This window comes from Cucurbita pepo, chromosome 1 (genome assembly GCF_057944985.1).
Source record: "Cucurbita pepo subsp. pepo isolate OVF chromosome 1, ASM5794498v1, whole genome shotgun sequence".
NCBI lineage: Eukaryota > Viridiplantae > Streptophyta > Magnoliopsida > Cucurbitales > Cucurbitaceae > Cucurbita > Cucurbita pepo.
Window position 1 is genome coordinate 15,621,297 of NC_141798.1, and position 71,750 is coordinate 15,693,046.

The window sequence follows — 71,750 nt, forward strand, 5'->3', positions numbered from 1 at the left end:
TGTAGTGGAATATGATTTCTATGTGCGTGCTCTAGTTGTGCAAAACTGGATTTTTGATAAGGGAGATCGTAGCTTTGTTGTCCACGTATAGTATTGGTGGATCGCTTTCTCTTCCGATGAGTTCTTCCATCAGTTGCACAAGCTACACCCCCTGCATTGCCGCCGTCGAAGTGGTGATGTATTCTGCTTCGCAGGAAGACAAAGCAACTACCTTTTATTTTGTTAATTGCCAGCAGACCACGCCGCCTGAGAGGAAGTAAATCATCCCACTGGTGCTCTTACGATCATCAACCTCACCCGCCATGTCACTATCACTGTAGCCGACCAACTCAAGCTTCTCCTTTCCTCTCCCTGCGCAGTATCTCACACCCCAACCTTTGGTTCTAACCACAAGATGCTTCTCCCTAGGTGCTTCCATGAATCTACTCACGTATCCAACTGAGTAAGCAAGGTCAGGGCGTGTGTTTACCAGATAGCGCAAGCTCCCCACAATGCTGCGGTAATTGGTGGTGTTGATTGTCGTCGTAGTGCTGGCCTTCCTTAGCTCGAGCTGGGCCTCCATTGGCGTCCTTGTAGGGTTACTGTCTGCAAGCCTAGTTGTGTCCAGCAACTTCTTCGCGTACGCACTTTAGCAGATGGTGATGCCGGTAGTACTCTGTTGCACTTCGATGCTGAGGTAGTAGCTGAGCACACCGAGATCGCTCATCTTGAAGTTCTTTGACATCTCCCACTTGAATCTTTCGAGGACTTCCATGTCGCCTCCAGTGATTATGAGGTCGTCTACGTACACTCCCACGATCAGTCGCTGTTTGTCGTGGCCGTGTGTGTACATGCCATGCTTAGAGGCACAGTAGGGTACTATCGAGCTTCGCGTTCTATGCTCGTGGTACTTGCCGAAGCCCCCATAGAGTGCCTTGTGCAGGCACAATACCTTGTCAGGGTTGTCGTTGTCCAGGAAGCCTGGTAGTTGTCAAACATAAACGGTCTCCTTTAACTCTCCATTCAGGAACACAGATTTCACATCCATGTGGTGGACTTCCCAGCAATGATGTGCAAGCAGATTTCACGTCCATGTGGTGGACTTCTCAAGAACGATATGCCGCAACTGCCAGCAATAGGCAGACATATTTCAGCCTTGCCACCGGCGCGAATACCTCCTCGAAATCCACTCCTTGCTTCTGAACGTAGCCCTTTGCCACCAGACGGGTTCGTAGGATCATAGAGTCTGTACGCCTTGGTCCCACAGGAGTGGTGGGTGGGTAATAAACAGAGTATCAACCCGGGAGAGGGGATCACAACATGGGAAACCTTTAAGGAAGTCTTCCTTAAGTATTACTATCCAAAGGAAACCCATATAAAGAAACAACAAGAATTTAACCACTTAACCGAAGGAGAACACATGGTGGATCAGTATGATCAGGAATTCATGAGATTAAGAAGGTTCGTACCGTCACTAGCAGACACTAAAGAGAAACAGACGGAGAAATTTGTGTTGGGGTTGAACCCGAAGGCCCGCCGCATGTTGGAGGCTTTTAACCCGAAAACTTACAAAGAGGCCCTGAGGACGGCCAAGACCCTAGAGGAACCTCCAAAGGAGAAAAACTCGGAGCCAACGGTTGTCATAGGAAAGAAACGCCCTATCGAGGTCAGACCCACGGAATTTCAACTGCCACTATAGAGACCTCGACATCAGAACAGGCCACCTGCTCCATCACCAGCAGCCCGATACCTAGTAACGAAAAAACCGCTGTGCCGCGACTATGGAAAACAACATGGTGACAGATGTTTGGTAAGCTCCGGTGTGAGTTATAATTGCGGTCGTGCAGGTCACGTGGCCAGAGCTTGCCCTGCAAGGGGCACGGGAAACCCAAGGGAACCCCTTAGAGGTCCGGTCATTCGAGAACCCACCATACAAATCCGCCCATAGACTAGGGCATATACAACGACCAGTAAAGAGGCGAGAACGTTTGGCACCGTGGTGAAAGGTACGCTTTCTATACTAGGACACTTTGCATTCACGTTGTTTGATTCGGGTTCTACCCATTCGTTTGTTTCTTTACCATTTGTTAGACAAGTAGGGTTCGTAGTAGAACCCTTAATGCATGTATTGTCGGTCGATACCCCAGCAGGAGTAGTCCTAGTCACGAAAAATAGAGTAAAAGACGGACAAGTGGTCATAGCTGGACGAACCATCCACGTAGACCTAAAAGTAGTAAATATGATGGATTTTGACGTCATACTAGGAATGGACTGACTAGCCGAAAACTTTGCTAGCATAGACTACCATAAGAAAGAAGTGGTATTCACACCTCCTAACGGACTTACCTTTAAGTTTAAAGGAACCTTCACAGGTACCACCCCAAAAATAATATCGATGATGAAAGCGAGACGCTGTTGGCTTTTGGCAATTGAGAGGAAAACGTCGACAGAGTAAAAATTGGCCGAAGGAAAACTTCTTCGAAGAAAAAAATAACCGAAAAGAAAAAGAGAGAAATATTTGCTGAAGACCCAATTGTCGTTATTTGATTCAGTTTCACTTATTCAAATAACAAGCCTATCCTAAATTTAGCCGTAGTGGCACAAAGCTTGCCCCCAAAGTTGGCCAGCAAAAAATACGTTCTTCCATTGAACGGGGAGCGTTAATTCAGATATTCAAAAGTCAAAAAACAACTAACGAAATTTAAGGAAACGTGTGAATAAAACCATAGGTTTTATCTAACAAACACCTGGTACAATAAGGGGGTGGGCGATTCTAACCAATGCAGTAAACACAAAAGGAAAGGAGAAAAGGGAGAAACCAATAGATACGGTACCCATAGTAAACAAATTCACAGATGTCTTCCTGGAGGACCTCCCGGGAATCCCTCCATCGCGAGCGGTACCCATCTCTAAAGCCCCATACCGCATGGCCCCAGCAGAACTAAAAGAACTTAAATCACAACTAGAAGACCTATTAGATAAAGGCTTCATTCGACCTAGCGTATCCCCTTGGGGTGCGCCAATGTTGTTTGTCAAAAAGAAAGATGGCTCTATGCGTCTATGCATTGACTATAGAGAATTAAACAAGAGGACGGTAAAGAACAAATACCCATTACCCTGCATCGAGGACCTATTTGACCAACTTCGAGAGGCAACAGGGTTTTCCAAAATAGACCTTCGATCAGGATACCATCAAATTGAGATTAAAAATGAAGATATACCGAAAACATCCTTTCGAACCAGATATGGCCACTATGAGTTTGTGGTAATGTCATTTGGCCTTACCAACGCCCCAGCGGTGTTCATGGAATTAATGAACCGAGTATTTAAGGAGTGCTTAGACTCGTTTGTGATCGTATTCATAGAAGACATCCTAATATACTCAAAAACGGACCTAGAACACCAAGAGCACCTCCATAAAGCCCTAACTATCTTAAGAGAGAATAAGTTGTATGCCAATTTCTCCAAATGCAAATTTTGGCTATGACAGGTTTCGTTCTTGGGACACGTAGTGTCTAAAGATGGAATTTGAGTAGATCCTACCAAGATAGAAGCCGTCACGAAATGGAAACGCTCAACTATGGTCACTGAGATACGAAGTTTCTTGGGATTTGTGGGTTACTATCGAAGGTTTGTCCAAGACTTTGCTAGAGTAGCCTCGCCTCTCACCCAATTGACAAAAAAAGGCGTACCTTGTTGACTCTGGCAATTCGGAGGACAATGTCGACGAAAAATTGGCTGAAGGTTTCTTCGAAGGAAAAATTAGCGGAAGTAAAAGGAGAGAGGGTGAGAGATTCGGTGAGATTTGCTGAAGACTCGATATTTATTTTCCTTCAGTTGAATGGTTTAAATAACAAATCTAATTACAAAAATAGAAAAACTAATTATACAAAAATAGAAAAGTGGACGAAGACTTCGCTCAAATTGGCCAAAAAATGGCACCTAGAATTACGCTCTTCCAATGGGAAATTCAGATGTCTTGAGAAACCTAACTAAATAAGGAATGACTTTTATTTAACAATCTCCTCCTAAAAGTTGTTCCTCTGTTCGGATGAAATCAATCTTGATGAGCCCTTGATCTGCACATTCTCGAATGTAGTGGAATCTGATTTCTATGTGCTTGCTCCGGTCGTGCAAAACTGGATTTTTTATCAGGGAGATCGTAGCTTTGTTGTCTACGTATAGCATTGGTGGATCGCTTTCTCTCCTGATGAGTTCTTCCATTAGTCACGCAAGCCAGATCCCTTGTATTGCTGCCATCGAAGTAGCGATGTATTCTGCTTCGTAGGAAGACAAAGCAACTACCTTCTGTTTTGTTGATTGCTAGCAGATCGCGTCGCCTGAGAGAAAGTAGATCATTCCGCTGGTGCTCTTACGATCATCAACGTCACCGGCCATGTCACTATCACTGTAGCCGACCAGCTTGAGTTTCTCCTTTCCGCTCCTTGCACAGTATCTTACACCCCAGCCTCTGGTTTCGGCTACATAGCGCAAGATGCGCTTGACAGCCACTAGATGCTCCTCCCTAGGTGCTTCCATAAACATGCTCACATATCCAACAGAATAAGCAAGATCAGGACGAGAGTTTACCAGATAGCGTAGACTCCCGACAATGCTGCAATAATTGGTGGAGTCGACTGTCGTCGTAGTGCCGGCCTACCTTAGTTGGAGTCAGGCCTCCATTGGCGTCCTTGTAGGATTACTGTCCACAAGCCCAGTTGTGTCCAGCAGCTTCTTCGCGTATGCACTTTGGCAGATGGAGATGCCGGTAGAATTCTGTTGCACTTCGATGCCAAGGTAGTAGCTGAGCACGCCGAGATCGCTCATCTCAAAGTTTTTCGACATCTCCTTCTTGAACCTTTCGAGGACTTCCACGTCGCCTCCAGTGATTATGAGGTCGTCGACGTACACTCCCACGATCAGTCGCTTCTTGCCATGGCCGTGCGTAAACATGCCATGATCAGAGGCACAACGTTTGAATTTCAGTGACAGTAGGGTACTGTCGAGCTTCGCGTTCCAAACTCGTGGGGCTTGTCGAAGCCCGTAGAGTGCCTTATGCAGGCGCAATACCTTATTAGGGTTGTCTTTGTCAAGAAAGCCAGGTGGTTGTCGGACATAGACGGTCTCCTTTAGCTCTCCGTTAAGGAAAGCAGACTTTACGTCTATATGGTGAACCTCCCAAGAGTAATGTGTCGCAACTGCCAGCAAGAAACGAACGGATTCTAACCTTGCCACTGGCGCAAATACCTCTTCGAAGTCCACTCCTTGCTTCTGGACGTAGCCCTTCGCCACCAGACGGGCCTTGTGCTTCACAACTTCTCCTTTTTCGTTGCGCTTCAGTTTGAAGACCCATTTGAGCCCTATGGCTCGGTGTCCCGACGGCATATCCTCCAGATTTCACATCTGGTTCTCGGTGATGGATGTCATCTCCTCCTGCATTGCCTTCAGCCAGCACGGGTTCTTTTCTGCTTCGGCGAAGGTGTTCGGTTCATCTGCATTGATGGCATGTAGTTCGGCCACTTCTTCAAGCTCGTGCGCTGCTAGTCCAGGTGGTTCACCTCCTCCCACTAGGTCGTCCATCCTCCGGTACCTAGCCTCCAGATCAGCATCGTGATCGGCATCCAGCGTCGAATCCGTAGTCCGTGGTGTTGCGAATTCCACTGGTTCAGGGGGTGCACCTGCTGGCGGCGGTGACGGCTCCTGATGTTGGGCTCCTCTTTCTTCCAGCTCGGTGACGAGGTACTCCACCGTGAATTGATTTGGATTATGGTTTGTCTCGATCACGTCATTCCACTGCCAGAAGGTGCTTTCATCGAAGACGACGTCGCGAGACACGTGAGCTCGCCCCCCTACAGGATCATAGAGTTTGTACGCCTTGCTCCCGGGTTCATAGCCGATGAAGACGACCTTCAGCCCCATGGGATCGAGCTTGGCGAGGTGGGGACGTGTTACCTTCATGTATGCGACGCAGCCGAACACGCGAAAATGATGTACCGCTGGTTTTTTGTTGTACCAGGCCTCATATGGCGTCTTCCCGTCGAGGCTTCGGGTTGGTGACCGATTGAGGAGATAGACGGCCGTCATTACTGCCTCTCCCCAGAATCTCCCAAGCATCCCAACCGTCACCAACAATGACCTCGCTGTCCCGACGATGGTCTGATTTTGGCGCTCCACCACTCCGTTCTGTTGGGGGGAGTAGGGCGCCGTTAGGTGCCGTTGTATGCCGATCTCGTCGCAGTACTTACCGAAACTTGCCGAGGTGAATTCTCTGCCTCGGTCTGTGTGCAGTACTCGCATCTTCTTCTCACATTCGCCCTCTGCTCGCGCTTTAATGCGCTTAACCGCCCCTTCCGCCTCACTTTTCGCTTGCAGCAGGGTCAGCCACATGAAGCGGCTTTTGTCATCGACTAACAAGAGGAAGAGACTCTTACCGCCTGGGGTCGCCGGCTTGATGGGCCCATAGATATCGCCGTGTACAAGCTCCAACGGCTCATCAGCTCGGTAGGATGTTCGAGACGGAAAGAGTGTGCGTCTCTGTTTGCCGATGAGGCACCCGTCGCACAGCTTGTTCACGCCTTTAATTGCTGGCAAACCGTGCACCAACTCCTCCTTCTGTAGCTTTTCTAGAGCAGGAAAGTTTAAGTGCCCGTACCTTGCGTGCCACCTCCAAGATACCTATTCGATCTTGGCCGAGAGGCTGACGGGTTGCTCTATCTCTAACTCCAGGATGTAAAGACGGTTTGTCGTGCGCCTTGCCTGCGTGAGCAGCCGTCGTTGATTATCGCAGATTTTGAGTAGTCCGCGCTTGATGGAAATGAAGCAACCTGTCTCATCGAGTTGACCCAAGCTCACAAGGTTAGCCTTGAGCCTCGGGATGAAGTAGACGTCAGTCAGCTTGCGATGCTTGCCTCCCTTGCTGACGAACAGGATGGTGTCGCGCCCTTCGATCTTGACGACGGAGCCGTCGCCGAATTTCACCGTCCTGCGGATCCCTGAGTCGAGCTCGGAAAATGCAGATCTAGCCCCGGTCATATGGTTTATTGCCCCTATGTCGAGGATCCATCGCCGGTGCTCGTGTTGCTCATCCCTCTTGCCGATCTGAGCAAACACTCGCTCCTCCTCAAGTTGAATTGGCTCCCCAGCTGGTGCCACCTTTGCTACGCCCAGCTGGAGCTCTTTCTCGGGTTCAACATCGTCATCGATTGCCTCCATCTCCGTGAATTTGGAATCAAAATTGGGGACGCATACACTTACCATGAAGAGAGCTGGCTCGTCCTCCTCGGATTGAGCCACATGGGCCTCGAAATTGGGGACGCATGCACTCACCATGAAGAGAGCTGGCTCGTCCTCCTCGAATTGAGCCACATGGGCCTTTTCGGCCTTCTCCTTGTTCCTGAGCTTGCTCCAGCAATTCCTGCTCAGGTGTCCTCTCTTCCCACAGTTCGAGCACTGGATCGGCCTACCATTGGTCGACTCCTTCTTTTGATCCCCATCTTTCCCGCGCGTGCGCCCGTGGGACTTCCATGGCTTCTTACCGCCTTTGCTCTCGTCGGTGTTGTTGCGGAGCTTTAGGCGTGCAAGCCATTCCTCCTCCTTGAGGAGTAGACGGCCCTCCTTGTTTCTTCCACTGCTCGATGCAAGCCATTCCTCCTCCTTGAGGAGTAGACGGCCCTCCTTGTTTCTTCCACTGCTCGACGTTACGTAGTCTTCCAGTCACCTCTTCCACTGTTATGTCGTTCACCTCGAGCAAGTCGCGATGAGTCCCGTGATCCGCATTGAAAAATCATCGACAGATTCGCCGTTCTTAAAGCAGATCTCCGATTCTCGCACTCGCTGTACACCGACCCAACGGGATTTGATTCCCTCCCAGGCCGATTGTGCGGTGCGCTTAGTGAAAAGAGATGCCAGCATCTCTGGGGGGAGAGATCGTAATATGGCGGCGAACGCCAGCCGATCCTCCTCGGTACTTGATTGTTTCTCCTTCCTCTGGCTCATCAGCGTGCCATAACCCTTGTGCCTGTAGGTTGATGCGCATCAACAAGGCCCACTCGTTGTGGTTGGACCTTGTCAACATTGGGTACTGAACGATGGCGGTCGATGTCTCCCTTATCACTTCTCGCTCAACAACAACTCGACGCCCATCATCACGATGTCGGCCTCTTCGTGGTGGTGATGGAGATGCCGGCACTTGGCGGCGGCGTGGAGGAGTGAGCGAGCCTGCTCGGGATGGACCCCACGATGTGCTTATTTTCGCACTTTGCATTTTTTTTCTACCCAAACCTGAGACTTGTGTGTTGTTAGGTCGACACTCTAACCACTTGAGCTATTCAACTTGATTGTTGATAGGTTGGCTCTTCTGTAATGGTATACTACCGATCGCTTGAACGAGGCTCTGATACCACTTGTTGACTCTGGCAATTCGGAGAACAATGTCGACGAAAAATTGGCTGAAGGTTTCTTCGAAGGAAAAATTAGCGGAAGTAAAAGGAGAAAGGGTGAGAGATTCGCTGAGATTTGCTGAAGACTCGATATTTATTTTCCTGAATGGTTTAAATAACAAACCTAATTACAAAAATAGAAAAACTAATTATACAAATATAGAAAAGTGGACGAACACTTCGCCCAAATTGGCCAAAAAATGGCACCTATAATTACGCTCTTCCATTGGCGTGAATTCAGATGTCTTGAGAAACCTAACTAAATAAGGAATGGCTTTTATTTAACATACCTTTCGTATGAAACGATACTTGTGAGGCCAGCTTTCGGGAACTAAAACAAAGACTAGTGTCTGCCCCAGTGCTCACGGTTCCAGAAAGCTCTGCGGGATACGTGATTTACAGTGATAGATCCAAAAAGGGGCTGGGTTGTGTATTGATGCAACATGGCAAGGTTGTTGCGTATGCGTCACGCCAATTAAAGGATTATGAGAAAAACTATCCTACACATGATTTGGAGTTGGTGGTGGTGGTGTTCGTGTTAAAAATTTTGCGACACTACCTGTATGGTGAAAAGACTCTAATTTACACAGACCATAAAAGTCTAAAATACTTGTTCACACAAAAAGAATTGAACATGAGACAACGTAGATGGCTAGAGCTAGTAAAAGATTACGACATAGATATCTAGTACCACCCTGGAAAAGCAAACGTAGTCACTGACGCACTAAGTCGAAAGGCAGTACACTCGTCGGCCCTCATCACAAGGGAGCCACGAGTGCGAGCTGATTGCGAACGAGCTGACATAGCGGTAGTAACCAAGGAGGTTACAGCCCAAATAGCCCGACTAACAGTGCGTCCCACGCTAAGACAATGGATCATAGATTCACAACTAGAGGACCCAAGCCTAAACAAAATCCTAGACCAGTTGAAAGTAGGCCTAGTGGACGGTTGTTCTAAGTCAACAGATGATGGACTATTATGTCAAGGACGTTTATGTGTCCCAGCGGTGAACGAAATCCTAACTGAAGCACACAACTCACCCTTCTCGATACATCCAGGTGGTACAAAGATGTATCAAGACCTGAAACATCACTTCTGGTGGCGAAGTATGAAAAAGGATATCGCGGAATACGTGAGTAAATGTCTAGTATGCCAACAGGTAAAAGCCCCTAGGCAGAAAACCGCCGGACTAGTACAACCTCTAAGTATACCGGAATGGAAATGGAAAAATATTGCTTTGGATTTCATAGTAGGCCTACCCAAGACACTAAAGGGTAACATGGTAATTTGGGTAATTGTCTATCGTCTGACAAAGTCGGCACACTTCCTACCAGGTAAGGCAACATATACAGTAGACAACTGGGCTCAACTGTATGTGAAAGAAATTGTGAGGTTCCATGGAGTCCCAGTATCTATAGTGCCAGATCGGGACCCACAATTTACGTCGGCCTTTTGGCGCGGACTCCAAAAAGCGTTGGGTACCCGCCTCAACCTTAGCATAGCCTTCCACCCACAAACTGATGGCCAAATGGAACGATTAAACCAAATCCTAGAAGACATGCTTCGGGCATGTGTTATGGATTTCATAGGGAGTTGGGACACTAAACTACACTTAATGGAATTCTCGTACTACAACAGTTTTCAAGCAACCATCGGGATGGCACCATTTGAAGCGTTATATGGAAAATGATGTAGATCCCCATTGTGCTGGGACGAAGTAGGAGAACGAGAATTGGTAGGACCTAAGCTGGTCCGCATCACCAACGAGGCGGTATAGAAAATTAGAGCAAGGATGCGCATGCCAGAGTTTTCGTTCACACACGACCCATAAAGATCGTTGGCAGGACCGAAAACTCCGGCTAACGCCAGAGTTTTCGTTCACACCCTAAACCCTAAACCCTAAACAAAGAGTGCCCGACGTCAGGGTCACCACGGAAACTAAACCCGACCTTCAGCCACCTCCAGGACACCTACAGGGAAGAAAAATAGTGAGAAAACGAGAAAGACAGTGAGAAAATTCGACGAAGCTCCGGTAAAGCCAAACTCTGCGAAATCAACGTCGAAACCTCCGATTTACGCAACGAAAATAATCCCAGAGACTTTTACACACACCAGGGGTAGATTTCGACGATTTCTACATGTTGTACACCGTCGGGTAAGGGAGACAGAACGTCGAATTTCCGAACCCTCTCAGATCCGGGAGTGTTAGGTCTTTACGAATCAAAAAAATACCTTAAACGGGATTAGGGAGAGGAGGAAACTCGGAAACGGAGGAAAAATGAGGAAAAAGGACGGTGGAACGACGTGAACGAATTGAGAGATTGTGTCGCCAAAAAAGTTCGCTAGTATTCGGGCAAGGAGGAAATTGAGCCCTACCAAGTAAGTGGCTCACCCGTAAGTGGCTCACCCATCGTAGGTTACACGTTGTTTGTTGTATGTTGGCACGTGCCCGTGGATTCGCACGTGTTATTAAATTGTATGCTAGACTGTTATGCTTAAGTACGTAATCTTGTGAACGTGAATGTATGTTGTTTAGTATGATGTGATATGTAATGCTTATGACGTTTATGATATTCCTAAATGATTATGGCATGATTGTACGAAATATTTGAATGTATACAACATGAAATGTATGACATGAAATACGGTAAATTGCTTGAAATATAACCCCATTAGGATTATGTATGATACGTAGACTGAAAATGAGAAATGACACGTTAAGCATGAAAGATGATAGCGGAGTTATATTCATTAATGATAAGGTAGAAATATTGGGGACCTCATGCATTATGTGTGTTCATGCATTGGGGGGATACCCCTATTCCATCACGAGGGTACAGACGCATACATCCAATGGTAGGACAACAATCGTTATGTTTTGCATAGCACTGTCATGACAGTTACTAGTTCTAACGGGTATCCGGCCTAGGGAGCATCCTAGTGTATGCTCGCCCAACTAGTAAGGTGACCTAACAGTGTGCGAACTGACTGGTGAGCTCATACTCACACGTATGGGGGAGTATGGTCTATGTGTAGAGTGTATGGTACACGTCCAAATTACCCGTTAGAATAGCACCATAGGAAGACAGATTGAAAGATAGGTCCCATCATCTCATTGCATGTGATTGTTGCATAACCCCGATAGGGGGTCACTTGTATTCTAGAAATACTCAAGCCTCGTGCTACTATATTTTTCAGATAAAGGCAAGGCACCCATGTGAGATCGACGGTGGCACCGCACATCCCGGGACCGTGGCACATGCATAGGATAGTTGTTTTCCATTTCGTAGTATAGGTTAGTATAGGTTGAATTTCGTTTGCATTCAAAGTATAGGTTAGTTTAGGTTGAATTCCCGTTTGCATCATTAGTATAGGTTAGTATAGGTTGAATTGTAATCGCATAATAAATTATAGGGTAGTATAAGACAGTTGTTTCAGTCTTGTTCTTTTTTCTTTCTTTCCCTTGTATTCGTTATTCACGAGGTAGTAAAAGACAAACGTAAATATAAGAGCCCATTTAATGTAAACTCCGCATTTCAAGGTATAATAATGACCTTAGATTAAGTCAAATTTAGGATCTTTACAATTTCATTATTTAATAAGAATGGTTTGGGATTTCAACCTGTTATGTCTAAAAAGATTGTTCTAACTCGATCCAACCAACATTTTTAAAATTTGGGTATAAAAAGAATCCCAAATCCATTGCATGACCTTTTATTGGGCTTTGCTCCATCCAAATCTGAACAAACAGCTTAATGGGCTTTTAACTTTGGGTCCATCAATCAATGTTATCGTTGCCTTGGCCTCACTAATTTTCACCCTTCAATTTCTACTTTAAAAAATGAAACAAATTATCGTTTTACTTTTTAGTCCCTACACTATTAAAACTTTGGTGGTTTGTTTTTTCTATAATAAATATTCGAATCTCTAATCTCTTGATCGAATATATAAATGTTACATTAATCGAATGTTAGCTGATATTCCATTATTTCAAATGGAGAAGAGAAATGACTGACTTATTTTAGATCTAAAAGTTACAGTAATCGAATGTATTTCTCAACCAACATTCTGTCTTACCAAGCTCTTCAAATAAAACAGGCCGTAGAAAATGATAAAAAGGCCTCGAAGAAGCTTTTCTCGATCGACATTTTTTATCTTACTTTTTTCTTTAATAATGTTATAATTGTCGGTAACGAAAAAATAGTATTATTGTGAAACGGGGTACACGTGGCAATAAAAACTTACAGAAATATATTACAGAATAATGTGCAAAATTTACAGCCGTAAATTAAATAATAAATATATATAAAAATCCGTGAGGATTCTTCTGGGGAAAGGGTTTAAAAAAAAAAAAAAAAAACTAGAAATATATTTAAATCTATATATATATAAAAATAAAAAAAAAATAAAAAAAAAATAAGAAAGAGCCCATGGTCAAAACTGCCATAAGGGACCACCTAAAAATTCGTAAAAAAAAAATGATGCGCAACTCAGAGGATGCGAGCACGTGGGAGGAGCAGAACCGTAGGATCATGGAGACGGAGAATTAGGCGAGAACGTGGTGGGGGAGAGGAGAGTGGAGCGTGAAAGGTACGCGCTGGTGTAAGTGGATGGGGGAGCGGCAGAGAGGGCAGTTGAAGTTGAGATGATGAAGCCAACCATCGAGACAGTCCTTGTGGAAGATGTGGTTGCAAGGGAGACGGCGGACGAGGTTACCAGCGGAGAGGGGACAGAGGCAGACGACACAGTCGGAGGCGGCGGAATCGGCGTAGTAGCGGTGGGAGAGAAGGCGATTGAGATGAAGATGGTGGTGGAGAGGGGATATATCGGAATCGGGAGACGGAGCGGCGGAGGAGAGGAAAGAACGGCGGAGGAGGGAGAGGAAATTGGCGAGGAGAGAGAGGAAGAAGAGAGGGAGTGAGTCGGAGGAGAAGTCGTTGAGTTGGCTCTGTAAACCCATAGTTTCAAATGCTAAACTGTTCCGTCTCAGAAATTGAGAGAAGGAGAGAAAGAGATGTGGGTTTGGTGCCCAATGTGAAATCGGCGATTTATACAACCAAAAACTTTATTTATTTATTTATTTATTATTTTATTATTTTATTATTTTATTATTTTATTATTTTATTATTTTATTCTTATTATTATTATTATTATTATTATTTTAATTCAACCACATATATAAAAATAATGTTTTTATTTTAGGATATAATGTTGTAAAATTGTGTCAGATCATATTTTAAATTTTCATGGAATCCATAATTCTTTAATGTCACGTCCAATAGGGTTTAAGTTATAAACAAATTTGAATTACTCAAATTAATTTAATTTAATTTTTTTTGTCAGTGTTAAAATAAGATATGACGTCATAATAACAATAATAAATAAATAAAAGGTTGTCGTTGTCTCTGTGTTTCCCTCTCCCCCAGCGGCCCCCATACTCTTTTTCATTCTTCCTCTACAGACACAAGTTCGGCGATTGTTCCTCCTCAAAAAAAGAAGCTTCCAACCGCATCCACTCCGATGTTAGGTAAGTTTTCCCTTTAAATTTTGTCGGTTTCAATTAAAGTTCTTAACGTTCGAACTTAATGGTTCGAGTTGACTAATTGATGTTGTTTATGATCAAAGATCTTATATATGTGTTGTTAAACTGATATCTTGTATGTGGGACGAGAATATGTATACTATGAAGTATTAAAACAAATTATTGTTTTTTTTTTTTTTTATAAGATTTGGTTGTATGAAACTAATGCATGTCTCGGATGAGAGTGATATACGTAAAATCAATGTATACAAAAGTGATGCACGTCTATACATGAATGATGCATGATAGCATTAGTTCTGATAACACGTCACCTATTGGGTATTTTTAATACTCAACGTTTTAAAAAAAAACTATTTTTGTTCGGGTAAAGGTAAGAATATCGTATGCAATTGATGAATTTTGGTGTTATTTTCATTTTATTAAAAAAAAAAAAATTGATCTAATTTATTAAGTTTTTAAAAGTATAATAAAAAAAACATTTATTGGACACTTTTGAATTTTAAAATTATAATATTTAAAAGCACTAGATTACATTAAAAAGTATTATTTAAGCATGTTTGATGTTTTATTAATAAGGATATTTGACTAATATTGTTTTTTTTTTTTTTTTTACTAATATCTAAAATGAATTTATAATAATATAACAATTTAAGATTTATAAGCAACCCATGACCAAAATAAAAGTGGAAAATATAATTTAAAAGGAAGCTGGAGAATTGAAAATTACTTCCATTATTTATTAATTTATTTATCAATTTTCATTCTTAACACGCAATTTGGGTCTTAATTTATGTACAAAAACAAAAAATAAATTAATAATTAGACATTAGTGCGTAATCCATAGTTTTTGACATTTTAATAATTTGTTGATAGGTCGATAAAACATCAATTTCTACCAAAAAAAAACTCGTAAATTCCTAATAAATTAACAATAAATTTAGGTCAAATCTTGTTTTAACGGAGTCCAACTCAAATAAGTTCATAATCCAACTCAAACGGCATAAAGTAAGTTGAGTTAGATCGATATTTTTGACTCATCGAACACCGCTAACTATTACGCAATCAAAATCAAATGGTAGGTTGGGTTTCAAGTAGGAGCCCACATAATTAAAAAATATATATATATGAGAGAGAAAATGTGAGGAGAGAGAGATCTTTTGGAGAAATTTTATTAGTTGAAGAAATGAGTTGGTGTGTTTGTAAACATCAAAACGCGTTTCCCATCTTTTTCTAAACCCTTTTATTATTCCAAAAAAATAATAAAATTTATTTATAATAATTTAATCTTCTTATTTGAATATTGAAAATCCCTAATAAATTACAATTCCCAGTTTTTAATTAAGGATTATTTGCATGGCCAGGATGCAAACAAATATTTAAAAAGAAAAAAAAAAATGAAGAGAATTTAAACAATAAATAAAAAAATTAGACATTTATTTTATTGTCTTGAGTATTGTTGTTTGTAAATTAGACATGTTTGACTTGGCTTACAAATTTAAAAAAATAATAATAATAATAATAATAATAATAATGGAAATTTGTAGTGGTATTGATGAGAAGGGTGATGTCTCTTTCAAAATATGGCCTACCCATTTTAAGTATAAAAGTTGTAATGCAAAGAGACAAAGTTTTAGGTAATTCCAATAATACTTAACTACTTTTTGGAATTTGAGCCTCATAATGAATATATATATATATATTTATTTATTTATTTATTTATTTATTTATGAATCTTCTTACACACCGCCATTAAAAAAAATAGATGTAGTATGACTAAGAGAGGAAGTATTTAAATTTTTTTCTTTTTTATTTTCCATGACAAAATTCTTTACAACTACCTTCATCCCTTATTGAACTACCTTCTTCCCCTATTGAGCAAGTAATCACACGTTTTATGGTAGGTATGCGATCTGTGGATGTGAGATCCCATATTGGTTGGGGAGGAGAACGAAACATTTTTCACAAGGGTGTGGAAACCTCTCCCTAACAGATATGTTATAAAAACGTTGAGGGAAAGCTCGAAAGGGAAAGTCCAAATAGGATAATATCTACTAGCGGTGGACTTCGGTCATTACCAGAGCCAGACACGGGGCAATGTGCCAGCGAGGAGGCTGAGCTCTGAATGGGGCTGGACAAGAGGCAGTGTGCCAACAAGGATGTTGGTTTTCGAGGGTGGAAGATGGTGAATTAGGGGGCTCCCAAATCGATTGGAGAAGGGAACGAGTGTCAGCGAAGACGTTTGGCCCTAAAAGGGGTGGATTGTGAGATCTCACATCGGTTGAGAAGGAGAACAGAACATTTATTATTTTTTTTTTTTTTTTATAAGGTGTGGAAACCTCTCCCTGGCCAGGAAGACCCAAAGGGGACAATATCTGCTAGCGGTGGGTTTGAGCCGTTACAGTTGATATTGAAGGCATCCTTTAGGTGATATTGTAGTTCCTATGGGGTAGAGACGATGGAGTCGATCTATAGTTTTCCCTTCCTTTTGTTGTGGTTCAAATGGTTGAACGGAGATAGTGCATCAAGTTGTTAGCAAGAGCCAACTTATCCTATTCTCCAAGGATCCCAGATGAGTGAACCTTAAGAAACTCATCAATTCCAACTACCGTTCATGTATGATTCATATTAGATATAACCAACTTTTAAAGCCATCAACCCCATTTATGGAATTCCAACATCTTATTTCGTTGTCATCCCTACCTTAGTTGTAACGATCCTATTTTTCTTAAGAAAATAGAGATGTCACTACATGAATGACATGTTAATATATGTCGAAAAGAGTCTGTAAAAATATTTCATAAAGGTTGTTTAAATGAGATGGTGGAACTAAATAACATGAATTTAAACAAAAATAAAGTAATGCTCTAAAAACGCGAACGCAATTACCCTAGCTTCGACCTATGACCTTGACTACGACATCGTCACTTGTAGAAGATTGTCTTCCATTTACCTAAAAAAATAAGAGTAGCACTAGTTTGAGTATTTGAAGAAATACTCAATAAGTAACTCTACTGTTAGTGATACAAAATGCATACCCAAGCAGTTATGGTGTGACCTATTCTTTTATAAAACATTATAACTTGACTTTGGGCTTCGTTTTTCAGTCCGATCAAGGTTGAATGTGCGTTACTTCCTCACACACGACACATGCACGAACATAGACCCACCAAGCAGGCTCGTATACATACCTCTTGAGCCTCAGTAGTTGAGTAAGCACGCTCTTATGCCACCGGACACCACGAAGGGAGATGACCCACAAAATATCATAATGAACATAAATATTGTACGTTATGCATCCTTGCTAATCATAACAAGAAAGTATTCGGATGGACATGATAGCATTGAAAGAAAAGAAAAAAGAAAAAAGGTGTTCCCAAAATTTCCAACATTCATGTGGAAGCATTAAACAAAGAAGGAAAAGGAAAAAAACAAGGCGGGTTGGACGGTGGAGAGATTAAATTAAAACCCAAATTCTGAATTAAATAGATAAGAGAAGGGAATATCTCTCTGAAAGAGAGAGATTTGGCGAGATCTCCGGCCACTCAGATTAGGATTAAATTAATTCTAACCCACATGATTTGTAATTCCAATCTCTTAATCATTCAATCCCCGCCGTCCATGGAGATCTCCGTATCCCACCGACCTCACTATGCCTAATTAATGATGCTTATTATGCCTTAATTAATCATTTCTTTTTTTTCTTATTAATTCTTTTAATATTCATGATTCTTCCCACTAGTAGTTGTCATGAAAGTTGCAACATATTTAAACATATTTATTATGCATTTAATATGTTCACAATTTTTATGACTCGTAGGCGTAGGGTGAACATATTAACATAGTTTACATGGTGTGGCATGTGGAAGTTAATGCATCATACGATATTGATAACATAACATAGTTTCATAGCATAGCATAGTCATATCATAGTATAACTTATAACGTACCATAATTTGTAATTCAATATAATATTTATCATAGTATACACATAACATTGCACACGTCAAACAATTATAAAACACGAACCATGTTGGGGCCACAGAGTATGCATCGTTCATATAGCAACTCAGTCATCAAACAAAGTTAACAGTAAAGTCACTTGTTTAGTTGGTCTAGTGTAGAGGCAAGTTGACTAGAGTCATATACGATTAAACATGCATGCATGAGTGGAATGTGTGGCTGAACAAGATTAGATTCTGCATGAGTTATGTTTGGTTGACAAAGGAGAATCTTGCTTGAGGTTCGACGAAGCAACAAAGATAGGCAAAAAATGTTAATGGAGCTTGAGTTCCCCTTAAAGCTTGTCATGAGCATATCAAGATCATGATGCCGCACGATTGAAAATGTATGACTGTGACATGAAGTAGGCTGAGGAATTACTAAGCTATCTGAGCCTGTCGGGTTCAGACACGAATTTGCGGCTTGGAGGGGCTACTTTCCAAGTCTCAAGTTCGGTTTTTTTTTTTTTTTTTTTGGATCATGAGTCTGAGGTTTGAATTTGAGGCTGATTTTTGTTTGATTTCTCATTTTTCATGCGTTTTTTTTCCTTTGGTTGCTGTTTTTAGCTAAATTGTGGCCACTTTTGATCTATTTTCAACCTCTTTTGATTGTGGATTTGTGACCAAAATTTCTAGAGCGCCTAAAGAACTTTTGGTACTTATTCCTCTTACACAAATTGAAATAAATGCAATATTAATGGATGAATTTTGACGAAAGGAACATTTAAGAATACAACTTATCGAAATGGTCTCATCCAACGATGATTCTTTCTTCACGGTAATGAGGTCGGTCCAACGTAATATCAAAAGAATAGATTGTGAAATTTACATACAACTGATTGATCGATTATGTGAGATCTCACATCAGTTGAAGAGGAGCATTTTTTATATGGGTGTGGAAACCTGTCCCTACCAAACACATTTTAAAAACATTGAGGGGAAGCCCAAAAAGAAATGTCCAAAGAGGATAATATCTGTTGGCTGTGGGATTGCGCTGTTACAAATGGTATTAGAGTTAGACATCGGATGATATGCCAGCGAGAAGGCTGAGCCCTGAAAGGGGTGGACACGAGGCAGTGTGCCAACAAGGACAATGGCCTCAAAGGGGAGTGGATTAAGGGGGTCCCACATCGATTGGAGAAGGGAATGAGTGCCAGCAAGGATGCTGGGCCTCGAAGGGAGGTGGATTGTGAGATCCCACATCAGTTGGGGAGGAGAACGAGCATTCTTTATAAAGGTGTGGAAACCTCTCCCTATCATGTGTGATTTAAAAACCTTATGGAGACACCCAAAAGTGAAAAATCGAAGACGACAATATCTGCTAGTGGTAGACTAGGATGGTTACAAATTCTGTCTAATGTCAAAGTTCCTATGGAAAATTGAAATAGGGGGAGTTTGTGTGTGACTGAGCTGAAAATTGACCTCATTACAATAATACTGAAGATACCGAAAATCCTTCGAGATGTCTGCTTCTGGCTGTTGTGTAGGACCTTACTAAGGTACAAGTCAAGTATCTATTATATGCTTCCTTAGGATGGGTTGGACTCTTAACTGAGCCAACCTTGCTGAGACACCTTTGATTATAACTTCAATTTCGGCTCCTTGTATTTCCTCTTATAGCTTCTCTTTACTAGTAATTAAGATCAAAGAGTCAGTTACATTTCTACTTAGTGCGTCATCTACCACGTTGGTCTTTCCTCGATGGTAAAATATCTCTATATCATAATATTTTAATAGTTCCAACCACTTTTGTTGTCTAATATTTAGCTCATTCTACATAAATAGATACTTTAAACTCTTCTGTTTTGTTTATACTTGTATCTTCTCCCGATAAAGAGAAAACATCACTGCTCCTAATTTCAAGTCATCCGGTAATGACGTTCATACTTTTTTAATGGTAGAAAATACTTCTAGAATGGTCCAAAACAGTCAAATCAAGTTAATTAAAGTCAAAGTATATATATATATATATATATATATATATATATATATATTTTATTACTATAACATTACTGAATTTATATAATCAAGTTTTGCACAACTTAAAATATGTCATGAATTATCTTGTAAACGAACATTCCAGTTGATTGAATTCTGTTCTACCGTTCAAGGACTTAGAGAATTGAACATACGAATCTGCCAATTATAAGTTGGGCGCTTTAATCATCAGAAAGAGACATTAGTCAGGCCTGGATAAGAGTCGAAGAATGACAATCACTTATTCATTAGTCAGGCCCGGATTCGACACTTACACTCATATTTATCTTTTTTTTTATTGTTGATATTAATTTTTTTGATATAACCTACAATTATATATATATATATATATATATATATATATAGAATGTAAAATAGGATAGGTTTTTTACTTTTTTAGGTCCAATACCTAACTTTTACAACCATCACTATTATTTTCGTAATGGATCAATAAATATATAAATAATTCTTTAAGATTTTCCACCACAATATATATAGTTAATAAGAATTTGATCCCATTTAATAATATTTTGTTGGGATAAATAATAATTATTAATTTTTTTTAAAATTATTAAAATAAAACTTGAGGATAAGTCTCATTCTAACTACGACTGGAATGTCACATCTTATATAATTTCTTAAGAAGAGACATAACATCTTTTATTGTTAATTTGAGGTAGAAGTGTTTAGAAAAACTCGATTACTAAAACAAATTCGATCAACCCAACCTATTCAATAATCGGTTCGGACCAATTATGAACTTATTTGAGTTGAGTTGGGTTCAAATAAATAAAAAATTTCCCTAAAACTAGATTAGGTTGAACTGAACCCACAAGAATTTATTACTAATTTTAAAAAATATATTTTTGTTTCCATACTATTATACATACATATATTTTTCTTATTTTTATCTAATTTATAATTATTTTTTGAAAATGATGAACAAATTTTAGGTAAAAAACTATAGCAAAATAATTAAACTAAAAAAATAAAGAAATATAAAAGTTAAAAAGGCAAAAGTCAATTTTTGAAACTAAAATAATAATTTTGGAATCATTTTCTAAACTACATTAGTTTATAATGATTTTTGAAAATATGGTAATTTAGTTAAAAAAAAAAAAAAAAAAAAAAAAAAAAAAGAATAATAATGGGTTTACCTAGATTCCAATAATGATGAAGAAAAGACAAATGAAAGAAGTGGGGGATAGAAAGGTCGAGAAACGATAGAGACATAGAAAATGATAATATTTTAAAGAAGTTGGCCAAACCAAACAAGGTGTAACCTTCAATCACTACTTTCCCCATTTTCTTCTATAATGCTTCCATTAACTAATATTTTTTAAAACAAATAAAAAATTGAGGTATCACCGATTGAGTTGGTTAATATTTTGGACCTACCCGAAATTTTAGGTTGGCTGGATTGGTGACCTAAGAAACCGGGATAGAATTCACAACTAAACCCAATCAACTTTTTATTTTTGGGTCAGGTTGGGTTGAGTTGTCGGATTATTTTAAAAAATCATACTTATCTACCAAACATGTTACATAAATAAACAAAATCTCGTAAAATTCAAATATCAAACATTCACAAGTCACAACGTGTTACTAACATCAACTACAAACATCAAATATTGTTGGATTGTAACTCTAATATTTTTGGTTTTGTATGGTTGACTCGACCAAAATATATGTCAATCTGCGAATTGACTCGAATTTTTTGTTTTAAAAAAAGCAATCCAACCCAAATCGAAAAAAAATGTATAATCCAACCCAAGCTTTATGATTTGGGTTAGATATTCTAAGTTAGTCGAGTTCTCACGTCGTATGAACACTCCTACAATTAGTGTTTTTACTTAGTTTATACTATCACGATATTGTTTAGAGCTTTGTGTTCCTCTCTCTACCACCATAGTATGTCTCACTCAAACTTTATTTTCACATGAATGAATAAAAACAATAATGGAAATGTCATATTAAAGTGGAATGAAAGAAAGAAGTAGATAGCATGGAGATTGCATATTTCATTTATTTGGAAAAACAAGAAGCTTACAAATAATAATCAATGGACATGTGAGTTTCCCTAGTCGGATGAAAATGGATAAGCTTGCAAAAGATGACACACCCATACATTGAATCAAAAAGTGAAAAAGGGAAAAGTATTGGTATCTTCAAATACCCAATTTTTGTCATGATTCATTCAATGGATAAGTAACTTGGATTTCTCATCAATGAGTTTTTTCATCTTTCTTCGATTTTCTTCGATTTTCTTCGATTTTGACTATATTTGTGATGTCCAACGTTGGTTAGAAAATCGGAGAACAAAACATTCTTTATAAGAGTACAAAAATCTCCCTCTAACAGACGCATTTTAAAGCCTTGAGGGGGAAACCCGGAAGGGAAAGCCCAACGAGGACAATATCTGCTAACAGTGGATTTGGGCTGTTACAAATGGTATTAAAGCCAGACATCGGACTATGTGCCAGCAAGGAGGTAGACACGAGACAATGTGCCAGTAAGGACGCTGACCCCAAAAGAGAATAGATTGGGTGGGGGTCCCACATCGATTGGAGAAAGGAAAGAGTGCCAACAAAGACGCTCTATTAAAAGAATTTGATTAAAGACCATTATTTAGATTATTTTTAGCTCTTTATTTTAATTATGTAAGCATTATTTATGTTTTGTTTAAGTATTCATAAAATAATCATTTGAGACTCTAATGACTTATGTTTCTAGCTTAGTCAATGTCAAAAGGTTATAATTGGTAGCAGAGCTATTACGGGCTTTGTAGAGTAGAAATTTATTTAGTGATCAAACATAGAGAGTATGAATGAAGATCCCTCATTTCGATGGTCACTATGATCACTAGAGCGAGCATGGAAAATTTACTTAGAGCACAGGGTTTGTGGAGTTTGATGGATATAAGTTTTTCATAGCCATTGGAAGAAACAATGATGATTGAAGCACAAAAGGCACACCTTGATGATGCTAGACTCAAACATTACATTTTTCAGGCAATTGATTATACTATCTTTAAACAAATCTTGGATTATCGCACAACCAAGATAGTTTGGGACTCAATAAAGCAAAAGTTTGGTGGAAACCAAAAGATCAAGATATCTCTTCTTAATGCATTAAGGAGAGAATTTGAGGTCCTAGAGATGAAAATGGATGAAAGTATCACGGATTATTTTGCAAGAATGATGATGATGATCTCCAACAAGACGGAGAAGCAATGAAGAAGATATGCCAGATAAGAAAATTGTAGAAACAATTCTGCGTACCATGACTAAAAAATTTACTTATGTTGTAGCATCCATTGAGGAATCAAAAGATATTAATAACATGTCTATCGATGAATTACAAAGTTAATTAGTCGTGCATGAACAAAAATTTCGAAGATCCAAGATTGATGGAGAGGATCAAGTTTTGAAAGTCGAAGGTCGAACAAAAATAAGTAATAGGAGAAGAGGAACTTTCAGGGGCAGAAGATGCAAAAAAGAAAGATCAATTTTCTACCAAGCAATAGTTGAATGTTATACGTGTCATGACTTAAGGTCATTTTCAATATGAATATCCAAACGTGATTAAGGAAGTGAATTATGCAAGTTAGAAGAAGATGAAATGTTTCTAACGGTGGAAATACATGAACCAAAAAGGAGTGATGTTTGGTTCTTAGATTTTGGTTACTCAAAGTGTGTGCAAATGAAGGTTTTTTTACTAGTGGTGAACGAAACCAAACTGTGATGAGGTTTTTTACTAGTTGTTTGCAAATACATGAACCAAACTGGTGCACGGAAATTAACTTTGCATGAGGTTTTTTACACTATTAGTAATGTATATTGGCCACCTAGACTAAAAAATAATCTCTCGAGTGTTAGACAACTACAAGAAAAGGTAGTAGCGTTGTTCAAAGATGGTATAGCATTTATCATCCACAAAAAAGAAAAATGACAAAATCAATTATGACTGCAACTTGGTTGAACCATTTGCAACTAACAAATGAAGAAGGATGCTTCCAAGTTCCAAATATAGATTAGTGAGCAAGTTGACACTATCGTTATGATCATCTCTGTGTTAAAGGCTTATGCAACTTAAAACACAAAAACATTGTGAAAGATTTTGTTCATGCAGATCCATGTTCAATTTAACGGGCTTCTGAAACATTTGGTCTAGTACAGTATTTCTCCGCTACTTGTAAGAATGTCGAGTATCTAGATACAATAGTCTACCCTCAACCATTTCCACCCATTCCCTATATTTTCATGATTTAAAAAAAAAAAAAAAAATTGATATAAATTAGGTATCCTATTAATTGTTCTTGGAGGGTGTTCACATGATTGGATAACCTGATCAATTCAAACTATCCAATTGGGTTGAGTTAGTTTTTTTTTTTTTTTTTTTTTTGTTTTAATTTTTGAAAAATTGAAGGTTCAGTTTAGTTTGCAGGTTGATATTTTTTGGTCGGGTTAATCTGACCGACTCAAAAGCAAAGTTATGTCCCAACTCAACCCAACCCACCCCTACCCTATTTTTAAAAAAGATTGAAAATATTTAACATTTCTAACCGATTTTAATGATGCACTGTAACTTGTAAATTTTTTATATTTGAACTTTACGAGATTTTAGTTATTAATATAATATGTATTGTGCCTAAATAATTACAAGAAAAGAATAACTCGACAATCCAACCTAACTAGAAGATAAAAGATTGAGCTGTGTTGGGTTGTGAACTCCATTTGAGTTGTTCAGGTCACCAACCCAACCAACCCACAATTTACAATTAGTCCAAAAGATTTGTCCAACTCAATCAGTGTACAATCCTACTTTTCGTTAGTAATTAATGATATAAACGTGAGGAATAAAATTGTTGAATTTAAAAGTCGAACGGTCCAAATGCAACCTAACTCACATAAACATGGTCCAAATGGGAGGATGAAAACTACAATATTGACACGAACATGGATATTGTTATCAACAAAAGGATATCATATTATTAGGAGGAGGAGACAAAAAAATCTTAGAAAGATTGATAAAAATCTTGGCATACACATCTTTATAAGTTGGATTGGAAAGCAAATTTGTTAATGATTTTGTAGTTAATAAAGTTGGATCCAATGAAGGTGGTCAATAACACAAATGTTGTGTTTAGGAGTTGAACCAAACATGCTTACAAAATAATTGACTTTGTGTTTGTTTTTTAAAATCAGGTTGACACCATGTTCCCATTTCCAGATTGGATTTGGTGAAGTTTTTAGAAATATTTATCCATACTTTCACAAGAAAGCTAATCAAATATTTGGCTTTAAACTCCTTTTAAGATTTTCTTTATCCACTTTCAGAATTTTCTTACTTTTTATCATAAAAAAATTATAATTATTTTTTATTAGTCAAAAACAATTTTTTAATTTGGTGGGTAATTGCTAGGAATAAAGAGTGTTCATATAACTCGGACAACTCAACCTAAACCATGAAAGTTGAGTTAGGTTATATTTTTGTTTTGGTTTGAGTTGGGTTTATTTTTTTGAAAATCGAAATGTTGATTCAGTTTGTGGGTTGATGTTTTTTAGTTGGGTTAACCTGACTAATCCGAAAATAGGATTATAACTCAACCCTACTTTTAGTTAGATTAAGAATATTTAACTCTATAAGTGATATGTTGTGACTTATAAATGTTTGATACTTAAATTTTATGAGAGTTTAGTTATTGAATATGGGGCTTGGGTTTCACTCAAAGTTGGTCTTGAGCGTGTTGAGATCATGACACTGCACGATAAAAAGTGTATGATCGTGACACATGACAATAAGAGTAAGGTGTCAAAGTCTAAAGAGTAATTGTGCCCCATGTAAGTCATTGAGAACGATGACTAGTTTAAGTGAAAGAAAATGTAACAATCTTAAGTAGATTAGGACCCGTTGCAACAACTAACAACCGAAGCTTGTAATCCTCATTTGCTAACAAGGTTTGGTGAAAGCCGGAAGATTGTTAACTCAAGTACCCATTTTACATAAAACATGAAGAGCATCGACACTTCAAGTATGCATTTATGGTCATAGGTGCTTCCATCATGGGATACAGGAACTAAATCCAGCCAGTGATCGTAATGGATGCAACCCACATGAGAGGGTAATACAAAGGCATGCTTCAAGTTGTTACTTGTACTGATGCGACTAAGCAAGCATACCATGTTGCTTGTGATGCCTTTCAAATGCCCTCCATACAACTATCAATATGTGAACAACTCATCTGCGACAGTTGCATTTTGAACCATCTTTCATAGGTTTTATCATTCTCCTTGTCACGCTGAAGTATCTGGGAAAATTTATCTCATTAACATGATTTTGAACGAGCCTTTCAGTCATAATCTCATCAACCACTCCCGACGACGTGAAAATCTCACTAGATAGCACTTCATATGAAAGAATACCTTGGATGACATTATTGTTCGGTCAATTTGTAACACATCCAATAAACTATGAAATAGTCTCATATGCTCATACTTGCATTCAATCTCAAATCTATGTTTCTTAGAAATTGTATGAAGATTGAGTTAAACTATGTATGAATATAGGGACTCTATGTTTCTTGCTTAATGTGAATCCTCTACTTAATGACATGAATTAACCATTCAAGCTCAAATCCATCTATTGTTTCCTCTCTCACCCAATCATCGCAAACAATTAATTCTAAGTCTAGCTGTGTTGGAGACTTTGCTCCTCACATGTCTTGTTTTATGTCTAATTCTAGTTATGTGATCAAACTCTCTCTTTCTAATAATCCCAAAAGGTCAAAATTCATGACATAAGGTCTTCTCCCATTTTCTCCCCCAAGAATGCAATTGAGTTGACAATTAAGAATGAAGGATGTATCTAGAAAATGGTCAAAAAGATGCTTAGATTGGAGTCTATTTATCCTACCATGGTCATGTCACCTTCATATAATAAAGAAAATCAATACTAACAAACGCATTTCCAGCGTAGAAGACTCATTGACCAAGTCATATTTAGGTGAAATTCCACCAAGGCTAATGGACTGTGTTTTCTCGATCCCGATTTTGACTATATGAGAAAAAAAAACAAAATTAACTTCTCATTTCAGTACCATAGGGCCAAGGTGATATTCCACCGAGGAAATAGGGTCTTCCTCAACACAAAACAGAGTCCCCACTCTACCAGACCTTCGTTCATCGTCCACCCCCGGTGCACCCTGGCATAAATCCCGACCGACATTCGTTCGATTACGAACAAGAAAAAGAAAATTAAGAGAAAATAACATATAGAACACACATCCAATACTTTGAAGCCCCTAAAGCCTGAAATACTACCATAACACACCTTGAATTGCAAATTTTGAACACGAAACCCACTCATTCCTCATACCCGAACATGCTGAAGGAAACCCATTACGATTTACCTCAAATTTTGTGGGAGTTATATAGGCTCAAGGCTGGAAGATTCGAACAATTTGAATAAGAGATGGAAACAAAGTTCGAACCGTGTGAGAGGCACTATGGTGTTTGGTTTGGGCTGTTCACTTCCCTTTAAATTAAAAAGAAAAGAATAAAATCTTCCAAATCGATTATGAACTGAAATACTGGGTTACCCTGTAAGAGGTTCACAAAACTTCAATGAAAACTCTAGGGGTTGTGGGAGAGTAGTTTTATTTGGCCAATCTACAAGAAACGATACAAAACATGATAATGCTATTAACTTGAATTTAACTGTTTAAGAGCCAGCGAGTTCATTCTTGCTCATAAGATCATAAATTTGTAGATAATAGTGTTATAGCATGAATGATACGTAAATACTGAACTTTCTAAAACGAATTTAAAAAACAAAAGGAGATAACAGTCGTGAAAATAAACTTGGTCATAGTTTCAATAATTAAGGAAGATCTTTAATTTCCCATCTCTATTAAGACTCTACCATAACAACACAAGATTGATATGATTTCAGAGGCTTTCTCATCGTTAATGTAAGATTCGGAGAATAGTAACAGTGCAAAGGAAAGAGAGGACGACCACCAACTATCCAAGAAATCAATAGGCCACGAAGTCAATCAATCGGGAGCTATGTCAATTAAACCATATATGATATCAAAAGTTCAAAAAGTTGTCAACACATATACTTGTATGCCATACCAAATATGAAAGAAAATACCATAATTCGTTTCACCACATTAATCCAATCTCATTGCCGTCCCCCACTTGATGAGCAGTGTAATAAAATTGCTGCACTATGAACAGAATATTCAATTCTATATATAGAAAGTAGGGGCTAAAGATACAAGTTAATTCACTCCAATTCGGCACAAACGAATTTCTAATTGGTTAAATTAATTCCACCTATCAACAACATTTCAAATGTACAGCTACACCTGCAAAATGTAATGCAGCACAATAAATAATACAGGACATCCATTACCTGTGCACATGGCGAAAGCATTAATACAGCAGAGAGACTTCATTTGATGAACATCCTTCGTATTTGGTTAAAATTTACAGCTCTTCCTCGACCATAGTTTTCAACATAGCAGGCTCAAGGAGGAGATTTTACTTCCCTTTTAAGTAACTCCTGGAGATGTGAGATAGGCCAGATTGAATTTAAGGTAAAAACAAGTAGAACGCAACTCTCTTGGACAGAATGGTACCTACCTGCTTTGTTGCATCGATTGAAATGAGCTGCCTTTCTCTCTTCTCACGTTGGCACTCTCCACACCAGATGGAGAAATCTTTCTGGTATTTTTTCAACTCTCTGAATACAGAACTGTAACAAGCAAGATTTAGGGGGGGAAACGGTAAGGAAAAGAAGAAAACAAGTGAGCACAATATATTATCTATAACTGTACATAATATGACTACGTTTCCCACTCAAACACGCCCCATTTCAAAGTAACAAAAGATGCCTTTTAGACAAAAGTCAAAAAACACCACATATTTGGGAGTTGCTTTTAGAATAGCCAAAATCACTTTTGTCATATCAAAGTAACTAAAAAGACGTGAAAAAAATGATTTGGGTCACTTTAAAGTGTTGCATTTGTAAAGTGTGCTAAGACTTGGTTACAAAGAAATCAAAAACACTTTTATGAATATAAAACCAAACATTAAAAAGATCAGTTATTAATCACTTTTTAGTAAATTAGTTATAATTAAAATGTTTTTACTAAAAATACTTTTACTAGAAGCACTTGTTTTATAAATACTCCCAAACACACCTTAAATATCACATCCTTTTTCTTTTACTAGGATAATTAAAGCGATGATCGAAAGGTCAAGGACCTTGTAAGAAATTACCTTCTGCACCACAAAAGTAAGTTGACCCGACGCCCAGATGTTGTGGCTCTAGCACCATGCCGATGACGACCACGATGAAGAACCGCATGCCCAGGAACGTGGAAATAGTCAAAGATTTCCTAATAAAGAGACCATTTTGGTAAATTGCACCCCTACGGAACACTACTTAACAGAAGGGCCAACAATCTGACTACAAATTAATAATCTTGTAATGCATATTAACACACTTGCATCATCATGAAAAAAAAAAATTGAAAGTAATCTTGCTTTCGTGTACCCATACGCATAAATGTCCAACTTTTCAATGATAATATTCTAATTACATAAATTTAAGAACGTATTAATTATCCAAAAGCTCTTCAATTGTATTAATTGTTAAATAAGCTTCTATCTATTCCATTGCAGATTCAAAAGGAACTAACGGTTGTAGAGTCCACAAGAAAATTTAATGATTCACAATCAAAGAACGAACAGAAATACAAAAATAAAGGTGTAAGAAGGATTTTTCTTTAAGATTAACATACCTCTGATTGAGTCTCCGTATTAACATGTTTGTCACATCGGATGCCACGAAAGAATAGTTCACCACCAGAAAATTGTTTACCCAAGCAAACATTCAACGTGACTTCCGAGTCATCCACATGAAAACCTACAGTAAAAATCATTTTTAAGGAAAAATCATTAATAGCTCGACTCTAACAGATGAATATGAAACCCTCTGGAAAAGAAGAAAAACAAGCAACAAAACAAGAGAACAGATGTCATAAATTTTTAGTTTACAGTAACTAAAGATAGAAATAGGGAAATATACCAAAAGGACCACAAATGAAATTTCAGCCAAAAAGAAAAGTCCTGAGCAGTGAGCAAAGAGAAAGAACAAACTATAGTTGATCTTTTAAAGTTTAATGTCAATAAAATTAAGTGAGCAAAATATGTCTATAAAGAAAATTGCAGTGAGCAAAATAAAATTAAGTAAATATAAAAGTAAGGTTAAATTATCACACTTTTGTTCCTATAGTTTCACGTGTATTAATTTTTTCCTCATACTTTCTAGAAGTTTTAATGTCTGCTCTATAGTTAATTAGCTCCATTGGCATTTTTTTGTTATTTATCATTGAAAACAGAGTTGATCACCTCTTTGTCACGCAAGTATAGTGTTGTCAAGTAAGTCCACATAGCACTATATTAATGCTTCATTAACTTTCCATTATATTTGTCACCCAGTAGTTAACAATAATAACTTTTGGGATAACCTAATTATAGTGATGAAATTAAAATTTTCAAATGTATAAGGATGGATTTTTTTTTTATAATAACAACTTTCATAGAGGAAAAAAATGAAAGAATACAAGGGCACACAAAAAACTAAGCGCACAAAAAGGAAGCACATTAAAGAAGAGGCCTCCAGCTATACAACAACGCTTAAAAGAATAATTACTAAAAAATTTGAAATCGAAGTCCAAAAACGAACATGAAATCTAACGAGGGACCCTACATGACTAGGATACCTCTCCAACCCTCTAAATACTCTGTTATCCCACTCACCCCAAAGATTGCACAAAATAGTACACACCCCAACAAGTCATAAAAACAAGCTCTTTTCATGAAAAGGCAGATAGAGGAACTCCCTCATCATATCCCTAGTGTTCCTATGTCGAGCTAGTGAAAAGCCAAATGCCTGGAAGAAAAGATCTTCGGAAAATGTGATCCACATAATCCTCAGCCTTATGACAAAGAAAGAAAAAAATAAATGAACCAACTAATAGGGTTTTTTTTCTTTTTGAAACCCAATCTTTAGGATCAACTCGGTCGTGTACAACTTGTCATGTAAAGAACTTCACCTTCCTTAAAATTTTAATCCTTCATAGAGTAGAATAAACCGACTCATCTAAGTGAGAGGGGTTCAACAAACTACAGAAAAAAAAGATCGGCAAGAAAAACCTTTAGAAGAGCGGAGACTCCACACTTGAACATCTCTTCTCCCATGCCTAAAAATGACCTATCCAATCAAGGCAAAGAAAGAGACATCTATCGCTTCCCTATCTATCAAAGAGAGACAAAACCCAAACAAAAAAGGAAACCGAGCTCCCCGACCAGACCAAACAATTAGACATCACACAATTTTGAAAAGAAAACAACTGATAGAGACAAGAGAAATGGAGAAAAGATGTGATATCTCACATCCGTTGGGGAGGAGAACGAAACATTCTTTATAAGAGTATGGAAACCTCTCCATAGCAGACGCGTTTTAAAAATCTTGAGGGGAAGCCCGAAAAGGAAAGCCCAAAGAAGACAATATCTGCTAGCGGTGGGCTTTGGTTGTTACAAATGGTATCAAGGCCAGACACCGAGCGATGTGCTAGCGAGGAGGCTGAACCCTTAATGGGGGTGGACACGAGGCAATGTGCCAACAAGAACGCTGGTCCTCGAAGGGGGGTGGATTGGAGGATCCCACATCGAAAGGGAACGAGTGCCAGTGAGGATGTTGGGCCTAGAAGGGGGGTGGATTGTAAGATCCCAGATCGATTGGGGAGGAGAACGAAGCATTCTTTATAAGGGTGCGAAAACCTCTCCCTAACAGATGCATTTTAAAACCCTGGAGGGGAAGCCCGAAAGGTAAAGTCCAAAGAGGACAATATCTGCTAGCGATGGACTTGGGTTGTTACAAAAGGAGTCTATCATCCACCAACTATTCTTCCCAAAAATATATTTTCTTCCCCTCTCCCACCGGACAATGGAACAAGTGAGAGAAAGATGAGAGCTCAAAAGAGACCCTTCCATAAATTCTCGTTAAGTGTCTTTAACCACACCTGACAGCCACTTAAATAAATGAGGACCAAACTTGCTAGCAATAGTTCTATGCAAGAGAGAGTTGGGTTAAAGGGTAAAATGCCAAAGCCATTTCGCCAACAGAGCTTTGTTACAAGTGCTTAAATTTTCAATTTTTAATCCCTCCACCTCAAATAAGCCAGCATCTCAATGACCTCCCACCCAACCAAGTGCGACCTTTTTCCTTCTTCCACCCTTTTCCAAACAAATTGTGCAAAAGTTTCTCAATATTCTGACAAACCGTGTACAAAGCTCTAAATATGAAGCAATAATAAATAGGGATATCACTCCAACGTTCTCCTTGACAACCTCAACCAGCTCAATGATTTTGGAAAAAACACTTTTACCAACAAGCCTGCTTAGCACATTCAACAAACAAAAAAATAAAGGATCTCTTCGTCTACGACCTCTTGAGGCCAAAAGTTACCCTTTGGGCTACCGTTAATGAGAAAATAATAACCCAAGCCCCTTCTTTTCCAAAACCTAATCCAAGAAAGTCCAGTCCACATGATTGTAGACTTTTTCAAAATCACTCATTTCTTTTTGCTTCCCTAATCCTTAATAGCTCCATTGGCTATATAGGGCCGAATCAAGAATCTGTCTCCCTGCTACAAAAGCCACTTGCAACTCAAACCTTTTTCAAGCAATTGGGTAGGAGTTTAGCTACAATTTTACATGAAGACTTTCTTCGAGGAGGTGGAGATTTATCCATCATGGACTAAAAATTGATGCTTATACATTGTAGTGTACTTAAAAGTACATAAATGATATGTGCAAGTATAAAAGAAAAATCATGGGTTTATGGCCATGTATGCATCCTTGATAAAATAAAATTATATAAAACTTAAACTAAAGTTGTTTAGTTGTTTAGCTATTATAGGCCAAAGTCTCCTAGTCCTGACGGATTCCCCATGGCCTTCTCAGGATTGTTTGAGTAACATTAAAGAGGACTTGTGGAAGGTTTTCTCTAAGTTTTATGAAAGGGGTATTATTGGAGAGCTCTTTTGTTAATCTTAACAGATCTGTATCATTCTTTGACGCCATTTCTGGTCTTAAGATTAACGGGGGAAGTGTACCATTTTTGGGATAGCGTAGTGGGTGGTAGCAGTGGAGTGTGAGGTTAGCCAATTCCCTTCTACTTATTTAGAGCTCCCATTGGGAGGTAATTCTAAAAGCCAAGTGTTCTCGAATCCCATTCTAGAAAAAATTTAGAAATAGTTATCTAGTTAGAAAAGGCTTTTTTCTCCAAAGAGGGGAGACTTACTCTAATCCAGGCTGTCTTAAGTGGGACACCTAGCTTCTTATACTTGTTTAGGAACCCAGTCATTGTGAGCAAGATGCTTGAAAGATTGATGAGGAACCTAGCGTAGAGGGGTTCATGAAGGAGGAGGATCCCATTTGGTTAAGTAGGATTTGTTGCTGAAGCCAATTGAACTCGGAGGTTTGTGCACCGGGAGCTTGAGATTGAACAACGAAGCTCTTTTTTTTTTTTTTTTTTTTTTTTTTACTAAGTGGTTAACGAAATTTGAAACTCTGTAGCATAAAGTGATTGTGAGTAGATATGCCTCTCACCCTTTTGAGTGTTGTTCGAGTGGGGAATTGAGAAGCCTTAGTAAAAACCTTTGGAAAGTTATCACTTCTTGTTTTCTTTTGTTTTCTTAGTTTATTAGGTGCACCGTGGGGGAAGGCTCAAAGGTCTATTTATGGAGGACCTTTCGGTAAGTGATAAACCTTTGTGCATGTCCCATCTGTACTTCCTTTCAGGAAAGAGGTAGCATTTGATGATCTCACGTTGTCTTCCTCTGATCTTTCTTTGATGTGGCGAGTCTTCTATTTATCCCTTGAGATCAATGTATTACGCTCGAGAGGAGAGATGTTAGGGTTTGGACCCCTGATTCTTCAAGGAGTTTTTCCAGACAATTTTACTTTCATTCTTTGTCTCTCTCTTTTGCCTTGTTAGCTCCTGAGGCTTCTATTTTTTGCCTCTCTCTGGAAGGTTAATATTCCTAAGCAAGAGAAATCTTTATCGTAGAAAGTTTAACTTGGAAGGCAACTTTGGATCGCATTCCAAAACACTCTTATCTAGTTTGTTTCCCCAATAGTGCATTGGAGGCAGGATCTGACTCATTAACTATTGGAGTGCCAATTTGCTAACTACCAATAGGGTTGTTGGAGGTGTTCGTTTGGTGTTTCAGGAGTGCACATAGAAATGGATGGTCTTTCTTGGAGGAAGTGCTCTTGAATAATGCTTCCTTGTGGGCATCGATCACTTGACCTTTTTGTGATTAGGGTCTTCGTCTTGGTCTTTTAGAATGGATCTCTGTTTTGTAGTTAGTGTTTGTGCTCCCTTTTCTTTCCTGCTTGTTTGTTTATAATATCTTGTATCCATTCACTTGTTCAATGAAAGTTCAGTTTCTTTAAACAAAAAATAAGATCGGTGACCGTAGAAAAAGCTACTGAAAGTACTACCATGCTCCATATCTTCATCAATTTCGTATTAAACAAAAGAACTAGTAAAAATAGGATTGACAGGAATGGAAAGCAAGAAAATAAAGTAGTTACTATTAAAACCTACCAAGTTCGACGTCTCTATCAATTCCATATTCTACAACAAAGCCGTGATGAGAGTCCAATGTGCCTCCTCCAACTTCTGAAAAGAAAACTACATAATACCAAAAAAGAACATGAGGGAAAATGTCTCGCATTTTACACAAAAATAACTTTCAAGGAGCAATTTAATGTATTACCTCTGGATATAGGACGGATAAAATCATCCATCAACTTATCAAGCATGGTCTCCAAACCAAAATCATCAAGAACAGCACCATATTTGTTCATTGTGTTTGGTCGCATGATTCTGAATTTTGTCTCGTGAACCCATCTTTCAAAACTTTCCACCTGAAAATTAAGAGGAGAATAGTATTACACAGAAACCAAATCTCTCGAAAGTAAAAAAAATGCCAATAAATTTAAACTATGGTACCTCAGATAATAGCTTCTCGCAAAATTGTGGCTGAAGCATTTCAAATTTATATATTCCTGGAGAGGGTTCAGACATGATGCGTCTAAAGCTCTCCTCTGAATTCTCATTGATAGCTTTGAGAAAAGAAGGGACAAAGAAGTTTGCAGCATGCATGCTGTAAAGCTCCCTGTGTAATGGCTGCAAATAGTAGGACAACTTAGCCTGGGAATATAATACGGAAGTACTGAAAGTAACTATCCATGGAATCATCTAAATGAAAGCTGAGGATCATTACACAAGATCTCATCAAATTTCTATGAATTTTATTACTGAAGATTAATGCTAAAAAAAAAAAAAACCACATTACTTTTTTTCTTCTTCTAAAACCCAGTGACATAGGAATTTAGGACAAACCCTGGAAAGTGGTCCTTGAAAATACTCAGTCATACATTCCAATTTATCAAGTAAACTTTATGCCATTAGATTTACCCAAAGAATTGGACATACTAACCAATTGACTGTAAACCTTAATTTAAACAATTTTGAAGCATAGAAAAACTATTCCATAAATTCTCACACCAATCTAAGAGTGTCTAACTCGAATACATACTTAGCTAGACTTGCATTTACCTGATAATTTGATATTATCTTTTGTCGGTATTCTCTATGCCTCTGAACCTGATAGTTCAAATACATAAAAGTTTACATAAGAGAACATTTCAGATGAGAAAAGTAGCATTTTTTGCATTACAACAATAAAAATATGTAGAAATATCACAACTTCCATTGGCCGATGATATAATTAAATTAACCTTAACATAAAATATTTTGCTTTTCATGTTTCACCAATTCCAATAACATATGTCCACACTACACACAGTAGGATCCAGAAGGGAACAAGAAAAAAAATTAATCAGCCTTCAAATCACCCAACAGTTACACTTTAAAATTGGCTACAACATTCTTTTTCTTTTTCTTTTTTTCTTTTTCTTTCTTTCTTTCTTGAGTGTGTGGAATTCAAAATTAGCAACAATTTGAAGTAGCAATCTTTATAGCCCATCAAAATGCATATCACAGAAGGCATATATGTCCATAAAAGTACAGGAAAACAAATAAGCTAGCATTTATGTCTTTGCACCAGCATGAAAAATGTATCTTCCTAGAAGCCTACGGAGCATGGATGCTGACACAAAACATAGATATGACCTGACACAGGCACTGTAACATGTCATTCCGATACAAGAAGAAAATTCAAAATCCATAAGTTTATGCATTTATATGATTAAAAATATGAGTTTTATGTATTTCGCTCTCAAAATTTATTATCGAATGTCTATTTAATATATACTTAACAAGTGTTCATACTTGTCTAACAAATGTTTGACCTATATTGACTTTGTACAACTAGTGTCTAACACAACTATTGTGCTCATAAGTATCCAATGTGTGCCCAACAAGTGTCGAAACATCCAAGAGTCAGATACGGACTCACTATCCAAACTAAGGTGTTCCTGCTTTTAGCTAGAAGGTAATGCCAAAAGGTTACATGGATCATACGGGTAACCACATGTAATGAGTGGAAAGACATAAAGTAGATAGCCATTATTGAAAGATGGTTAAATTATACATAGAACTTCTTTGATGTCCACTTACACACCCATCGGCTTCAAGAAATCTGCTGAAACCGGATATAACAATGTAAAGAATGACAAACCATCTGGTTGGCAGAGCAACTGAAAGGATGCTCTATCATTCAGCTTTTTTCAATGCCAATATTTTTATATGGACAATGCAAACCAAGGTAGAAAAGCTCCTAAGCCTCAAAACTAGGAGCAGATATGAATGAGGCACATAATATATTAAAAAGTTTTCAGATTATATACATAAAAAAGAAAACTATTTTAAGCCTATGAATACGATGAACTACTAAATTTGTCATGCATAAGCAGGCCATGTTTTCAAGGCTCAAACATAATTTAAGAAAACTAACTTCTTGCTTGGATGAAAATGCGAGATGCATTAAGTACAAAAGTCATATATGATAATTTTTGTAAATGCAAGGTAAATTACATTTACAACACAATGTGATATTAAAATTGGGGCCATAATTCAAGTGTTTAGACCAATTTACACACCTTGATAATCGTATATTATAACTTGACCTTACAATATTAGTCTTAGGAAAGAGAAAACTTAAGGATATTTATATCCAAGGTGCATAACTACAACAGTTTGTGTTCATCACCGTAAGGACATCAAAATTTATAGCTTGCCATTTTAATCACTAACCCATGGTAGTTAAGTCATAATACGGCATTTATATTCTTTTTCTATAACAACGCAGCTTTCAAAACAGTGATTTTTAAATCAAATCAATAAACTATACATTATTAGGCACAGAGATGCATTTAATTGGAAAGTTACCTCGATACTCTTCGTTATTTTCAGGATATAATGAATGAGAAAAGAATATTTCACGAAAATACACTCAAGAAAAACCCTGGAGTTTTCTTTTCTTACGCACAAAATGCATCAAGAAGGTGACAAAAAGGTGATTGGAATGCAACTAATAAGTAATAGATTGACTCCTCTTTCAATAACTATTCAAAGGTAGTTTCCCTGGCTAACCCCCAAGAACATGTAGTTCAAATCACCTTTCTGATTGACCAAATAAGCTAAAAAAAACTAAGAAAATTCTATAATAGTAAAAGAAAAAGAACAAAGACATTAGAGTGTTCACCCAAAAAAATATTTTTAAAATTGTGGTTCATGTGAGGCAAGCGCATAAGTGAACTCGGCTTGCCAGCATGTAACACATCAAAACGTCCAAAACACAGAGCACCCAAATAAAATAGCATACGGAGCAAAGACAGAATAGTTGGTTAGAACATGGGGAGCTTGCCGGAGTCCAAGTTCAAATGTTCCCTATGGTTAGAACATAGAACATTAGATCATTGAATGAGTTTTAGGATTGGATCTGCTTTGTAGCATCCATTTGAAGTTCACTTTTTAACTTTTAGCAATGATTCTCCTGCTACCATTCATAGAGTCCTCTTTGGAAACTCAATTGAGGTTTTCGATTCTTGGAAGGAATATTTATCTTTCTTCATACTTTACATACTTTCTCCTTTTTTGTCTAAATAAAACTGAATCCACTGTTCTGGAAATACTTCCGAGAAACATGGAAGCAATCACATATAGGAACAAGATACAAGAATAGACCTTGACTTCCCAGACTGCAACTTGAATGCAAATCCTCCAAAATTCATAAGCTGAAATCCATTATAGCTCCTCAAGACCAACAGAACGCATTCCCAACGAGTAATAAGGTATAAACATGGATATCTCCTTGCTTTCATCAAATTTGCTTCAAACATCAAGATCGTTGACTCACTACCATCAAAGGAAAATTAGCAAATTGGCAAATTCAATCCTCATTTCTTACTTGACATCTTAACATAAATGTCTAATTCGCAGTTCTAATCGTAAATTTTACCAACATGCGGTTTTAGCTTCCATCAGACGAATGAAAAACCTGCATATTCAACTAACCATGTTCCCGCCTTCGGATCCACCATCGCATAGCAAGAAAAACAAAAATCTTAATGCTTATCCTACAAACGACTTCCAACTAACAACTGATAAGATCACGCGGCATTGCCTAATCATTGGATTTCAACCTATAAAAAAGTGTAGAATAAAATCTATCACTATTCCTCCTCCTCCTCCTCCTCCTCCTCTATTTACCAGCCAACCAAGCAAACAAGTATTGAAATTTATCACAGATATAGAGATAATCAATTGAAAATGCTTACTCGGTTGCGTTCACCCTCTGGAGCATATCGGAGTAGAATGTCCCTCATGTACTGAAGCTTAAGGTCGCGTGCCACATTGAGCATGCTCGGAGGCAAGTGCCTTTCCAGCATACTAAAGAGGAGGGGGCTAAATTCCAATTGCAGGTCCTCGTAGGTCTCCGACTTGTGATCTTCCTTTGGCTGGAGACGAAGCCTGTGAGTTGAGAAGGAAGGTGCGCTGGACGAGACGACGCCATTTCCATTGCCAGTCACAGGAGCTTGGGACTGCTTTCGTCGTTCAAGCGAAGCTTCCAGAGACATAGCTTCGCATCTGCGGAGGTCAAATGCGTGTGACGTAAGAATTACAGAAGCATGTTATTGCGGGTGAGAGTGTGAGAGTGTGAGAGTGTGAGAGTGTGAGAGGTGGATTGAAATTAGGGTTATGGAAAGGAAGAAGACGAAGATGGTGAAAGTTGCAGGTTAGGGTTAGGGCTCTGTTTCGTTAGTTCTGGACGTGACGTGTACATGTGGGACCCAATCGATTGCGTGGACGTCTAAACTTGTTATCCTTACAATTGTCCCACCACTTTATACATGTATACTTAAATTTTTTTTAAAAATTTGATAATCATTGAAATTTAAAAATAATTGATAATAATTTCAGCTTCCCGAAAAGTTTCATATCAATGGAGATGTAATCAAAAAATATTTAATTTCTTATTATAAATTTGTTGATTAAGAAGATTGATATTTCATAAGATAACTTATGCCGAGACTAATACAATATGATCAAGAGATGAATAAACCTCATAATAACTCATACACGAAGACTCATGGCTTGCAAGTAACATAATACTCTTCTCATTTCATAAGGTAATGTATCTAAATAATATTTTCACCTATATCCATTTTTTATAAAGCTATAACTTGTCAAGCAACCAAAATTTCATTGAAGAGGGAAGACAAAACTTTGAATTAACTCGTGTTTAATCGGGAAGACCATCGAATGGATGAAGAGAAGGGCCAGTAGGAAGCATCGGCCACGATAATTCCAAAATGGAGAAAGAGTTTTGATCAAGATGAGGTTAGATCAACTCGATTTCAAAGTAGCAAGGATCAACACTGGTACGAATTGAAGTTATTCACAAGGTCGGGAAGACATCATGTAAGATCCAATTTCTCTCATGGATGCAGATTTATCCTTGTTGTCCATGTCAATAACTTGAAATGTTACTGTCCCAATAAGGAAGACACTAGGCACATAAAGGAGATATGACCTCACGCCACGAAGAAGAATTCCACATCGAATAAAGTATGAGAGACTCTAACAGAAAAGATGCAAAAAATCAACGAATCAAAAAGTGATTTTCATCCGTTAATGGTAGATTATAGACTTCTCAATGTTGAGATCAACTGGAAGAGCATCGAGAGATTTGAGTTCGCGAAGAGTCGGTTGGAAGAGATGTCAACCAATTGAGGGAAAAAGATGTCACGGTCATGCTTGTCCAAGGCATGCTGCCTATGGTCGTGTGTTGAATGTCCTAGTTATACTTATCTAGGACGTGTGGTTCATGGCCGCATGCATGTTCGAAACCCTTTTTACTTGCTTTCATGTGGAGTTGGATCGTTACTATTCTTGTCATGTCAATACAGGGGTGTATGACCATTCATCAAAGTCATGTCTACACCAAGGCTAAAATGATCCAAAATATATTATAGGGGATATGACAATTCGACAATTCTTCCTACCCTAGTTGTACGCTATCAAAGTCGTGGTTGTTGCTTATCCATTTTTAGCTGATAAAATTGCTTCCTTTAAAAAAAAAAAAAAAAAAAATCAACTTATTTCATCGCTCACGTTTTCTAAAACATTTCTCTCATACATGACTTGAGGCTCGTTCATACATCAAGATTGTCCATAAAGTTTGACTCTTACATTACTAATTTGTTCACTGGGTTAGAACAAATGCCGCACAATTGCTGTAACGATTCAAATTTTCCATTTTTGCCTTATTTGGTTAAGACTTTATTTTTATTTCTATAAATGATAAGATATTATGTTATGCATTTATCCTCGCCGGAAAATGTGCGATTTTCAACAAGGAAGTTATTACCTTAATGGAAATGTTATGAAAACCTTTTATATTCCTATATTCAACTTTTGTCCTTTCTTGAAAACAATTTTTGCTCTCCAAACTTGTTTATATTTTCGAGGGTGTCTGAGAGTACGGGAAAATCGAGAGTGTTAGCCAGAAAAACGTGTGGGTTGGTTCGCTGGATAGTTTTCTGGTTCGGCGAGTTCTCGAAATTGATTGTGTTGATATTTTGGAGGAAGAGTTGTGTGGAAGTTAGCTTCGACGTCGGAATCGCTGCGTTGAAGAAGGCAAACCGTCGGAAGCGAAGGAGGAGGACGCCACGTATCGTCATCGAAAACGGAATAGATTGTGTCGTCGGCAGCGGCGGCACATCAGATTAGGGTTTCTGTGAGGGTTCGGGCGAAGAAGACACAGAGTCGAGTCAGGTTTCGAACTCTGAACCGGCCCACGGACGAACGTGCGCCCTGTGCGTTTCGGCCCAACACGGACACGCGCTGCAGCCTTGGTCTCGGCTCTGAATGCGTGCTCTCGGCTCGGCTAGACGTGTACGGCGACTCGGCTCCGTCAAATCCCGCGGCTCGGCTTGGCGGCTTAGTTGGTCGGCTCGGAAGCTCGACTTATCGACTCGATATCACTATAATATATAGATTCCAAGGTTTTTGGCCCTTCTGAAGCCGTTTCTGCCCTTAGTTTTACCATCTGAGGTTAGTATGGTTCCTAACCGTCAAAGACAGATTAGGTTGGGAGTTTATTTTGATAAATAGCATGAGATTTAGTTATGATATGTTAAGAAATGTTCCTAAATTTTTATGTGGTTATTATAGGACGTATTTAATCATTGGGATTAGCTTGTTGTGAGTGACTTCGGCCAAGGCCATCGAGGTAAGTGACCTTACTGTTGGAGTTAGTTTACTACATGTTGTATGATGGTGCGTGCCCTGTGGCCCCTGCATGCACCATATCTTATTATGTGATATGATTATATGATGTATGAATTATGTGATTGTTTATGCTATGAAACGTAATGGGTTATGTTGACTGTTGACTGTTTATGTTATGTGAAGTTATGAATGATATGTTAGTAATATATGGCATGAAAATGTTGATTGATGTCATGGATACACGCAGTATTATCGAGTCATGTCATGAGATGTTTATGCAACTGGAATGTACTTTCATATTATGTAATATGTCATGTAATGTAAGTCATGTGAGATGTCATGTAATGTAAGAAACGTATATGCAATGTTAGCACTGCTTATGTAATGCCATGTTAAATATGTTAAGGGACCTCATGCATATATGTATGTCACGTGCATCGGGATTCTCCTTTATGATACAAAAGAATGAATTTCGATATTTATGTTTGCCATGATATCATGCGGGCCCTTTTCTGTTCTGTGGTGTCCAGCGACGTGTAACACATTGAGCCCGACCAAGTCAGGCCCAGGGGGTATGTATACGAGCCCGCTTGGTGTGTCCATGTACACGTACATGGACCGTGTGTGAAGGAGTACCACACACCCAACCCTACCCGAAATAGAAAAGCGCCCAAGGCTATGTAAAGTTTATGAAAAGTTATGTCCCGCTCATATGTTGCATGTGTTTCCATTTCTAACCCCAACAGTGGGGTGACTTACTGATTATTTCATAAAATACTAAGCCACATGCTACTTACATTTTTCAGGTAAAGGCAAGGCGCCAATGTACGGTTGACGGTAGAGCTGAGGACACCATGGAAGTTGGAGAGGGAATATTTTTAGGTGTTTACGTTTATTTGACTGTTTTAAGTTAAAGCATTAAATATTGTTTTATTTAGATTTATTTTGAGTTTAATTACTGAAGGTTTTATTTTCGGAGATAGGTTTGTTTTGGATTTATGAATCTTTGTGAAATACTTTGTTGTGTTTCCAAGGTTATTTATGATGAGCTTCCGCGTAATGAATTATGTATGCATGGGTGACGTCACTAAGTAGGTTTAGATAATTAAGGGCGTTACAGTTGATATCAGAGCCCTAGGTTATAGATCTTGTAGACTGACTTATGATGTATGCCTAATGTACTTCCATGGTCCTCCAGCAAACACACCGTCACCATCAGGTATGCCATTTTAAGAATTAAAGTTTCTTAGTTAAAGGATGCATGCAGTAGGGAATATGTATTTGTAATGAAGGATATAATGTGCATGTAGTAAATATTGGCATGTTTTATGATATGTCATGTAATATCTGATGGTTATGTTAATGCAATGATTGTATGGATGTAGACATGTATTCGTACGAATGTTCATGAAGCTTGATAGTTAGGCATGTGACTTAGTAGTTAGGCGCTTGGTATAAACATGCCACTTAGAACTCGAGGCAGAGGCACTAGGAGACTACCCCCACTTAGGGGTAGAGGAAGGAGTGGAAGAGGACGAGGTTTGGAACGAGAGGATGAGATGAGATAAAAAGTACCAAGAGCTGTTTCTGGATACAGACACTTTCGAGGACGAAAGTTCTTTTTAGAGGGGGATAATGTAACGATTCGACTTTCTGGAATCAAATCAAATCAAATAAAAATAAAATAAATAATTAAATGTAATCTCCCCGGAAATCGAGGGATTTCCTGCGAGACTTTTATTGACTAATAGAAACATTCCTATTTTTCCAAGTTTCCTTATCCTAAAACCCTAGAATGCCTTATCGGTAAATGTCTTGAGATTATTTTTATATTTCTATGTCCAACCTTTTACATCCCTTGAAAACGATTTTCTCTCCAAACTTTCCTCTAGAATGTTGGGGTTGCTCTTCGGAGGAAGAATCGAGTGGAAGTAAGGTATTGATGTCGGGATCATTGTGTCAAAGAAGGTTAACCGTCGGAAATCGGTGTTGAGGACGTTGTAGGATCGTCGTCGGAATCGGGGAGGCAGAAATTAAGGTTTCGTCGCTTGTCGGGTAAGGAAGGCGAGGATTTTGGAATCGGGTTGAGCCGCAGACGCACGCCCAACAGCTCCGGCAGCTTCACACGTGTACACAGTGCGGCTCGACTCGCATGTGTATGAAATCAGCTTGGTTCCATCAATTCCCGCAGCTCGACTTGGCGGCTTAGTTGGTCGCCTTGGCAGCTAGTCTTATCGGCTCGATATCACTATAATATATCGATTCCAAGGTTTTCAGCCCTTTCGAAGCCGTTTTTGCCCTTAGTTTTACCATCAAAGGTAAGTATGGTTCCTAATCGTCCAAGACAGATTAGGTTGGGAGTTTATTTTGATAAATAGCATGAGATTTAGCTAGGATATGTTAGGAAAGGTTCCTAAGTTTATATATGGTTATTATAGGATGTATTTAACCGTTGGGATTAGCTTGTTGTGAGTGACTTCGGCCAAGGCCATCAAGGTAAGTGACTTTACTGTTGGAGTTAGTTTACTACGTGAGGGTTCTGTAGATTACCCTCTTCCATAATAAAACATGGTGCCTGCAGGGGCCACAGGGCACGCACCATCATACAACACGTAGTAAACTAACTCCAACAGTAAGGTCACTTACCTCGATGACCTTGGCCGAAGTCACTGACAACAAGCTAATCCCAACTGTTAAATACGTCCTATAATAACCGCATAAAAAATTAGGAACCTTTCATAATATACCATAGCTAAATCTATTTATCAAAATAAACTCCCAACCTAATCTGTCTTTGACGGTTAGGAACCATATTGACCTCAAATGGTAAAACTAAGGGTAGAATTGGCTTCGAAAGGGCCGAAAACCTTGGAATCGATATATTATAGTGATATCGAGCTAATAAGCCTAGCTGCCGAGCTGACCAACTAAGTCGCCAAGCCGAGTTGCGGGAATTGACTGAACTGAGCCGATTTCATACACTTGCGAGTCGAGCCGCATTGTGACGCGTGTGAAGCTATTGGAGCTGTTGGGCATGCGTCTGCGGCTCGACCCGATTCCAAAATCCTCGCCTTCCTTACCCGACAAGCGACGAAACCCTAATTTCTGTCTCCCCGATTCCGACGACGATCCCACAACGTCCTCAACACCGATTTCCGACGGTCAACCTTTTTTGACACAATGATCCCGACATCAATACCTTTCTTCCACTCGATTCTTCCTTTGAAGAGCAACCCCAACGTTTCGGAGGAAAGTTTGGAGAGAACATCATTTTCAAGGGATGTAAAAGGTTGGACATAAAAATATAAAAATAATCTCAAGACATTTCCCAATAGACAATAAGGAAACTTAGAGAAATAGGAATGTTTCTATTAGACAATAAAAGTCTCCCAAGAAATCCCTCGATTTTCGGGGAAATTACATTTAATTATTTATTTTATTTTTATTTGATTTTATTTTATTCCAAAAATTTGATCGTTACAATTGCTATCCTGTTGCCACAAGAGTGCGTTTGTAACATCCAACAACTATTGCCTACACCAATGATGGGAATACTCCCATGAACTATAAGAAGGATGTATTGATTTGTACCACTGGCTATCTGTGGTTGGGTGAAGCTCCAACTACTAGATTTGGGTTTATATCGATAAATTCCACAGCTAGCGTACACTCCCGCTGCTGGTATACCATGGAGGAAAGGATGCGTGCAGAGTATCATAGTATACATAATATCATATTGTAACATCATAAAGTACGTCTTCGTACTAGTCATATGAAAATGTACCCAGATGCATGTGAACATACAATATGTATGAAGTCTTCATATTTTAAAATCATAGCATGTATCTTTGATAGAATATATATATCTTCGTTCATTTCATACCTAACATAATTATTTTACATCATTTCATAATTTAGTGTATTACAAGGTACCCTACTTTCATTACATAGCACGATCATCAATGTCATAATGTGCTAACATGATATTCATCACATGACATATCTTATAATTACAACACATCATAACATAACAAGCAAACATTAACAATTACAAGATATGACACGTGCAAGGGCCACAGGACACGCGTCGTTCATACTTTAAATAATTCATCCAACCAAACCAGTAGCAAAATTGTCAGTGACAACATAGAAACTTGGTAGAACATTTGGGAGAAGAGAACTTTGTATAATTAGAAAATGATGCTAAATTGTTTTTCTACGTCTTCCACCAAGTGCCAAAATATGTATATACAGAGGTAATTTGAGACATTATCCAATACCATCCATATAACTAAAAACATGTCCCTAATTAAACACAATTTATTTATGTACCTAATATATGTAACTAAGAATGCATGTAATAAATTGTTATCAACTTAATGAACCTTTATGTCCATGTATCTATTTGTATACTTATACATCTACCTATATATGTATCTACAAGTAACACTTCAACATCGTCCATTAAACTGAATTGTATAGAAATCAGTTTAGGACTTCACTTCATCTTTTTGAACCTCGATTTTAATGGTAGTATGGTTCCGTGAAAGGGTTGTCAGCTAACCTTTACAGATGATGTTCAGAGAGCGATACTGATTCAAATCTAGCCATATTGTCCCCTTTTACTCATGAGGTCACGCCTCATTCTAGGACACTGATCATTCATTGCATAAGATGAACAAGTCACCTAAGTTACAGAAAAGAGAGTTGGAGCATAGTCTGCACTCCTTAGAACCTCGAGACAATGCCGTGGATACCTAACAAGATAAGAATGTGAAAAGAATCTACGAGTAGGTTACCTACCGAGTATTCTTATACTCATCCCTTTCTCTCTTCTTTTTTAGGAGAGTGATGCCACGGATCGAGGCAGGGGAGCGTTCGAGAGTCTTGAAGCTACAGAGGAGTATCCTGGGGTGTCTAGGAGTCTCTACATGTGATGTATACATACGTGTGTAATTTCTTCTCGAATTCTTTAGCTTTATATGGTTGAAAAACAATGATTGGGTAATATTGTAGAAATGATGGATAGAGACCGATTTGACAGCACATCACTTGCATCGCCCCACACTTGCCCCTGGCGGACTTCCCAATACAAAAACTTTTCTCCTCACATTTAAAATTACCATTTTTGTTCAATCGCGCCCACGGCGATCCACCAGCCCACCTCAACTCAAGTAGCCAATTTTTTGTTTTTTTCCTAACGATTCCCACAATAAAATCAGCCCCAAACCCAATTCGATTCTGTGTTTTATTTTGCCCCATCAATTCTTCTCGCTGTTCTTGAAGCCATGGCCTGTCTAAGCTTCGCCAAGTTGAACGCCTCCTCTTCCCAGTGGATCGCCCAACAATCCTTCTCTCAGAAGCGTGGTTCGTCTTCACGCCGCCGTGTTTCCCTTCTTATCCGTGCTGGTGCTTACTCCGATGAGCTTGTTCAAACCGCGGTGAGTTTTTGGTTTAGATCGTTGTTTGTTTGTGGCGATTGACCTAGGGATATGATTTGGAAAGGCGTGAGGGTTGTTGTTAGGCATTTGGATCTGACCTTTCATTTTACATGCATGGGAGTTTTGAGTTGATCGTGATGGATTTTTTGAACGTTTGTGATTGTGGTGTTTTCTGCTGTCTTTATCGGTGCTCGAATTTGTTGTTGCTATAGACCTTGACCTAGAAGTTGATTTTTAATTTTCCTGGAAGTTTACTCGTTTCTGCGATCTTCTTTTTATGCCCTGTGTTTCGCATTTCCCCCGTCCTCTGTAAATTCATCCCGTTTCAGAGATGGATTTTACTCGCTTTATTTCATGTTTGCATGTCCTAGTATTTTTTCGCTAGAGAGGTAAGTTTGACCGTTATGTTTAGATGTTCTTAGTGACAGTAGTCTGTTCTTGTGAGATCCCACCTCGGGCGGAGAGGAGAACGAAACATTCTTTATAAGGGTGTGGAAACCTTTTCCTATCCGACGAGTTTTGAAAACCTTGAGGGGAAGCCCAAAAGGGAAAGTTTAAAGAGGACAATATCTGCTCGCGGTGGGTTTAGACTCTTACAATGTTATAAGAGCCCAACACCGGGCGATGTGCCAGTGAGGAGGCTGAGCTCCAAAGGGGGAGGACACGAGGCGGTGTGTCAGAAAGAACGTTGACCCCGAAGGGGGTGGATTGGTGGGGGGTCCCACATCGGTTGGAGAAGGGAACGAGTGCCAGTGAGGACGTTGAGCCCTGAAGGGGGTGGATTGTGAGATCCCACATCAGTTGGGGAGAAGAATGAAGCATTCTTTTTAAGGGTGTGGAAACTTCTCCTGAGGCAGTGTGCTAGAAAGGACACGGGCCCCGAAGGAGGTGGATTGGGGTGTTCCACATCGATTGGAGAAGGGAATGAGTGTCAGCGAGGACGCTCGACCCCAAAGAGGGGTGGATTGTGAGATCCCACATCGGTTGGGGAGGAGAACGAAGCATTCTTTATAAGGGTGTGGAAACTTCTCCCGAGGCAGTGTGCTGGAAAGGACACTGGCCCCGAAGGGGGTGGATTGGGGGGTCCCACATCGGTTGGAGAAGGGAATGAGTGTCAGCGAGGACGCTCGGCCCTGAAGGGGAGTGGATTGTGAGATCTCACATCGGTTGGGGAGGAGAACGAAGCATCTTTATAATGGTGTGTAAACCTCTCCCTAGTAGACGCCTCTGCCTTTTAAAAACCTTGAGGGGAAGCCCGAAGAGGACGATATCTACTAACGGTGGGCTTGAGCTGTTATTGTTCTTGTTGTATTTTGGGGTGAATGACCTATCTTCTTTTATCCTTGTTGAAAGGATCAGATTCAGAGCTTTTCGGCATGTCAGCAATAGACTTTTTTTCCCTTTTCATAATGTTAATATACTAGATCGATCTTTCATATCTCACTAAATATGAATACTTAAGAAGAAACAGTCATCATCTCTCGCAGAACTTATACTAGCTTGCATTCAACGTTGCAAAATGGCAGGATAACCTTCATATTTTGTAACGTTGTGACTCTGTTTTAATTAGGTTGGTTTCCTTGTATCAAGCCAGTAATTTTTTATATTTTTTGATTTTCAGAAATCAGTTGCATCTCCTGGACGTGGTATTCTTGCCATTGATGAGTCCAATGCAACATGTGGGAAGAGGTTAGCATCCATTGGCTTGGATAATACCGAAACCAACAGACAAGCTTACAGACAGCTTCTTCTGACCACACCTGGCTTGGGCGATTACATATCTGGTGCTATTCTCTTTGAGGAAACACTTTACCAGTCAACCACAGATGGGAAGAAATTTGTCGACTGCTTGCGGGATGCAAAAATTATGCCTGGTATTAAAGTTGACAAGGTAAATTGTCCTCTTACCTTTTAATACACAGAAAACAGCTTAGTATCAACTATGCGAAGTTTCTGAATATCGAGTTTCGTTTCATATTTGTATTTTGTGGGTTTCAGGGTTTGGTTCCTCTGCCAGGATCCAACAGTGAATCTTGGTGTCAAGGCTTAGATGGATTGGCTTCGAGATCTGCCGAATACTATAAGCAAGGTGCCCGTTTCGCGAAGTGGTAAGTCAGCATGTTCTTGGTGAACCTGAGTCGCAAATTAATATGTGGAGTTTACTGCTTTGATTGACTCTCATGTGTTTTCTTCTTTAGCATTTATTTTGGTTTAATTATGCAAAATCTAAACCATATAAATCGTATAGGCGGACAGTTGTTAGCATTCCTTGTGGTCCTTCTGCTCTGGCTGTTAAGGAAGCTGCTTGGGGCCTTGCACGATACGCGGCCATTTCTCAGGTATATGGCTCTTCAATGAACTTGTTTACCATTACCATCACCAAGTAGCAGAAATACTTTAGTTTGGTTTACTTGTTGAACATGTTTGTTAGCACTAGATATATCTGTTTGATAATAGTTTTACAAAGTCAATATAGGTCAAATATTCGTCATAATCCTAACTCAAATTGCATAAACTTATTGGCTTTGAATTTATTTATGGTATAGATGATATATTTAAAAAAATGTATATTATAACTTTAATGTGTCATTATGTCTGTATCATGTTGGATTTGTATCTCATATCCGTATAGTGTCTATGCTTGTGAGTTCCCACGTTGGTTGGAGTGGGGAATGCTGAAAACCTCTCACTAGTGGACGCATTTTAAAACCATGACGGGAAGTTTAGAAGGGAAAGTCCAAAGAGGACAATATCTGCTAGCGGTTGGCTTGGGCGCTAACAAACCAAGCGGTGTGCCAGCGAGGACGTTGGGCCTCCAAGGGGTGTGGATTATGAGTTCCCACCTTGGTTGGAGAGGGGAACAAAATATTCCTTGTGGAAACCTCTCCTTAGTGGACGTGTTTTAAAACCTTGAAGGGAAACCTGGAAGGGAAAAGCCCAAAGAGGACAATATCTGTTAGCGGTGGGCTTGAGCGGTTATAATGATTTCATGATTCACTCACTTTGATTGCAGGAGAATGGGCTTGTCCCTATTGTAGAACCTGAGATCCTTCTCGATGGGGACCATTCCATTGATAGGACACTTGAAGTGGCTGAAAAGGTCTGGTCAGAAGTATTCTTCTATTTGGCCGAAAACAATGTTCTGTTTGAAGGAATCCTTCTAAAGCCTAGCATGGTAACACCCGGGGCCGAACACAAGGACAAGGCCTCTCCTCAAACTATTGCCAATTACACACTAAAGATGCTCAGTAGAAGAGTTCCTCCTGCAGTCCCTGGAATCATGGTATGAACTATTGAACTACCTTTCAACTAGTTTATCTGCTGAACAATTTTTAGGAGATGAACTGGGTCGATCTTTGGCTTTGTGTACAGTTCTCGACTCTTCGGTCGGGATGCATTAGCATTCCTTTGTTCAACAAACTCATTTAAATAGCAGATACAGTACAATTAAATCTTTTGTTGTTCTGTATGCAGTTTTTATCTGGAGGACAGTCTGAAGTGGAAGCAACATTGAACCTGAATGCGATGAACCAAAGCCCCAACCCCTGGCATGTCTCCTTCTCTTACGCCCGTGCGTTGCAGAACACCGTACTCAAGACATGGCAAGGAAACCCTGAAAACGTTGAGGCTGCGCAGAAAGCACTTCTGGTGCGTGCCAAGGCGAACTCCCTTGCTCAGCTCGGGAAGTACTCGGCCGATGGTGAAAGCGACGAGGCCAAGAGGGGAATGTTCGTGAAGGGATATACTTACTGAGCCTCGTCGGTAGTCGAATGTGTGTTCTTTCCTTCTCCTCCTTCCTTGAAGAAGAACACATTTTTTTTCTATATAGGATAAAGCCCTCCATAATAAGAGCTGTGAGAAGCAAACTCACTGAGAGAGTACGCAAATTGTATCCTACAATCTTTTGATATTATGAGTAATTCATGGCGTTTAAAATTATTAGTTTGGATTGAATGAATTAAACTAATGCCAGATTACTTTCTTTAATGATAACGTGAGTTTTAGATTCTTTAATTGTGTTTACGCATCATATTTATCACAAACTTTTATACTTCAAACAAAAGAAATTTATTACCTAAATTAGAATTAGAAAAGGTAGGATTTTGGAGAGTAAATTAATAAATATCGTACAGTTTACTCAACTAATGCAAGTTTCAAATTAAAAAAACATATAATCTTCGTATAAATACTAAGAACCCATACATTTCAATACAAAATCTAGAAATATCACATTAAAAGAAAAAAAAAATAGCGTTCAATTTCGTTAGGTTAATCAATTTAGATAGTGATTTCTATGCACAAAATAAGAGATTGAATATTATAATATATTTTAAATAAAATTGTAACGATTTATGCCCAAGATTCGACACCTGATAGTCTCGATATCCTCTACATATAATTGCTTCAAGCAAAATACTATCTTAGAAGACTATCCTTCGTACTGACACAAGCCCAACATATAATTGCTTCAAGCAAAATACTATCTTAGAAGATTATTTTCATAAACTAACACAAGCCCAACATAGAATTGCTTCAAACAAAACACTATTAACTATGAAGTTCTTATAATTGAGCTACCGAAGAGAAATGTGTACTTTGTTGGTTTAAGTAGTAGCTTTCATTTCTTTTAAAATTTTCTTAATCATCCTAGATCGTTTTCATTCGGATCTAATTTCCATTTATTCATGCATCTCTCTCATTTAAAGTGTCACAAAAACTATAAAAACAATTGAGTTTTAATATTTTTTATCAATAAAAAAAATTCAAAAAGAAAAGAAGAAGGACAAGGAAAAGAAAGAAAAATAATAATAAAGAGTGTGCAAAATGTTGGAAGTAAGAAAAAAAAAAATGTATGTATTGTAAGTTGAACACGACTCTCCACAATAGTATGACATTGTCCCCCTTGAGCATAAACTCTCCTGGCTTTACTTAGAGTTTCCTCAAGAGGTCTAAAGAGGTCTGATATCAATGGAGATAAGATTCTTTGATTATAAACCTAAGGTCTTTTGGGAAGCCCAAAGCAAAGTCATGAGAGATTATGGACAATATCATACCATTGTGGAGAGTTGTGTTCATCTAACATGTATATGATATTAATGGCAACGAGATTGAGTATTGTTTTAGGTGTAATAAGATTATGATAATGGGTATAAAGTCTTAAGGACAATAATGAAATAAACCTCTCAATTTTGGATTTACAAGTAACTGAAGAATTAGTTTAATTATGCATGAGAACTTCCTAATTTTGTCATGCACCTATAACAATGAACTAGCAAATTTATTTATAAAATATCTAAGGATCGGATTAAAAAAAAACAACATGTTTCTAATATAACTTTCTACAATTCAATCGATAACGTCTCATGCCTAAAATTTACTCGCTACCATCTATAACGTCTCATGCCTCAAATTCAGGCTAAAATTTAGAATCTAGATTGGATACATGATGACTCCGATGTTCTCATGTAACATGACCACGTTACCTATTTATTTTAAACTATTTTTAATAGTAATGATCAACTCCCACAAACTAACACAAGTTCTTTTAGCATATTTTTTTCTCACTCACATGCTTCCTAGGAAAATGTCTAAAAAGTCATCTAATGTAGGATTGCTACAAACCAAACCGTTCTTAATTTTTGAAGTTATTCTAATTGAGTTATTGAAAAGAAATGCTTACTTTATTTGTATATGTAGTAATACTCAATTCTTGTCAACATTTTTTAACCATGATTTCATATCCTCATCATCACTCTATTTCGAATATCATTTCGACTCATTCATAGATTATTATTTTGCTTGAAACTATTTGTTAGGTTGAAACTATTTGTTAGGTTAAGGAGGTTGTTGCTTATTTATACCTAATCAATAGTTATATATATATATATATATATATATATATATATATATATATATATATAGAAAGTTATATAGTAGCCCTATTTCTACGGATATATATATATTAAATTAAATTATATATTTTTTTTTACTGTGCTTTGAAAATGTAATTTATGCTTCTATATTACCGAGATATACTTGAAGTCATCAATATATGTCTGTGGCCAGTATTTTTCCTTCCATTTTCTCTCTCATATTCTTTTTTGTGTTTATCTAAATTGAGTGTGTTGTTAGGCGGTCCTAACAATTTATATCAGAGTTAGGCGAGATTCACCATGAACTATTAAGATGGAAAGTTCAAAAATTAGAATTGAGAAGTTTGATGGATTAGATTTCGACTCCTGGGAGATGAAGAATGAAGATTATCTGTACTAGAAAGATCTTCATGAACCCTGTCGGGGGTGAAACCGAATACCATAACCACGGAGCAGTGGAAGCTCAAGGATCAATAGACCCTAGGGTTGATTCGGTTGACGCTGTCCAAAAATGTGGTGTTCAATATCATCAAGGAGACAACGTTAGATTTGTTGAAGGCGCTGTCGAACATGTACAAAAACCCATTAGCTATGAACAAGATGTATTTGGTGCGTAGATTTTTCAATCTACAAATGTCTGAAGGTGGTTCTGTTGTAGATTATATAAATGAATTCAATATGATTGAAAGTCAACTGAGTTCGGTGGAATTGAAATTAATTTTGAAAATGAAATTAAAGCATTGATTTGATGTTATCTTTATCTCAAGTCTTGGGATATTGTTGTTGCTATGATCAACCGTTCCCATAGGTCTGAGAAATTGAAGTTTGATGAAATCTGAGGTGTAGTTCTTAGTGAAATTCCCATAGGTCTGAGAAATTGAAGTTTGATGAAATCTGAGGTGTAGTTCTTAGTGAAAGTATTCGTAGATGAGAAATTGAGGATTCATCTGGTAGTACTCTTAGTGTTGACCAAAGAAGAAGAAGTAAATCAAAAGTTCCAAACAAAGGCCAATCAAAATCAAAGAACCAAATTTTTTTTTCTAAACAGACAAAACGTAACGTGTTGGAATTGTGGAGAAAAAGGTTAAGACAGATTGTACAAGACCAAACATTAACAAGAATCGTGTTGGAATTGTGGAGAAAAAGATCAAGACAGATTGTACAACACCAAGCATTAACAAGAATCACAAATCAGAGGATGATAATGATTCTATAAATTCAACTGAAAACATTGGGATGCTCTAATTCTTAGCGTGGACAGTTAGATTGAAAATTTAGATTTTGAATTGAAGTACATCTTTTCATTTGTCTCCAAATAAGAAACTGTTTCAGAATTTTAAATCTGAATATTTCGAGAAGGCATAGCTTTTCGACCACGGAAATGAGGATGTGTCCATAAAAACTCCAACAATCAGATAAAATTAAGTAGAAAGCTAAGAAGGAGAGTGAAAGGAGAGAAATCCGGCAGATGATGTTATAAAAATTATGGTTTTTGAATATTTGTTGTTACAATGCTGGGCAATTGAGCGACCAGCCTCAGCATGGGGTTCCGATCTTGGTGTCTGAATAACAACATTATATATTTATTAAGGTTAGGTAGAGGCAATGTTTGGATATAATATATGATTAATCAACAGCCTTTCATTAATATGATTATTCAACATCAGATCAGATCACTATTATAGTATATTCCTTCATAATTAAATCAATTTCGACAACCATCTCTTTTCCAACCCCTCACATGGCTTCCATACCCTCAAATGGGCTCAAAACAAAATATCCCATTTAGAATCTCTACTTCCGAATCTCTTTCTTTCATTCACGTTACTTGGAGATGAAATGGTATGTGATAGTCAATTTTTTTGGTGCAAACTCTTTCTTTCATTGTTTTTTTTAGGTCTAGTCCATGGCTCATCTTGTATGTTTGGTTGTATGCTAATAAGATGCGGACTACGTTATAATATAGATACAAACCGACACTACATTGATATCATATTATTGACTAATGACTACAAAATAGTCCGAAAGAAAGAGGCTAAAAACATAAGCTATTATTAATAGTGACTCATTTTTGCCCTCGATATCTACCTGTAATCATGGCCAACCTCCTAATTTTATGCAGTAGGGGTGTTCATATGACCCGATAACCTTAAGGAAGATACCTGAAAGAAGCCAACCATGATTTCATAGATGGGGTCTAATAGAGATCGAGCTAAAAAAAAAATAAATCTGCCTGTATTTTAACTTTATGCGGTAGGAGTGTTTATATGATTCAATAACTCCAGGAGAGATATCTGATAGAAGCCAACCCTGATTTCATAGATGGGGTTTGCTAGAGCTCGACTGAAAAAAAATCTACATATATTCTAATTTTATGCAGTAGAGGTGTTCATATGACTCGGGAGTATTTAAAATGAATGCCCTTCGTAAAAAAAAAGTTGGGCCACAAAAATTGGACTAATTTTTTAGGGCTTTGTGAATCCCAACACAGCAAATATAATAATAATAGTAATTTAAAATCCCCAAATTTGGATGGAAATTTTGTAAATAGTTTGACAGATGGGTTAATCTGAGTTTTTGTCAGTTTTTTAGATTAAAAAATATATAGAAATTAAAATATTATTTTTTTAATTAAATAATGTAATTACAGATGCAAACAACTAATCTTTATAACACACATATATATAATATTGGATTATGATCAAGATTAATATTTTAAATGTTTTGTTTAAAAATTAATAAAATATAAAATAATTATCAGTATAAATAACAATACAAAATTTTGACAATAAGATTTATTTATTAATTAAAATAATTTTGATGGTTTTTTTTTTTCTTTTTCCTGATCAAAATTAAAAAAAGAAAAAATAAATAAATTTATTAAATTTCCATTTTTTGCCCATTAGCATTATAAATAATAATTTAATTCTAGTTTTATATTTTAAATTTTAAATCATTTTATTATTATTATTCTTTCTAATCAATATTTAAAATAAAAATCCATATTTTGTTATTAAAAGTGACTTATTTATTAATATTCTGAATAATTTATAATTTTTTTTGAGATCCTAATTATAATTTAAAAATTAACAGAAAAAAAAATCAGAAATCCATTTTTTTTTGTCTCTAAAAGCTATAATTATTTATTAATATTTTTCTTCGTCTAACAATCAAACTTTAAAAATATAAAGAAAAAAAAAATCCCTTTTTTGTTTTTAAATTTATTTAAAAATAGAAAAATAGGAGAATTAATATCTTAATTAAGTAAAAATTATTAATTTAATATATTTTAATTGATTATTGGTAAAAATGGATTGTTTTACCACTACCACTAACTCCAAAAAAAAAAAAAAAAAAATTAAAATAGAAAAAAAAAAGAGAGAATAATTGCAATATTTCACTTTTGCATTATTATTAAAGATTCCTTTTTTTTTTTTAATATTTAAAAATAATTTATAATTTATTGAATAAAATACAGACAAGTAAGTCCAGATTGATGATCAACATCGAACAACAGTAAGTCCCATTTGTACACTGTTTGAAGTACTCTCTCATCTACTTTGTTATCTTCATATTTCACTTTCAATCAATTAAAACCTCTTACCCCCTCCAAAATTATTGCCTACTTCCACACAACTCTAATTATTCTCTTTATCACCCGACAAACATTTAGACCTTTGCACTTTAAACAACGTATACCAATAGAGTGCACGTTTTTTTGTGACTCAATCATATGAACACTACTAAAATTAAACGTACTTGACTTCAAATAATTCCATGTTCGTTTGACATTGCATGTGAGTGAGAACAAAACATACTAAAATGGTCGGTATAAATTTTCACTCTTAGAAGTAGTTTAAGTTGAGTAGATAACATGGTCATGTTACGAAAACAAAAAGGTGATGGAATGTCGGAACTATTAGATGTTGAATTTGGATTTCAAACCCTTATCTTAATTTTGGTCATGGAGCGTTCCACCTATCATGTTATATTTGTGTAACTCTTGAAAAAAAATCTTTTAGATCAACTAAAAATGTAGGATTGGTTGATTGGGAACTGGAGCGACCCAAATAAAATTTACAACTTAATCCAATTCAGCCCTCTATTTTCGAGTTGGGATGGGTTGTCACGGAGTTGTTTTTTTTAATTATTTTTTTAAAAAAATCTACCAATCTCATGATGCTTAAATTTCAAACATTCATAAGTAACAATACATCACTAACATCAATTATAAACATCAAATATTCTTAATCTTCATGTAATCATATAAGTAACGTAGGGTTGGGTTGTGTTATAACCCTATTTTCGAGTTTGTCAGGTGGATCCAACCAAAAAATGTTAACCCACGAAACGACCGAAATTTTTTATTTACCAAACCTTCAACCCTACCCAAACCGATAGATTGAGTTGGGTATTCCACGTTGAACAGGTTCTTGAATTATATGAACATCTCTAAAATTTAACGTTGAATTGGTAAACGAATAAATATTAATTTGTCCATAGCAAGAGTACGACGTAAGAAGGCAAGTACCGAAAGGCATTTGCCCTAATTAATAGAGTGATGGTAACTCCCATTAATTGTTGATTGTACCATATAAGAATAGTGCAATTCTTTAGACCATTTATTGATAGTTTTTATAAGAAAGCACCTGGTTGAAATTGACTATAAATAATTTGTAGCACATTAATGTATATTAGGGTAAGCTTCTAGGGGCTGCTTTTGGTGGTCCACTAGTCAATTATTTCCTTTTTTTTACTTAATATCTTACCTTTTTTTTTGGACTGTTTTTTACATTATATATATATATATATCTTATCTTAAATCTTGTGTTGACTTGCTCTCCTCAGCCGTCCATGGCTTTTTTTTTTTTTTTTTTTTTTTTTTTTGTTCAAAAGTGAGATTCTAGTGAATAGAAAATAGCAATGAGATCTTTTACTTTGGAGATTTAATCATTTCAATTTTGAAAAAGAATTTAAAACTTCAAGTGGTTTATATTATTTATAAAATAACAAATATAATATGCATATGAGTTAAAATGTTGTCATAAATGTTTATAATGGTATAATTCCTTAATATAAATGATTTGTGACATTTGATATTGTGCACAACGTCCTCTCATTCACGTAGACATGGCACGGTCGATAAGACCTCTCTCGAATATTTCTCGTTGGTTTCTCTCGCTCTCTTTGGTCTCATTGGTTTCTCTTCATCTCCTCTATGCACAAATTGTGTCTCATTGGTTGAAAATATATGATTGTGACACTAATCATGTGTGTTAAGTAAATGGCGTATGCAAGAAATATTTTTATGTTGCTATCTGAATTACTATTTTTATATATGGTACCCAAATACAATAAACGTTCGATTTTTTTCTGTTGATTTCAACTATGATTGTATGTATGTCCATAGTTAGGTCTAGAAAGTATAAAAGTGATGCTCGCCTAGTGGATTTATGTGCATGGATCGTGTATATAGAAGTGTACGATCAAATTTTTATAAAAAAAAAAATAATTGGAGAAAAATTCAATTTAGTTTTATGTTCCACTTTTCATAATAGTCAAAGTCATCTTTTACATATACATGCATTTCTTAACCTCAACAATATAGTCAATTTACCGATAGTAATTTAGCTGGAGACATTGACGATAGAAAAAACACCATAGAAATACGTTTTATCTCAATGGAAATTTTATCTCTGGGCAATCTAAGAAGCAGCGAACTGTGGCACTATCTTCCTGTGAGCATGTGTTCAAGACAGTAATTGCAGCATCATGCCAGGTATTGTGGTTGAGAAACTTGTTGAGCAAAGAGACTAGACGTGAGCTAAAGCTTGTAACTCTATTCATCGACAACAAATCTGTGATTGCACTGATTAAGAATCCGATATTTTACGGACGCAGCAAATACATTGTCACTCGCTTCCACTTCATCTATGAGTTTGTTGAGAAGAAACAAATTCTTTTGGAGTTCGTATGCATTAGAGAACAACGTGCAGATATTCTAACCAAGGTGCTAGCAAGGGTTAAGTTTGCAGAGACGCAGGAATTGCTGGGAGTGAAGAATCTCGAGCCGTGTCAAGTCTATAGAGGAGATTGTGAGTTAATAAACTTGAATTAGTAGAATAATTTACAAACTTATGGAGTAATTTTAAGAGAATTGTCAGTAGATTTCAAATTGTGGACCAAGTTTAGTGCTTTAGTTACTAAGATTGTTAGTGGTTCTTAACTTGATGAGAAAGTTTAGGAAGCTAGTTAGTGTTAAGCTAGTTAGTGCTTTCTCCCCTATAAATATTCACAAGATGTATGCTCTTTTCACAAGAACAAAGAGCATTGTTGCACAAGTGTTTAAGGTTCCTTTATTAAGCTTTCTCCCCTCAAGTTGTTCTTTCTTATTTAGTTGTTTGTTTCGACATATTTTGATCGTAGGTCATTTCTAACAAGCAAAGCTCATCAACAGGAAAGACCCTCTTCAAGATAGTATGTGGTAGATAGCCACTCATGCCCCATGTCATTGACCATCCCCATGTTGGAAAAAATCCACATGCCTATAACTTCACCCCGGAGTGGAAGCAACCATCTAAAGTAGCAGGTGTCTATCTAGAGAAAGCTTCATGACGAACGAAGAAGTGGGAGACCTAAAACGCAGGTCATTAGAATTCCAAATCAGTAACCAAGTTATGATCAAGCTGAGACTAGAAAAGTTTTGATTCCAAGGAAATAGGGACCAAACACTAGTGCGGAAGTACGAAGAGCTCATCGAAGTCATTGAAAAAGTAGGAAAAAATTCATATCGTCTTGACTACTGACATGGATGAAGATTTTCCCTATCATCCATGTAAATAGCTTGAAACCATACCACCCAGATGATGATGACCATCAACGTAACAAAGATACAAGCATGATGAAAGATACAAGCAAGAAAGTAGTAGAAGAGATCTTGGCTGAGCGAAGACTTCACATCGACAACCCCAGGTAGAACATGCAAGAATTCCTAGTTAAGCTGGAGAGGGCTCCCAAAGGCAGAAATCAAATGGGAATGCGTCGATGACCTTAAGTCGAGCACACTTCAAATGGAATAGTTCGAAAAGGTACGTGGACCTCATGCATTTTTGTATGTCACATGCATCAGTATACTTCCCATTATTGTTAAGAATATTTAGTACTGAATTATAGTTTACTATATATTATATCATATTTGATCTTTTATTATAAGGCAAATATCTCCATTATGGCTTATCTTTCTATTTATTGCTCTTTTCATATCCTCGTAATTTATTTGATTATAAATAGATAACTTTCACACCTATTTAGATGCGGTGATTTTAGTAAATATTCTCATGGTATCAGAGCCCTTTTGGTTTAGCAACCCAATCCTTTATTTTCAATGGCTTCTGAATCCCTTACTCATCTTCTTCTCCACCACCACGGTTGGCTATGACACCACATGGGCAATCTCCATGGTTGTCGCAAACTGTTGATTACTTTTCGGCTCCACCCTTTTGACCTCAAAATCACCCTTTGTATACTCTGTACATACAACCTCACTTTCTCCAACACAATCGGTTTTTCCTTAGCCAACATAGTCTTTTTCATTTTCTTCCCAATCTTCCCTTCATCCAGCAGAAACCCTAACCTCAGAATCTTCATCAGCGTTCTCATCGAAAATATACAGAATCTTGAGAAGCCTATCGACCTTCTGCAGAGATTTACCCTCAGAATCTGGGCGCTGCAATGGCCTCTTCGCCAACCAAGTCGTCGCCAGTCTCCTTGCCAAAACCGGCTTCTTCCCCCACTGTGGCAACTCTTCTGGCTTCAACACTATCTTCGTCTCTTACTCTGGGGGGTGTGGTTTCCTCTCCGTCCCTTGAAACTTCACCATTATGATGAGTACAGACGTGTACACTATGATATTTATGTTCACCATGATATCATGTGATTTTCCTCCATGGCTTCAGTCGTGTGTGTTAGCTGAAGGGCAGATCGAGGGAGTATGTATACGTCTGTCTAGTGAGTTTATGTACGCGCACATAGGTCGTGTGTAGAGAAGTATTGCACATCCAATATTAGGCCTGACTAAATGTCCTCCAAGTAATGATTACTTGTGTATGTATTTCCTAACTCACTACGGGAGTCACTTGTTAAGTATTTCTTAAAATATTCAGTCCACGTCATACTTTTACTTTTCCATATAAAAGAAAGACACCTTTCCACTCGTCACGACGCCTGAAGTTAGGGTAAATTCATTTTTTTTTCCTTATAGCCCTTAAGATAGATCATAAATTGTAAGGATTTAGCCTTTCAATGTTGCTTCCATACATAACTTAATACAAAAATATATACACTTATGAATTTTCTCTATTTATAAAAATGAACCACAAAACTATTATCTAAAATTAATAAAATAGCTCTTAACCTTTTTGCATTTTGGATGTTCAGAAATACACTTATTTTTAATATGGTTAAACTTTTTTAAAAACCTCAAAAAAACACATTTTTAATTTTTTAAAAATTACAAAAATATCTTAAAATAAATTTAAAAAATACACTCACCGACCGTGTTTAAAAAATACTCATGAACTTTCAAAAGTAACATTAAAAGTTGAGATAATCTATGAGATGTTGATAAACAGTTTTCGTTTATATATTGATGATAAGAATTTTTAAAACTTTTTTTTTTTTTTATGAAGATACACGATGTTAATACTACTTTTAAAATTTTACAAGTATTTTTGAAACATAGTAGTAATATAAAAATTTGTTTGAAAAATTGAAGGATATTAATGAATCTTTTTAAAGTTTAAAGGTATTTTTGAAATATTATTAAAAGTTCAAGATTATTTTTGAAATGAATGCCAAAGTTTTCGTCCAAAACTAAGGTATGGTAAAAATACTTTTTAGATTTTTTTTTATTATTTTAAGCAAGGATATTATTATGTAACAACGATTAAAAAATAATAAGAATCCCAAATGGATAATAATAATAAATTTTTATTTTAATTTAATTATAAAATCAAACTTCCATTCACTACCACCATATTCAAATAAAAATTTAAACTACTTTATATTTAAAATATTTATAAATAAATAAATAAAGCATTCTAATTTTTCCATAAATATTCATATAATTCTTAATACAATTAATTATTGAAGTAATCATGAATTTGATAGAAAAGAAAATGAAAGAAGGTTATAATTTGATCATTATTATTATTATTATTTATTTTTTTAGTTGAGTTGAATTTTTAGAAAATTAAAAATTATATATATATATATATATATATATATATATATATATATATATATATATATATATATATATATATTTTATTATTTTTTTTTTTTGTCGGTCAACCGAGTTGAGTTGGGTTGTGACGTCTATTTGAGTTGTTCCCGTCAACAATCCAACCAACCCAAAATTCCATATTAGTCCTAAAGATTTTTTTTTTAACTCAACCCATTTACACCCCTCAAGAGAAACTCGCCCTAATCTAACTTTCTTTGATTAACCCAAAACTTAAAAGGAATGTTGTCTTATTTTAACTATTTCACTAGCCTTTTAGGTATTAGAGTTATAGTACACAAGTAGTTAACAAGCTCATTTTGTCTTTCTTTTTCACGACACAAGTAAATCACATTGAAACAAGCATCCACAAAAATCGTCCTCACATTCACAAAAAGATGAAAGTCACGGGACTAGCCTAGTCGTTAAATGAGTATGGTACAGCTATGAGAAGCTCGATGATTATACATAACGGTTTGGACAATATATGAAACTTAGATCGATAAACAATGTCTTTCATGATTGTATCTGTCATTTCATCGACTTATGTTCATAACCGCCATAGTAATTTATGGCATAATTTCAATCAATCGCATCAAAATTTGAAATTATTTGGGAAAGACCAAAATTGGCACTATTTACCAACCATAAAGACATGAACATGAAGGCCCCCCCTCTCATTTATGTTCAACACAAATAAACAAGAGGAACAATGAAATGACCCTTTGTGCTTAAGGTTACATCTTGCTCACCCTAAATTATTCCATCTCCTATCCTCCCTTTGCCCTTATGCCCCTATACTTTCCTCTATTTGCATCTTTCTCCTAACCCCGATACCCATCGAAAACTATGAATAGTACTCTTCGTTCAAGGCTCGGTCTACAAAATCCCGTAAAAGTTATTGGTTTTGTAAATATGTATTTTTCGATTAATTAGATACAAATTATCGACTGTAACGTTTGAAGATTCAATTTTTTGATTTCTGTCTCATCCGATGGTGACATGTCAAACGCTAAATAAAAGAGAATATTTAAGTTTTTTTAAAAAAAAATAATTATGATTTTATGTTGTAAGGAAATTGAAAAAGGCATCCAAGGGTATAATGGTAATTTAATAAACAGGAAAAGTTGATAAAGGAGGGGAGAAACATGCAAAGGAAATATGCGGCAATTAAGGATGGGATCCTTGGAGGATGCCTTCGGATATTTAATGCAATAAAATAATAATAATAATAAATATAAAAATAATATTAAAAAAGTTATATTTGTCTTTTTAAAATATATTTTTAATACCAGAATATATTTGGATATTATTTTTATATGAAAACGACTTTCTCAAATATTCTTAAAAATTAAACAAAAAAAAAATATATTTATTTAAAATTTTATACAACATTTTTCTTAAATCAATTTTGGATAATTGTTTTAAAATAATAATAAAAAAAAATGTAAAAGCATGCTTTTACAAAACATTTTAAACATTAAATTTTATTGCTTTTTATAGTTTCTCTTATGAATCATTTGAGCCATTTTTGTATTCTTAGAAAAACTTTAATATTTGTGTTTATTTAGTCGGTAACATTTAAAAAAAAAATTTAAATTTTAAATTTAAATTTAATAGGAAACTAATTTTAAAATTTTATTAAAAATAAAATTAAAAAATTAAAATTTATATGTAATAAATAAAAAGTTTAGAAATTCATAAAATTTAATTTTGAGTCGAGTATATATTAGATTTTGCTATAAAAAAAAAAAAAAAAATTACCCATCTAGATTAATAATAATAATAAATAAATAAATAAATAAATAAAAACATAATTGTCTCTCTTTGACCATCTCTCTCTCTCTCATCTTAATGCTCCATTTTTTTTCACCTGCCTTTCTGCAACAGTTGCAGACTCTCTCTCTCTCTCTCTCTCTCTCTCTCTCTCTCTCTCTCTCTCTCTCTCTCTCTGAGAGATAAGGAAAAGAGGTTAGACTTTTCCCTTCTCTTCTTTCTTTCTCTCTCTCTCTCCTTTTTTTTTTGTTGCCTTTCTTTCTCTGTCTACTGTAACACAGAGCTAATTGATTTTCCCAATTCCCCTCTTTTTCATTTCTGCCAATCCAATCAGATGCTTATACGGATTTGATTTCCATCCTTTTTTTTTTTTTTTTTTTTTTTAAATTTTATTTTATTTAATTCTCCTTCTCCTTCTTCTTCTTCTTCCTCTTCTCCACCGCTTTATTGCAACTTCCACTTTCTCTCCCTCTCTCTCATCTCACGGCTACGATCCTTTTGTCCTCCAATCGTACGGCTAGGGCACCTCGTTGTCACCCCTCTCTACGTAAGTAACCCCCTCCCTCCATCTCCTCCTCCTCCTCCTCCTCCTCCTCCTCCTCCTCCTCCTCTATGGAGAGAACAACACAAATGAATTTGGCTTTCATTCATCCCATCCCTTTTCTCCCTGTTTCTCAGATCAATTTCCCTTTTCTCAAATGGGTTTTTAATTTTACATCACTTTCATTAATGCCTACTTTATATTTTCCCAAACACATGCAACGCCTTCAATTACATGCTCTTATTTCATGGTGGGCTCCTTCCTTCCCTTTTTTGCTTTCTCTCTACACTCTTCTTCTAACCTTTTTACTTCTTTCTATTTACTCATTCACTTCTCCTCCACTGCTTCTTTCTGTTCATATTGGATTTGTATGTACATACTGAATCAGTTTCAGGATTCATGATTTGTTGGATCCATCGCTACATGTTTACTTTCATCTATTTCATCATTATGATATGCATTACCCAACGTTGTGGGTTCTTTGGTTGTAGTTTTAAGTTTGTTTTTTTTATCTTGATTTCATATCTTTGACCACTTCTTCCTAAATCACTTCATAAGGCTATGAATATCATAGGCTTAATTAATGCATTATTAGCTTGCCCTTTGGATAAACTAGTTTGACTTGAGATTTGAGAATCCCTTTTGGACTTTGAAGGATATATGCATCCAATTGATAGGTGAAACAGGTAAGTTGTAGTGATTGGAAGTTCATTGCTAAACTATTGTGATTGGTGATGAATGTCACAATCAGCTAAAGGGAAATCTGTAGGGACCATTCATTTGGATTAGATTTCACATGCTTCTATGGAATGTTTTTCTTAATCATACCATCTAATGCCCCTTTCTGCTCTCCTTTTTTGACTGAACCACAATGTTCTCATTCATTTTCTGATTCTGTAATGATTTAGAGTATCAGATTTTCATTGCTAAGAACCTCTTTAATCATGTGAACCTCATCACAGGAATGTTTCCATATTTATCATCATTTGTGGATTCATTTTATTGACCAATATGTGTTACTCTTTCACATACTTCCCTTGGAACTTTTTTCTGCACTACTTTTGGTTTCTTTTCTTGTTGAAGGGCTAAAGAATGGACTTAATTTCTAGAATTATGTTGATTTTTAACACAAATATAAATGTTTTAAACAAATTAACGAAGTTGACCAGAAGTTTAACTCGAACTTTAACTCGAAGGTTTGATATGTAGAAAGGTAAAAGTTGAGTGACATGTAGTTTTTCCGAATGATCTTGGACACAGATGTCATCTCTCTTATTTTGGAATTATATGGTTCGGAGTTGAATGTTTCGAGCAGTGGAATACTTTTTGATGGTCCAACCAACTTTTGATTTTTCTATTAATATATTTGATGATTGAGGTAGACGTGCACATATTACCCGTTGTATGCTCTTAAACGTATCGTCCTGCCATTTATAAGGATGGTGTTTCTGTGTTCTAGCTATAGTTCTACCTGGTGTTCCTAAAGGTGCTCGTGTTCTGTCATTTTTCTAATGCCTTTTTGCCCCTTCCATACACTAAGCCTTCAATTCCTGTTGGAGGAGGCAGCTTAGGAATTCTTTTACTTGTAACTCTGTATTATGTTCTCAGAAAACTGGTAACATCATTTATGTTTATGATTTGCAGTTAGCAAGCAGCGTCCTTTCAAAAAATGGCTATGGAACCTGATGGACCGAAACGAGCAAGGAAAAGAAACCATTTGGTTCAAGTAAATGGTGATTATAATTCACTGAGTATGAGTGAAGATCTTGATCCCTGGACTGCTTGGGCATACAAGCCTCGTACTATATCCTTGTTACTTATTGGTGCATGCTTCCTTATGTGAGTGTTTTGTGCAATATCTTGTTTCTTACCATTAAATTCTTCTGTCCAAGTTTTTGCTGCATTTGTAGTGGTTTATTTTGAACTTTGTGTTGGCTTAGCATATGAAGGAAACTTCGACTCTTTAGTGTATTTTTAACATCCGTTATTTATCTTGTTGCTCGTCTGAATGTATGTCTTAACCAGTTGGTCTAGTGGAGCCCTTGATCCTCAAAACGCAGCACATGAGGATAGCGCTAAATCGGTCAAAAGGTTTGTGTCGATTTTAATTAGGTCATCACTGTTTTGTTTATGTTAGAAGCTCATCCTACTAAGTGCTATTCCATGTAGGGGTGTATGGGCTATGATTTCAGTATTTCTTGCCTATTGTTTGCTGCAAGCCCCATCAACGTAAGTGGTTATTCATCCTCATCTTTTGTATTGTACATAAAGAAAAATCCATGGTATAGAGTTTACATTAATACTTCTAAGAAAGTTGGAACGTTTTTTCGACTCTAGATTTCCTTTGTTCCTGTTCTTCCTCTACACGTCATTTAACGAGATGATCATTGTTTGTGCATTAAAAGATTGCAAATCTCAGACTTCTTTCATTGTTGTTGAGACCTCCATTTTATATTTGTGCGTTTTGTAATCATTCGTTTAACACTCAGTTCTCGTCGGATTTGAAATGGAAGCTTTTTGAGATCAGTTTGGTAGGATTTATGATTAGAGAAGTTCTGATAAGGTACTTTCATGCCCCTCACACTTGAGATCATTGCTTGCAGGATTTTGATTAGGCCACATCCAGCAATTTGGCGTTTGGTTCATGGAATGGCTGTCATTTATTTGATAGCGCTTACCTTTTTGCTTTTTCAGGTCATGTTTCCCTTATAGTGGAGTATATTGTATTGTGTAATTGATCAAAAAAACAGGATCTTGATTGAATACTTAAGTTTTGTGTATAAAATTTTCACTTTATGACTTCTATACATGTTCTACATTTAGAAATTGGCTTTGGTTTTAACATCATGTTATAATTGTCTTCCAGAGTCGTGACGATGCTCGACAGTTCATGAAGTTTCTCCATCCCGACCTTGGTATTGGTAATGTCCTACATCTTTGTTGAACTGTTTTGGTGCATTTGGATGAATCTAGTTTTGGTTTACATATCCTTCCATTTCATGCAGAACTTCCTGAAAGATCTTATGGTGCTGATTGTCGTCTTTATTTACCTGAAAATTCCAGAAGCAGGTTTAAGAATGTTTATGTACGAAATCTTTTGCCTATATACTCCAACTGTTCTGCTGCAATATTGTTTTTCACATCTATGATATTCATCATACTTTCTTGTTCTTATTTCCAGGAGACACTTTTTGATGAATTTGTTCCAGCTCATATAATTGGATGGTGGGGGAAGGCTATAATGATTCGTAACCAAGTTCTACTATGGGTATTGTCCATCGGGTTTGAAATGATGGAGGTTCGGCTTTTCATTCTCTATGAATTTCATACGGTGATCTCGACCGAAGTTTGGCATTCATTGATATAATCATTAGATCTCTTGATTTTCAGCTAACGTTTCGCCATATGTTGCCGAACTTCAATGAATGCTGGTGGGACAGTATCGTTCTTGATATTTTGATTTGTAACTGGTTTGGTGAGATCTCTCTCTTCCTTCCCCATGGCCACATGATTTGTTTGACACTCTTAGGTTCTGTTTGGATTAATTGTTTTTCTTGTCATATCCTATCAGAGTAAACTTCTTGGTCTGTTACCCAATCTTTTGAGTTCTGACTTTCAGATGTTTTGAAATAGGTAGATTACTGGTTATTGAATCCTCTTACGTAGATAAGGATGGTTCGAGTGTTCTCATAGTTTTGTGTTCAACTAATCGTTGAGTTTAGAATAAATACAGGTTTTCCGAGTTCATGTATAACTAATTTTGCAGGCATCTGGGCGGGAATGCGTACCGTTCGATACTTCGATGGTAAAACATACAAGTGGGTCGGTCTCAGTCGTCAACCAAACATTATTGGAAAAGTACGTCAACCATATGAATTCTTCTTCAGTTTCTGATAGATTATCTTTTTGTAAGCGTTATTAGTTGTGGTGATGCCATCCCTTCTCCTCTTCTAGCTAACTAAAGAATCAAATGTGCTGTTTCTCTGATTCAGGTGAAACGGACACTGGGACAATTCACACCGGCGCAGTGGGACAAAGATGAATGGCACCCGTTGCTCGGTCCATGGCGATTCATTCAAGTTATAAGTCTTTGCATCATCTTTCTGACAGTCGAGCTCAATACATTCTTTTTGAAGTTTTGTCTTTGGGTACCTCCTAGGAATCCTGTGATCATATATAGGCTAATCTTGTGGTGGCTAATAGCAATCCCAACGATTCGCGAGTACAATTCGTATCTTCAAGATCGGTACACTCTCCATCTCTACCCCTATGAATTCTTATTCTCTCAAACAAATCCATCCATCTTGACTAATAATATATATTCCAGAAAGCCTGTGAAGAAAGTTGGCTCGTTTTGTTGGCTCTCACTTGCAATTTGCATCATTGAACTCCTTATTTGTATAAAGTTTGGACATGGTAAGATTTTGTGATCTTCTAAATCTCTAATGGTTTAGTTTCAAGCTTGTAACTGGCTGTCATTGGTGTGTTTTTATGTCAGGTTTATATCCTAATCCAATGCCCCTTGGGCTGATAATCTTCTGGAGCTCTATTGGGGCTGCACTCGTGCTACTCATTCTAATTTGGTCGTGGCAATCACATCGAAGTTTAGCGAGAAAGAAGCAATGATCTCTCAGCAGCTGTGGTAGACTATTCTTTAGTTTCTTCCTGTCATAAGGGGGATTCCCATGTAAATATTTTACCCAGCCCACATTGATTGTACATGATTTTCCTCTTAGAAAAGGGAACTAGTTTCCCAGATGAGCAATCTTTTTCGTTTTGGAAATCGAGTTTCCGAGTGGAAAATTTCCTATTCTTTTTCTCTAGATAGAAGCAAGGGTAGATTTGATTTAGTTTTTGGGTTTTCATTTTGCTTGTTAAGTTTATTTAGTTTTTGTGTCTCAGATTGATATATTTTTGTGATTATTTTTTCTTTTGGGTTCTCTCCATACTCAGACATCTCCATTGATATTTGTAATTACAGAACATGAAACTTCCAAATCACAGAATGTTGAGTTCAGAATCAGCTGGATTCAGTAGCATTAGAATCTCTTGAAAAAAAACATATACATATATAAGAAGGATAAGCTTACGGAAAGAACTTACATTGTTTCTCTTATGTTTACACAGTTTCTTGACCTCTTTGAAGGGATGCTCTGTCATTTCTATTACATTTGCAGGAGCAGCTCCATCTGATGAACTCCCTTGTGAAGCAAAGCAACATGACTATGAATAATCCTGTTTTGCTTGGAGGAATGTTGCGTTGTTGGCATGTTGTCTTCTTCGTAAAGAGGCACGAGACTGCTAGACATGATATTTACTTTGTGGAAAATGGTATGGTGGTAAGCTTCTTCTTCCATATGGTTCTTCCCCTCACTATCTCTTCATTCTTAGCTTCCCCTTCAATTTGTAGTAGATGTATATACCTCAATGCCCCTTGGTTATAAGATCCCAAGAGCCCACCACATTTGAGAATCTCAGATGCCAAGGAAAACCCATGTAGGATATTGATTTCGTTATCTTCTATCATGTCCATCTCCCTGAGGATTCCATCATTCTCTGGCTCACATAGTGATTGAACTATATCAGAGCTTGCGCATTCCCTTCTATACTCTAATATGATACCAGACAGTTGATGGGACTCCAAAACACGGTCAGGTATCGTCTGTAATAGGCATATAAAAGTGTTAAAACTTGAATGGATTTCTTTTTCTCTCTAACGGTAAAGTATCGACCCTCGGGGTGTCTTAAAGACTTCAATACCCCCGGGGATAAGCTCGTGGTTCAGTTTCTTCAAACCACCACGAATCGAGTTATAAAAGGGGAAAGTCTTGCTAGAGTAATGAATGATACCTCTAGCATCCATCTTAGATACTTGACATTGTTGACATGGTGGTTCATGTCCAGATCACTTCTCTTTGGCTGGGTAAACAGCAATTATCAGCATTTCTTTCTAAATTCGGGTGGAAACCGAACCGTTGTTTTGAGTTTTAAGGATTTTTACCTTCAAGTTAGAGTTCATGTACTTGGCTTTGTCATCAAGCTTGGAAATTTTCTCAGGGGCATATTCTTTGATAGCATGCTTTTCTATAAACCATGGTGAAATCTCTGCCCTTACCTCGTCTGGCATTTTTGAGAGGCGTCTTGTTTGCTGGTTCATCATCACCCATGTGCTGTTTTATGTTTCAGTACACCAGAAGAGATGGCAGTAAATGACTACAAATTTGGAAGAACTGCTATGTTGATATCAAATTCTTATTACCTTGTACCTCGAGCATAAACATGACCGGTGGCCTGACTTCTTATTAGCCAATCTCTCCTCATTCCATTTTTACCCGATGCCCCAACCCACGTATCGATATCAACAATCTCCCCCCTGCAGAGCTCCATGTGCACAATGAAAATAAGTGACATTTCAATCAGATAGATAACAAGTTCCCCATGATCATCTCAATGCCCAATAGATGCAAAACTGATGACTTAGTAGGACTAATATTTTGAAGGTATCAAGAGAACACACCATATAGGATAGTGGTCTACTTCGACGTGCATTCGCGAAACGACCCAGATGAGATTGTTCTTCATCATGCCATGGGTGGCCCCAAAGCCATTGCTGAGGAGTCCAGACATCCAAACATGATTCAATGCTGTTTCCTACAAGAAACACAAACGGTTCCAATCAATTGAAGTGAGCTATGCATTTCGTCGAACACAAGTTGGGCATCCCTTACCTGCAGAAGATTCATGACACTCTCCAGAGTTGCAGTCTTATCAGGACCAACTTCATACGATCGAATCACAACAGTTTGTCTATACCCAACACCTCCTTCGATGATCAGCCCTTGCCGATGAGTATCAACCAGCTGCTTCTTCGTAGGAATTTTCTGTCGAACATCATTAACAACACACCCATTTTCCGCAACAGAAGCAATCAAAGATCTCGAAGAAGCTTCTGAAATGGACCCAATAAAATTGCCATTAACGTTAACATACCTCTGCTTGTTAGAATCATTCGCTTCTTTGGCAGTGGAGCACCTCACAACATAAGAAACAGGG

General features: G+C 37.2%; 4 protein-coding genes and 1 pseudogene across 9 annotated transcripts in view; 2 read left to right on the plus strand and 3 right to left on the minus strand.

Annotated features, from left to right (window-relative positions):
• Positions 1 to 7,716: 7,716 nt before the first annotated feature.
• LOC147794883 (E3 ubiquitin-protein ligase RHA2B-like) lies at positions 7,717 to 13,455 on the minus strand (annotated as a pseudogene).
• Positions 13,456 to 25,808: 12,353 nt separating this feature from the next.
• On the minus strand, positions 25,809 to 39,258 carry LOC111784316 (2-oxoglutarate and iron-dependent oxygenase domain-containing protein CP2). Of its 4 annotated transcripts, none has more exons than XR_015422618.1 (10): positions 38,831 to 39,258; positions 35,646 to 35,693; positions 35,037 to 35,213; positions 34,801 to 34,951; positions 34,629 to 34,715; positions 29,749 to 29,873; positions 29,225 to 29,343; positions 28,586 to 28,697; positions 28,356 to 28,505; positions 25,809 to 27,138 (listed from the first exon to the last, which is right to left on the minus strand). XR_015422618.1 is itself a non-coding variant. In XM_023665054.2 (9 exons), the coding sequence occupies exons 1-9, from the start codon at positions 39,128 to 39,130 to the stop codon at positions 28,470 to 28,472; spliced, it is 1,155 nt and encodes a 384-aa protein (XP_023520822.2). In that variant the 5' UTR covers positions 39,131 to 39,258; the 3' UTR covers positions 28,171 to 28,469. The 4 variants fall into 4 exon arrangements, 1 of the variants encoding a protein (XP_023520822.2); XR_002813511.2 differs by lacking the exon at positions 25,809 to 27,138 and adding an exon at positions 27,987 to 28,162; XR_002813512.2 differs by lacking the exon at positions 25,809 to 27,138 and adding an exon at positions 27,987 to 28,167.
• A 7,668-nt stretch (positions 39,259 to 46,926) lies between these two features.
• LOC111784549 (fructose-bisphosphate aldolase 3, chloroplastic) lies at positions 46,927 to 51,166 on the plus strand. Its single transcript, XM_023665208.2, has 6 exons — positions 46,927 to 47,227; positions 48,849 to 49,118; positions 49,226 to 49,335; positions 49,476 to 49,566; positions 50,241 to 50,510; positions 50,702 to 51,166. Exons 1-6 carry the CDS (start codon positions 47,075 to 47,077, stop codon positions 50,978 to 50,980), a joined length of 1,173 nt encoding a protein of 390 aa, XP_023520976.1. The 5' UTR covers positions 46,927 to 47,074; the 3' UTR covers positions 50,981 to 51,166.
• A 13,138-nt stretch (positions 51,167 to 64,304) lies between these two features.
• On the plus strand, positions 64,305 to 69,643 carry LOC111784319 (CDP-diacylglycerol--serine O-phosphatidyltransferase 1). 3 transcript variants are annotated; one of them, XM_087127535.1, is made up of 13 exons: positions 64,305 to 64,351; positions 66,342 to 66,536; positions 66,723 to 66,788; positions 66,867 to 66,926; positions 67,301 to 67,391; positions 67,564 to 67,618; positions 67,703 to 67,782; positions 67,879 to 67,995; positions 68,088 to 68,172; positions 68,464 to 68,555; positions 68,690 to 68,943; positions 69,025 to 69,113; positions 69,196 to 69,643. In XM_087127535.1, the coding sequence occupies exons 2-13, from the start codon at positions 66,367 to 66,369 to the stop codon at positions 69,321 to 69,323; spliced, it is 1,287 nt and encodes a 428-aa protein (XP_086983661.1). In that variant the 5' UTR covers positions 64,305 to 64,351; positions 66,342 to 66,366; the 3' UTR covers positions 69,324 to 69,643. The 3 variants fall into 3 exon arrangements, with proteins under 3 accessions (XP_086983661.1, XP_023520824.1, XP_023520825.1); XM_023665056.2 differs by lacking the exon at positions 64,305 to 64,351 and adding an exon at positions 64,402 to 64,703; XM_023665057.2 differs by lacking the exon at positions 64,305 to 64,351 and adding an exon at positions 64,776 to 64,947.
• Positions 69,644 to 69,746: 103 nt separating this feature from the next.
• Positions 69,747 to 71,750, minus strand: part of LOC111784320 (palmitoyl-acyl carrier protein thioesterase, chloroplastic-like) — a 2,435-nt gene continuing 431 nt past the window's right edge. Inside the window, exons 1-6 of the mRNA XM_023665058.2 lie at positions 71,426 to 71,750; positions 71,215 to 71,348; positions 70,957 to 71,070; positions 70,699 to 70,867; positions 70,548 to 70,616; positions 69,747 to 70,359 (exon numbers count right to left, since the gene is read on the minus strand). The exon at positions 71,426 to 71,750 is cut by the window's right edge and continues 431 nt beyond it. Coding sequence (XP_023520826.2) covers positions 70,012 to 70,359; positions 70,548 to 70,616; positions 70,699 to 70,867; positions 70,957 to 71,070; positions 71,215 to 71,348; positions 71,426 to 71,750 — 1,159 coding nt within the window. The 3' untranslated portion in view covers positions 69,747 to 70,011. The remainder of the gene's footprint in view (positions 70,360 to 70,547; positions 70,617 to 70,698; positions 70,868 to 70,956; positions 71,071 to 71,214; positions 71,349 to 71,425) is intronic.

Coding starts and splice junctions, on each gene's coding strand:
- LOC111784319 (XM_087127535.1), top strand. CDS start 66,367: ATGGCTATGGAACCTGATGGACCGAAACGAGCAAGGAAAAGAAACCAT. Junction 66,789..66,866: donor AGCGCTAAATCGGTCAAAAG/GTTTGTGTCGAT, acceptor TATTCCATGTAG/GGGTGTATGGGCTATGATTT. Junction 67,996..68,087: donor TCGGGTTTGAAATGATGGAG/GTTCGGCTTTTC, acceptor CTTGATTTTCAG/CTAACGTTTCGCCATATGTT.
- LOC111784316 (XM_023665054.2), bottom strand. CDS start 39,130: ATGTCTCTGGAAGCTTCGCTTGAACGACGAAAGCAGTCCCAAGCTCCT. Junction 35,694..38,830: donor CAGAGGGTGAACGCAACCGA/GTAAGCATTTTC, acceptor TTGAACTATCAG/GTTCAGAGGCATAGAGAATA. Junction 28,506..28,585: donor CAATCGATGCAACAAAGCAG/GTAGGTACCATT, acceptor TCACATCTCCAG/GAGTTACTTAAAAGGGAAGT.
- LOC111784549 (XM_023665208.2), top strand. CDS start 47,075: ATGGCCTGTCTAAGCTTCGCCAAGTTGAACGCCTCCTCTTCCCAGTGG. Junction 49,567..50,240: donor GATACGCGGCCATTTCTCAG/GTATATGGCTCT, acceptor CTTTGATTGCAG/GAGAATGGGCTTGTCCCTAT. Junction 50,511..50,701: donor CTGCAGTCCCTGGAATCATG/GTATGAACTATT, acceptor TTCTGTATGCAG/TTTTTATCTGGAGGACAGTC.